Source organism: Talpa europaea (genome assembly GCF_964194135.1).
Source record: "Talpa europaea genome assembly, chromosome: 15".
Classification (NCBI taxonomy): domain Eukaryota; kingdom Metazoa; phylum Chordata; class Mammalia; order Eulipotyphla; family Talpidae; genus Talpa; species Talpa europaea.
The window spans coordinates 67,730,919-67,803,007 of record NC_140083.1 but is presented as its reverse complement, the minus strand read 5'-3'; the positions used below and the strand labels follow the sequence as shown (position 1 = coordinate 67,803,007).

Sequence of the window (72,089 nt, the reverse complement as noted above, 5' to 3'; positions counted from 1 at the left end):
GCTGTCAGGTACAGGCCCGCATTCAGCAACTTTCATTTGAAAGCTTTCCTTTCTGTCTCTGAACAATAGTCCATTATTTGGATGCTCCATACTGCTTATCCACTGACAGGCATCTTGGTTGCTTCCAAGTGAAGGTCACCCCAAGATTCTTCTAAAACTGATCACCCCAAGATTCTTAGAATTCATTTTGTGAAGACACCTAATGCTGGCATGTGGATTATTTTGAGTTAAGAGCAATGAAAGCCCTAGAGTCTAAGAAATTCTTGTCCTCGCCCGAGTATTCCCTAAACTAAGAAGAGACCCTCATCCCCTGTGCATCTGCCCTTTCTCCAAAGAATCAATCACTGCTCTACTTTTTTTTTTATGACCCAGAAGAATGTAGTTTGGGGAGAACCATCCAAGGACAGGTTTACCTGCAAACATGTCCTTTCTGCCTGAGAACTTCATCTTTATTCTCAGAGCAACGATGAGGCCATCTCCTCTTCATGGGACGTCTCCCTCTCCTCTCTCCTTAGCCCTTTGGATCCCTCAATACCCCATCCTCCCGAAATGTTGGCAGGATCTGCAGAATTGTTTTTGCCCTCTCCCCTGTCAAATTGATTATTCCTCCAGCTGGAGAAGAACCCAGAAAGAGGAGGGATTTTATGGTGATATCAGTTTTCAAAGCATTTGTATAAATGCCAAGGGAGGAGATTACCAGATCTTATCAGTATGTTCAGTTTCTTCTTAAATGAACAAACTGTCTTCCAAAGAGTCATCTGCTTATTATCACCGTCTACTGAAGCTTTTAAATGATTTCAGAGATTACAATAGTTCGCCAGAAAACAAATTTCTTGATAAAACCAGTTTCTGCCTTTGCTATCTTGTTTTAACAGTACATAAGGAAACACTCCTCCTACTGGACACATCTCACTGAAGACAGCTCCTCAGCTTTGAAATCTGATCGCCTTAAGAAAATCCAGGAAAGGGCCTCCCTGGTGCACCAGTTGAGAGCTGGGTTGCGAAGCTGCCCGCAGCCTCTGCAGCGCCGGTTCGATCCCCGCTGCTCCCAGGCAACCGGAGGAGGGTCCCACATGGCGCACAGACCTCTCCTGCCGCCTGCTAGTCCCTTCAGCAGTGTACTTCATCAGTCTGCCTGTTCCTTTCCCCGCTCTGGCTCTGGTGAATTCTCTCACCCTCCCATGCTTCTGACTGTACCCAGTGCTTGTATAAATAAATAAATAAATCTTTAAAAAAAAAAAAAAAAGAAAAGAAAATCCAGGAAAGAGTTTATAGTTCACTAGGTCTCAAAACAGGAAGGATGGGGGGAAATAGGGAAGGGGTCAGGGGTCCAGAGCAATGGAGAGGGAGTGGGGGGCGTGTTCAGGGCAATGGAGAGGGGTTTGGGTCAATGGAGTGCAAGTGGGGGTATCTGGCGCAATGGAGAATGTTGGAGATGGAGTTGGGGGGCAATGCAGAAGCATATGGCTGGGGTTTAGACCAGTGGAAAGGGGGTGGGAGTGCAGGTGGAGAACCTAGAGTCTGCTGGAGCGCACAGGCCTGAACAGTAAGAGCACGTGTAGCCAGAAAAGCCGGGTCTCATTGTCTGTCGCTGTCAAAGCCAATGAGCAGAAACAGAATTGAATTTATATGGGCACACTTTATTGTCAGAAAGCCAGGATCTGAGAAACGGCAGGTATGTTGTCCCCAAAAACCGTTCTGATATCTCTTTTTGAGCTGGACTTTTTCTAGGAGTTAAACAAAGTTCATCAGGAATGAATAGCCTGTCACAGTAGCCCATCACAGCTGGTGCCCCTGGTGTTCATCATCTTCAGTCCCCAGAGTTTGTTGTCACATCCTTGGTCATTTGACCTGGTTTACTAATTTAGGCCTGGTTAGTTTCTTTCTTTCTTTTTAAGATTTATTTATTCATGCAAGAGCTGGTGTACAAGCCAGAGATGCGGGGGGTGAGAGGACCCACCAGAGACAGAGAGGGGAGCAGAACAGGCAGATCTACTGAAATACACTGCTGAGGGGAGCAGTATGGGAGTCAGGAGAGGTCTGCTGTGTCATGTGAGCCTCCCCAGACCAGCGGGGGATGGAACTCATGCTGCAGAGGCTGGGGATTGCTACATAGTGCGGTGCTTAACCCGGTGCGCCACCAGGGAGGCCCAGGCCTGGTTAGTTTCTTTTTTTTTTTTTTAAGATTTATTTATTTATTTATACAAGCACTGGGTACGGTCAGAAGCGCCGGAGGGTGAGAGAATTCACCAGAGCCAGAGCAGGGCACAGAACAGGCAGACTGACGAAATACACTGCTGAGGGGAGCAGCAGGCAGCAGGAGAGGTCTGCATGCCATATGGGAACCTCGCCGGGCAGCAGGGGATTGAGCCGGCACTGCGGAGGCTGCAGGCAGCTTCGCAGCCCAGCGCTCAACCGCTGCACCACTGGGGAGGCCCATGGCCTGGTTAGTTTCTGATGGCATCAATGTCCAACACTTTCTCAGGCCTCACTAGGGCGGGAATCCCCATCAAATTTCAAAGAAAACAGGGCCTCCCCTGGTGGTGCAGGGGGCCGGCAAGGATCCCACATGGCACAGTAGACCTCTCCTGTCTCACTCCCCTCAAAAGTGTATTTTGTCAGTCTGCCTGTTCTGTTCCCTGCTCTGTCTTTGGTGAATCCTCTCACCCTCCCGCCCATCTGGCCTGTACCCAGGTTCTTGTATAAATAAGTAAATAAACTTTGAAATAAATAAATAAATAAATTTCAAAGAAAACAGATCATTAGTCAAAGGGTGTTTGTGAGCAGCCTCTGCTGTATCTGTACCTGCAGACTCCTACACGAGGTATTGTGACTGCCCCTTTCTCCCTAGCCTTAGCACAGGAATTTGGCAGCCCTGAGAGTCCTCCATCCACACTCTAACATTTTTTCCTCCAGAGCACCTCGTTAGTTCATCACTGAAAGAACCAAAAACCAGGAAAGAAAAAAAAAAGAAAAGCCTTTTCCAGCTTCACCTATAGTGATATCTCCTCTGCTTGGCCTTTGTGATGTTTTTACAAAAATTCTAACCAGATTTCTTCCCGTAGTTCCCAGGCCTGTACTTGCCGTTGGTATCAGATTTTACAGACTCTGAACTTTCCATGGTTTTAAAGGCTTTTGCAAAGGCTCCTAGACAGGTCCTGGTTTTCAGGTTCAGGGACTTCTCCCTTTCTGGTTTCAATCTCCCCCACCCTCTCCCTGTTTTGCCTGGGGTAGAAATTTGTGAAAGCTTTGGTGTTTTAAATGAAAATAGTTTTTTGTTTTGGTTTTTGGGTTTTTATTTTTTTGGAACTGGCTTGAATCCTCTTTTTTCCATTGTGAAAATAAATATGAACAAAATGTGGCCATGAAGCAGAGGCAAAGTCAGGAGATAATGGCCTGCTGTGACCAGCCTGCTCTGAGCCCTGTCCTCAGCATCTTCAAGCACCACCGCCTGAAGCCTGAAGCCTCTGCCCTGGAGAGCCCTGACAGGAGGCGAAAGGCCATTTTCCTTAGGCTAAAATCATTCATTCCCTAAATTCTTGCCTTTCTCATACAGATGACTATCAGACATCACGAGTTAAGGTACTGCCTGTCTGGGAATTGAGTTGTGTTTTGCCCTGTCTGGTGATTAACATGTGCCTGAGAATATTATTCCAGTGAAAGCAAGTGTTTGTTTCTGCTCTGTGGTCTTTCCTAAAAAAAGACCCCCCCTCCCCCCATCTCCACAGCCTATATAATCCAAGCCCTATCTGGGGGGGAGTTGAAGAAGCAGCTGGAACCCCTTTCCATTCAGTCTCTTCTTCCAGATTAATCCTCATTTTGACCTCTAGAAGAATAAGTAATTTTCCCCTCCATACAGTGCTGCGTACTAGTAAGTTAACACCAGGGACGCCAGCTTCTTGAGGAGACTCGTCTTTTATCTGGGTCTAAGTATCCTTAAGTTCCCTGTGGCAGAGTAGGGCTGTGTCAAAATAGATATATTTTCTCCCTCCCAAGTTTCCTACAGCCTAGGTGTGCCACTGTTTTCATAATATATTGTCCTTGCTCTCTTACAGTTTTCTTGGAACCGTATAATCCTCCATTTAAAAGCCAATCTCTTGCCTAAACACAGAGAAATCTCCTGCCTCACCTGGGCCACCCTGGAGCATCTGTTCAGCCCTCTCCTGCAAAACTTTTGTTTCTCAGCACCTACCACAATAATAAACATCTAAATTCTGCTGATTGTACAGTAGTTGACTTAGGGGTACAAAAATCAGGTTGAAAATGACTGTGATGTAGCGCTATTTCCAATGGGTACGACTTGGAAACAACCCAAATGCCCAAAAGTAGATGACTGGATCAAGAAGACGTGGTACATATATACCATGGAATATTACTCAGCAATCAAAAAAGATAAACTCATGCTATTCACAGCAGCGAGGATGGAGCTAGAAGGGAATGTCTCTTCCTCTCTGATGCTCTGTCCTAGGGTTCTTGTGTCTGAGCTTTTCAGAGGCAATTCATGGAATCCACTGGCACTTGCTTGGGTTTCCCCTTCTTAAGCCGTGTCTACGATACTGGGTAAAGCTGGGGCAATTGCAGGCCTCAATATTTTCAGAGTGTAACAGGCATCTCCATGAAAAGAAGTTTCTGTGTTTCCTGTCCCTGGGAAGGATGTTTTGAGCAGCTGGATGGAGCTGTAGAGCACGGAAGGCAGGAGGCAGAGGAGGGGGACACATGGAGAAGAAGAGCCCCCTTGCTTCTTGGCTTTGGACTTGCACCAGGGGCTTGGGAGGTCTGGAGGAGATAACTGGGTGAGAGACACATGAGGAGGCTCACACTGGCAGCCATTATTTCATTTGTGCTTTGATTTTGCTCTTTGTGTCCCAAAGACTTGCCTGGTGCCCTTCACCCTCCAGAAGGTGCCTTAGACTTTCAAGCCTCAGCATCTCCACCTTGAGCCACCAAGTTTGCTGGGCATTTACCTACGAGGGAATGGGTAACTTTGGGTATTTTATTGGAGAACTATATCCTTTTTCTTCCTTCTTTTTGCACAATTGTTCTATTAAAGATCTTTCACACTAGGGCCTCTCTGGTGGTGCAAGGGGTTAAGTCTCAGCACTATGAAGTAATCCACAGCAGTTTTATCATTGCAGTATGATCCCCAGGCAGGGAGGTGATCCACATGGCACAGCACCCTCTCCTGTCTTGCCCACTGCTGCTGCTCCCTGCTCTGTCTCTGGTGAATCCTCTCACTCCTGCGTCCCCACCCCTGAACCTCTGGCCTATACCCCAGCTCTTGTATGCACAAATACATAAATTTTAAAAATATATATTTTTTAAAATAAAGATCTTTCACACTAAAGAGTATGCTGTGTCTTTATGTGGCACATGGCAGAATCCCTTTAGAGTGTACAGGTATGGGGGTGCCAGGGTGCCCACAGGTGACCCACTAACAAGATGGCTACTGCCCTGCATTGTGTGATGCTCAGGGTTTTTTCATCTATAGTTTCTTTTCTCTTTTCCTTTTTAGTTGATTCAGACAGTAGCATAAATCCCAGTCCCTGTTAATCCATTTTGACTGGAGTTGATATTTCCAAGTTAAAAGCACTTTGCATTTAAAAATTCTGGAATACTAACAGCTTCACTTATTTTGTTTACAGTCTAATTAACGTTATACCCTAGTCCTTCTCTTATTCTGGAGTGTGATTCTCTCAAGACCAGATCCTTGTCTTTTGTATATGGTTGAGGTTCAGGAAATATTAATGGTCTGATGTCTTTCTACAATCCATTTATTATTTGTGAAAGGATTTTTCAAGAAAAATTTTCAAAAATTTTCACAAAATTTATTATATGTGAAAGGATTTTACACTAGTAGGAAGTGCAGATATGAAATGCAGGATCTCATGCCTGCACCTGAGGTTAACAAAACTTAAGGACTGATTCCTATAGTGCTTTCATTTTGCAGTAGTTCAGTTTCATTTTTACTTTGGCTCCTCCTCACTTAAGTAGGCTCTTCTCCCAACAGATACCACACCCATTTTCCCTTGCAGTGAACACAGCCTGCTTCAGCGCACCTCAGGTCCACAAAGTCATCTCAGCAAAGCCATCCTCTCATCTTGAAAAAGCCAGCTGTGCTCTAGGAGGCATTCAGAGTTCGTCCATACATTTGTCTTTCAGTGCCTTTAATAGTGCTCCTGCAAACAGAATGTCCAAGTCTTTGCATTCTCTGCTGAAAGTGACAAAGAAAGATGCTGCCTCCAGAGATGACAAGGACGCAGGAGGATTGGGTAACGTATGGGTCTTAAAATTTGCAACAAAAAAAAGAAAGAAAGAAAGAAAGAAAGAAAGGAAGGAAGGAAGGAAGGAAGGAAGGAAGGAAGGAAGGAAGGAAGGAAGGAAGGAAGGAAGGAAGGAAGGAAGGAAGGAAGGAAGGAAGGAAGAAAGAAAGAAAGAAAGAAAGAAAGAAAGAAAGAAAGAAAGAAAGAAAGAAAGAAAGAAAGAAAGAAAGAAAGAAAGAAAGAAAGAAAGAAAGAAAGAAAGAAAGAAAGAAAGAAAGAAAGAAAGAAAGAAAGAAAGAAAGAAAGAAAGAAAAAAAAGAGGGAAGGGGAAGGTTTCTTTCTGTTGGGATTCCTTAGGGAAGCCACATTTCAGGAGTCTTAGCACGTCATTGTCATTCTCCATAATTTGTCGTGAGGGAATATTGATGCATGAGAGAATTGGGGTGTGTTTTACACCAATTATTATATTGCTGTGTATGTACTTACACATTTTTGGGGCAGGGTTTATAAACAGTAAATGGATTACAAGAGGATGAGGGGGAAATGTTCTTTGTGTTTATATTGTTAATCCTCCTGTTTCCCCCACATTCCTGGCAATTTGTACCTTAGCAAGTCACATTATGATGTTAAATCACAGGTTGTTTATAACCCAGAAGGCTGGCAACCTTGCACTCCAACAATCTTGTTTTTACATATATATATATATATACATACACATATATGTATGTATGTGTGTATGTGTATAATGCATGTATGTAACGTATATATGTATGTGTGCATATATATACACACACCTATACACACATATATAGCAATAAAAGTTGCCTGCAACAACTGGGATTTCTGATGTATGTATCCTTTGTAATTTATGAACAGATGTATGGGTGTGGGGGAGGGAGGCTGTGGGAGACTGCTCTCAACAGCAAATTCTTTAGCATTTTTATTTTACAGAAAATTTGATGAGAAAAGAGGAAGAACATAAAGTGTGTTTGTACCTCAGTCTAGCAGAAAGGACAGCTTTTGCTGAACCTTTTTCTTTTGCTTTTTTATAATTATATATATGTGTATACTTATATATACACACACATATATATGTTCTTTCCTTTTCCTCTTCCCCTGAATTTGATTGTTTTCCCTGAAAAAACAAGACTCATATTTAACCAAAAAAAAAGTTAATTTTGCAATTATGTTGTAAGTCCAGAGCTGCCGCATCTGAACTATTTGACCAGTCAGAACAGGTACACATTGCAAAAGCTGTTTTGAAATTCCAACAGCACACTAGCTCAACTTTTTGACTCTGTAAATATACAAATTAAAATCAGGCCTGCAATATGGTTCATTTCTTTGTTCTTCTGGGAGATAATTCCTAATGCTGATTTTTCCAACTAGAAATTTGAAGATCATTGTACTCAAATCTTGTTGTGCTGAAATGTGAGAGGCGCAGAAACATGGAAGGGTGCTAGCAAGGACACAGCATTAAAAAGGGGAAGAGAAAGAGGAAATGGAGCTTGATACAAAGGAATATGAGAGATATAGGGAAATACAGGAGCAAAGAAGGGGGGCTTTTAGTAGATGAAGAAGAGGGGTACATTTATTGGGGAGACATAAGGCAAGATGTTCATGTCACCCTTTAGCAATCCAAAAATCATGGGAGTCATGAGATATAGAGTTTTAAGACACCTTTGCTATAGTGTAGAACCAGAGAGAACAAAAGGTGGAGCCAAATCCAGATGTCATGGTCTACTGCCTAACCTAATCCAACCCTACATTTCTGATTCCCTGACTACAATTTCACTAACTCACTCTCCCTGTTACTGTGAGAGATAGTCATGAAGTAAAGAAAATTTGTAATGGTTGAAAGAGAGTCCACAGGAGCTTGTTTTCTGTGACAAATTTCTCTGATTTTATTTTTGCGTTGAAGTAATGCTGACTTACAACACTCTGTGTGATTCAGAAATACAGGTTCACACCTGTATTTCTAAATACAGGTATGGTTCAAAAACAGAATTTGGTCTTCGTTTGAATCAACCTGGAAACTGCTGGGACAGGGCTCCTGAGTGGGGACTTGTGCTGTTCTTTGCACATCATATGAATGAGGTCAGCTGTGCCCGACTGCACTCCATTGCTGCTTGCAAAGCTTTTGGGCAAGTCAGAGTTTTGGAATTTTGGGGGTAAAGGTGAAGACCAACTAAAATTTGGCAAACCAAGTGGAATGAGAAATGAGCAACTGTGAACATATGGTCAGGCTTTTTCCTTTTCGTAGTGCTGAAAGATGGGAGTTGAAAGATATTCAGTAGTTGAAAGATACTCAAATTATTACCAGTTTAGGGTTACTGAATAAAGCTGCTATCAAAATTCATGTCCAGAATCTCCCAGTGGTGCAGGGGTTAAAGACATCACTGTCAAGTTATCTTCAGCCACTGCCACTGCAGCACCAGTTTGATCCCCAGCCAGGGGGCTAACCCACATGGCAAAGCAGATCTTTCCTATCACACCCCCTGCTCTCCTCAACAGTGTGTTTCAGTCAATCCACCTGTTCTATTCCCCACTGTGTCTCTGGTGAATCCTCTCACCCCCCACACCTCTGGCCTATACCCCAGTTATATGCATAAATAAATAAATCTTTTTTAAAAAAGTCATGTCCAGGCTCTTGTGTAAATGGAGGTTTTCATTCTCTTGCATAAATAAGATTGGGATAGGGTCAGGTTAACTCGGGCATGTGGTACCTTTATGTTCACCTTGCCAAATTACTAACATGTTTCCAAAGTGACTATATCATTCTACATTTCCAACAGTGTAGGAGAATTCCTTCCACATCATTTCTTCACCTCCACTTAGCTTGCTATTTTATTTGCCACGTCCATGGCTATAGAGCAGTAGCTCATTATATTTTAATTTGTTTTTCTTTAATGACTTGCTGAGCATATTTTTAGGTGTGTATTTACCATCCATCTAAAATCAAATCTTTGGTCAGTTTTTATTTATTTTTATTATTTTTTTAATAATAAATTTTATTTTTATATTCCCCATACAATTGCACCCCCCCCATTCTGACCCCAATCCCTCCCCTCCCGCCCCCGCCCCCCTAAAAGTGTCTCTGGTTCATAGTTTTTTGTTGATTTTGATTTTCACTTTCTTATAGTTATTCATTTTCCTGGTCCCTTATTTAAGTTTTCTAGATTCCTGCTATGAGTGAGACCATCCGGTATTTTTCTTTTTCTTTTTGGCTTATTTCGCTGAGCATGATCCCTTCCAGCGCCATCCATGTTGCTGCAAATTGCATGTGTTTATCTTTTTTGAATGCTGAGTAATATTCCATGGTATATATGTACCACATCTTCTTGATCCAGTCATCTATTTTTGGGCATTTGGGTTGTTTCCAAAGCTTAGCTATTGTAAACAGTGCTGCTATAAACATAGGGGTGCAGGTGTTCTTTGGAATTGATGTTTCTGTGTCCTTTGGGTAAATACCTAGGAGTGGATTTGCTGGATCATATGGAAGCTCTATGTTTAGTAGGTCCAGAAATCTCCACACAGCTCTCCACAGTGGTTGGACCAGTTTGCACTCCCACCAACAGTGCAGAAGAGTTCCTTTTTCTCCACACCCTCGCCAACATTTGTTGTTGCTAGTTTTTTTAATATGTGCCATTCTCACTGGTGTAAGATGGTATCTCATGGTAGTTTTGATTTGCATTTCCCTGATTATAAGTGATGTTGAACATTTTTTCATATGCCTGTTGGCCATTTGCATTTCCTCTTCAGAGAAGTTTCTTTTTAGCTCTTCTGCCCATTTTTTCACTGGATTATTTTCTTTGTTGTTACTGAGTCTCATCAGCTCTTTGCAGATTTTTGTGATCAGTCCTTTATCATTAGTGTTGTGTGCAAAAATGTTCTCCCAGTTGGTGGGGTTTCTCTTTGTTTTTGTTATTGTCTCTTTTGCTATGCAGAAGCTCTTTAATTTGATGTAGTCCCAGCTGTTTATCTTTGCCTTCACTATCACTGCTTTGGGTGAGGTGTCTGTAAAGATGTCTTTGATGTGCAAATCACGTAGTGTTTTGCCTATGTTTCCTTCTATATATTTTATGGTTTCAGGTCTTATGTCTAGTTCTTTAATCCATTTTGAGTTGATTTTTGTGTATGGTGTGAGGTAGTGGACAAGCTTCATTCTTTTGCATGTAGCGACCCAGTTTTCCCAGCACCATTTATTGAACAAACTTTCTTTGCTCCAATGCATAGTCTTTGCTCCTTTGTCAAAGATTAGTTGTTTGGTCAGTTTTTAAATTGGGTTGTTTTCTTAATGTTGAATTTTGAGAGAAGGCTTGTGAATATTTTCACCCATTCTTTCTGTTCCCGTTTTATTTTGATAATTGTTTCTTCTACTTTGCAGATATTTTCCAGTTTTCTACTTGCTTTTATTGCTTATTCTTTTGGTATCATATCCAAAAAAGTCTTTGCCAAGACAAATGTCAGGGAGCTTTCCTCCTGTTTTCTTCTACGAGTTTGAGTTTCAGGTCTTACATGAAAGTCTTTAATCCATTTTGAGTTAATTTTTGTGAGTGGTGTCAAATAAGGCTCATTTTTTTTTTCTCATGTGGTTATCCATTTTTCATATCACTTATTCAAGAAATTGTCCTTCCCCACTCATATTCTTGGCATCCTTTTCAAATATGAAATGACCATATATGAGTGGGTTTATTCTGGGGCCTCTGAGGCAGTTGGGCCCAGAGTGAGGCGTGGTGGGAAAACCTGGGTCAGTGGCTCTTGCGAAGGTGTTTCCAATGCAGATACTTGCTTAAACTGAAGGATTTGCTTTTTTTTTTTTTTTTTATGGGTTGAATTGATATCTCTTCTAGAAACACTTTTATTTCTTTCCACACTCTTTGCCTTTTATTTGTTTTTCTTTCTTATGGCTACTAGTGGGATATTCAGCAAAGTGTTTAATTGGATTAGGGGGACCACATCCCTGCCTGGTTTTTGATCTGTGGAGGAAAGCATTTGCTCTTCACTACCAGCTGTGCCTTTTCTGTTGATGGCTTTTATCAGGTGTAGGAAAGTCTTTTTGTTCCTGGTCTTTGGGAATTGTTGTGGATGAATGTTAAATTTTCACAGGCTTTTTCTACAATTACTGAGATGATCGTGTACTTTCTTTAATTCTGTTAATATGATGAATGCCACTGATTTATTTCCAAAAGCTTCACTTAGTACTTCTAACCAGATCTCTTAATTCTAGAGGTACATCTGGATTAATTGTATGTTTCTTTTTTACCCTCATTTCTACTCATTTTGTTTCTTGCTCTCTCTTAAATACTTCTTCCAATCACTGGAAGAAGTTTGTAGGGGGAAATACTTCAGTTGCTCTCATCTCTGCCCTCTTGAGACCATGGCCAACATTTATGAAGCAGGACCTTTTTAGAAAGGAGTTGACAATAAGAAAATTGAGGCACTGATGCTTCTCTGGTAAATTTAAGTTTTCTTTGTAAGGCCTTCATGAGATTGAAATTATGACATTTGTATTCTATAGGTAAAAGATTTTGCCAAAGCAAGCATCTAACCTCTGCCATCAGTGTCATCTGTGTTGTGCTTCTAACTGCAGTCATTGTACTTTCTGTTCTTTTGGCAGGTAAGTTATTTGTTCCCCAAACCTTATTATGTTATTTACATATTTATATTATCAATAAATATTTTTGAACTCTATTATGTGCCACAGACTGTTTGAAGTGCTTGAGGTATATCAACAAACAAAACCCAAAGATCCCTGCTCCCAGGGAACTTACATTCTAGAAGGAAGCTGCAAATACAATAAACAAAGGTAGGGATGGAGAAGGCCATGCTACAATAGAGGGGTGGCAAGTAAATCTCCTTAAAAGGCTCTTTCAGGAAACTTTTGAAAGAGAGGAAGTCATCATAGACTACCTGGGGAAAGCACTCCAGGCAGAGAGAACAGGTAGACAAAAAATCCCTAAGGAGGAATATCTCTGGGTTTGAAGAACAGCAAAGAGGCCTCAGTTCAATGTGAGAACAAGGAAGAGCCATCAGGTGGGAACCACTGGATTTTAAGAGCTTTATAAAACACTTAAAGGCTTGAGCATTTACTCTGAGTTCAAGGGGGAAGATGCGGAAGAGGGAAATCATGATGAGACTTTCATTGCAGAATATTCATTCTGACTGCTCTATTGAGAAGAGGTTGTTAGAAGACAGGGTAGAATCAGCAGGACCTTTCAGGGCAATCTTTTTGAAATCTAGGCAAGAGATGATGATAGCTTGGACCTGAGGTTGACAATGGAGGTGGATCAGGGTGGTCAGATCTGGATATTTTGAAAGGTGAGACAACAGTATTCCATCTTAGGTTCGATATGAAGTTTTAAGAGAAAAAGAAGTTAAAGATAACTCTAACGATTTTCTCCTGAGCCAATGGGAGAATGTAGATGCCAGCCCTGATGAAAGAAAGGCTATGAGTTTAAGTGTTTCATCTAGGAAGCTATTTCCTGACATGCCCCATTCAGGTTTGCATTTTATTATTTCACTCAGGTCAAATCTGTACGTTTCTGACATGTACTTATGCAGAACGACAGTGCACAGAAGTATCAGAGAACTATATGCTTAACAAAAATCCCAATGTATATAGAGGCAATAGATGCTTAGCATTTCTTGAGACACTTATTCAGGAAGAAATGATTTATCAGTATTACTAAGTCACTGATACATGTATTCTGATTTCATTAGTGATCTTCTAAAGCTTTTTATTCCTACAACTCTAGAATATGACCTGAACATTTTAGAAAACTAAATATCCCCTGACCAAGTTTTGTGTTATTATCTAACATCATTCCTCAGAGTTTTAAATAGTTGCAAATGATGTAATATTCAGCACATTGTAGATACTGACATTTAAAAATTAACCTGTTATATTGGAGTTGAAGTTCTGCTGTGACCTGTTACCCACTATTATCCATTTAAAAACATACATGAGCAAATCCATCCTTAATCTTGGAAAATTTTGCTTTGCTTTTTTCAAATGATTGTTTATATATTATATTTCTACTATAGAATTTTATCACAGTATAATATATAAGTAATTTTATCTTTAAATATAAAGGGAAATAAAAGTTTTCTGTGGTATTCAATATTTCAAATGAAGTATACTTTTATTTACTAGACTTTCCAAGGAGCAATGTGTGTGTTTTTTTATGATGTTAGAGGAGGAGAAGGTGAAGTTATGAAACAAAAATATCCATTCTTCCTGTAGCTTACACTCTGGCTGGTTTCAGAATTTGTAGGGAAGGCCAAGATATTTTTATTCATATTTAACAGAAATATATATAAAACAGAAAACTACAGGAAGTCCTACATTGTATTTTTTTTTTTTAATTTTGTTACGTTTTGTCTACTGGGACATTTTCACTCTCTTAAGAAATTCAGCTAGTAAAACCTGTAACAGGTAACAAGTGTCCAGAGGTTGAAGGGCTAATTTTTTTTTAAAAGATTTATTTATTTATTTATACAAGCACTGGGTACAGTCAGATGCACAGGAGGGTGAGAGAATTCACCAGAGCCAGAGTGGGGAAGAGAAGAGGCAGACTGACGAAATACACTGCTGAGGGGAGCAGCGGGCACAGCAGGAGAGGTCTCTTGCGCCATGTGGGACCCTTGCTGGTGGCCAGGGATCCAACCTGTGTTGTAGAGGCTGCGGGTAGCTTCACAGCCCAGCGCTCAACTGCTGGACCACCAGGGGAGGCCCTGAAGGGCTAATATTAAGGAATATATAGAAAAGCAGAATCTGCAAGAAATGCAGGCAGTGTGTATTAGGGTTTACCTTTTGTAGAAATTAGGTTAGAATCATTCATAAAAAACATTGCTATAGAATTTGATTTGCTTGAAACAGGTAGGGCCCATGTACCCCTCAGGAAGTGAGGTGCACAGGCTCCCACTTGGAGACTACGGGACTGATAACTATAGTCCTTAGGGTAAGGAACTTACTGATGAGCTGGGAAAGTGACATGAAAGCCCATACTTCAGAAGTGACCTGAGGATGCTAAGTGGAACTGTAGATAAAAAGGATGAGAACATTTATTAACAATTTATTGTTATAATCCAACTTTTAGCAAGAAAACCTGTGTATGCAACCTGCCCCGAAGGATGGATTGGATTTGGAAGCAAGTGTTATTATTTTTCGGATGACATAAGAAATTGGTCATTCAGCCAGCTCTTCTGTGCTTCAGAAAAAGCCAATCTTGTTCAGATTGAAACCCTTAAAGAAATGGTGAGGATTGTTGGATCCCTAGCTCCTGGGAGGGGGAGGCTGCTTGGGCTGAAGGCTGAAAGAGAAGGAAGAATCCTACTCCAGATGGACTTGAAAGTATTGTGTATGCCTAGCTTGGTGGTATTCTCTGCGTGGAACCCTGTGAGATGTTTCAGACTCATTCTTTCATGGAATCCTCAATATAACCCACAACATTGGATGTATTGTTGCCATTGTACAGAGAAGTATGGTTATCATAGAAATTATCATCCAAATAGGGTGTTATGGGGACTGAGGGTGATATTCATACTCTACTAGAACCACAATTATTACCTGGGTCTTTGTCAGCCCAGCAGGGGTGGATGGTGACTTTAAGATAATTTTGGATTAGAGACAGAAAATGAGTTTGGGAGCTGAGAACTAGGGACTATTCTAACCCTAAAGTCTTAACTTCTCCCTGATGCCATGCTGCCATCTTAAAAGAGAAGCTGTAGGGGAGAGAGACCAAAGAGTAATAGGAGAGAAACATGTTTTTCACTTTCTATGTTTTTCATAATAGAATTTCCTGAAAAGATACAAAGGCCCTATTGACCACTGGATAGGCCTTAGTAGAGAGTCGTGAAATCACAGCTGGAAGTGGGCAGGCAACGCTGGATACAATATCACGTATGTTTGGGGACTTGACTTTCTACTGTGTGTATGTGTGGGTATGTATGAGTATTGTCTTTGTGAGAAAGCAAACTTAAGATCATGGAAAACTCACTGTACTAGGAGGGTAGGAGATGCACATCATTTTTATCCCCTTCCATTTATTAGCTGTGGCTTTGAAAAACTTTACTAATTGTGATTTTCATTGAAATCTTTAATATGAGGATGACTTTGAACACGGTTCTTATACATTGAGCAATGATTTAAATGTTTCTCTGCTGGAGTATCTTTAGAATGCAGAAACGCTAGATGAGGCACAGCAGGGGTTCTAAATTCCTAGAAAGCCACAAAGAATAGTTACCACAGATTTCCAAAGCTCACTGTTCATTCCCACTGTTGCATCTATCACAAAAGAAGTATTCAAGGAAACCATTTAGGAATATGTCCTAAAGGTTTATAAGTGTAAAGAACTGGGGAATAGTTCTTTGAACTGTGACCATTTCAGTGGAGCAGATAAAACACAGAGGCCAAATCACTTCCATCAATCACAGCTATGCTATCTAAAGAGTTGACTAGTAAAACTAGCAAGCTGACCCTAGATCTGAGGCCTACAGCAGGGGTAGGGGGGGTAGGAGGGTCAAAACAGGGAGAAGATTGAAAATAATATTCACTAAAGGCATTGATGGTAACAGTTCATTTGCTGCAACAGCAAGCCCTCATTAAATACCTTGTTAGCAACATACCTGGGCTTGGTACAGATGAATGACAGACGTGATAGACAGTCACAGACCTTGACAATGTAAAGGAACTAAATACAGAAATGATGCTTTTCAATAAACTAGAGTTAGGTTATAATGGAGGAATGAATGTAGAAGTTCAACATATGGATATTTAATGATGTTGTTTTGGGTTTTAGGTTTGTCATCGGAGGAGGTGAGACATGTGCCTACCTGACTGAAAGTGGAGTCAGCAGTGGCAGGACCCACACAAAGAGGAAATGGATTTGTAGTAAGCCGAGTAATTACACTGACAAGTGCCAAATGAGTTTAAACTCTTCATAGGGAATTTCCCAACCATTTGTGAGAAATGCATTGTATTTTGTTGTATACAGTTGCATCTTCATTACTTGGTCAATAAAAACCATTGCCAGTAGCCATTCATAATTCTCACTGTCAGGCATTATAATTTGCTGTATGCAGTTGCTGAGCCATAGCTTATTCTTTTTTTTTTTTTAGATTTATTTATTTATGCATACAAGAGATGGCGTACAGGCCAGAGGTGTGGGGGGTGAGAGGATTCACCAGAGACAGAGTGGGGAACAGAACAGGCAGATTGACTGAAGTACACTGCTGAGGGGAGCAGCGGGCAAGCAGGAGAGGTCTGTCACAACATGTGGGTTTCTCCCTGGCCGACTGGGCATTCGAACCTGTGCTATAGAGGTTGCGGACGGCTTCACAACATGGCATTCAACCCGCTGCGCCACTGGGGAGGCCCTGAACTATAGCTTACTCTACCAAAAACACTATCACTATTCATCATACTACGTGTTAGCAACCAATATGCAAACTACCATAATGTAGTATAATACAGGGATTTGGTAGAACATGATTCTAACTTAAGGAGGTATTTTGGTATGAATTGATACTGATATTTTGAAACCAGAATGTAATTAATATCTATGAATTCTACCTCTTATGGCCAGATGTAAAACCTTCCCTATATAAACAGTCTGACATGGATAACCATAAAAATGACCATGCTGAAACCATGCAAAATCATTTTAATATTTAATGAGAAAAATTATAATTGACCTGTGACCTTTGAATAAATTCTAAATTCTCTTACTGTAACAAATATATAGTGAAATTTAAGAGCAGTAAAAATATTTATTTTTTACTCTGTTTTAAAACTCCAGACAGTTTAACTCTGTGTTTATGTTTCAAATTATAATATGCTAAATAACTATGATACCTTTAAAGGATATTCTTTATTTTATCCTTTATTAGATTCAAAATTCTTCTTCTATCCCAGATTAAGTGATGGATAGTTACTTGAGCACTTTTAGCATTCAGAATTCAATCAGAATTGTGAACATGCTATTGACAAACAAAAGGTCTTAAATTTCTATAGTTCAGCTACACTGTACTGATTAATCCCAAAAAAGGACGAAATAACATTTTACAATGCATTTTTTCTCTTCTGCATTTTTCTTTCTCCCATTTTATTGGCATATTACTCTACCTTCTTGTAATTATTTGAAATTTTATTATATGTGGTTGTTACAGATTTATTATATATATTTATACACATTTTGTTATATTGTATATATTTTATTGTATATAACCAATATATTGTATGTTTTTAAAATGCCAGAATTAAATCTTTTTCTTGGTGAATAGTAAGTAAACTTTTTTAACACTCATAATGCCCTTTGCCTTACAATCCATTTTATCTTGGATTTTCTAAGAGGCAGGGACTATGTCAAGTTCACTTCTGTATCCTGGGAGACCAGCACAGTGTTTCAAAGACTATGTTGAAAACATGCCTGAGGATGTGCCTCCATCACTGTGAGATTCTGCTGATTGCTTAGTTTCTGCACACTTTTTCACAAAAGAAGCTATATTTCACAGAAATATATGTAAAAACAAAGATTTTTTTTCTCTGGATGACTTAACTCACAAATAAAATTTAAGTCAACCATGACCTTTATGACTAGTATTCTTTCACAGTTTCCAAGTCATATATATCTAAAACATGGATTCCATTTCATACCAGCTATGACCTTGATAATTTAAACTAAAACCAACAGTTAAAAGGGTTCCTGGTTTCAACTAAGGGGCACAGGCTGGAGCTGGACTGCTCCTGCAAACAATCTGCATCAAGGACAACAAAAGTTGTCATCTCTGAGCAAATCAGTAATTTCAAAGACAGATTTCAAGGTGTATGGCATTGTTAAAAATCCCAGTTTCCAGAAGAGTAGGTTCTAAATGGATGGGGTAAATTTTTTTTTAATATTTATTTATTTATTTATACAAGCACTGGGTACAGTCAGAGCACGGGAGGGTGAGAGAATTCACCAGAGCCAGAGCAGGGAACAAAATAGGCAGACTGACAAAATACACTGCTGAGGGGAGCAGCAGGCGTGGCAGGAGAGGTCTACGCCATGTGGGACCCTCTCCTGCGGCCGGGGATTGAACTGGTGCTGCAGAGGCTACGGGCAGCTTCGCGGCCCAGCACTCAACCGCTGTGCCACTGAGGGAGGCCCTGGATGGGGTAAATTTTAACAAACCTCCTTGTTTTTTTTGTTTTTTTGTTTTTAAATAAAACACTATTTTTAAAAATTTATTCATTTACACCGGGGTGTAGGCCAGAGGTGCGGAGGTGGGGTGGAGGTGAGAATAGTCACCAGAGACAGAGTGGGGAGCAGAGCAGGCAGATTTACGGAAACACACTGCTGAGGGGAGCAGTGGGCAAGACAGGAGATAGGACAGGTCTGCTGCACCATGTGGGTCGGCTCCCTGGCCTGGGGATTTAACCAGTGCTTGAAGGTCTGCCAACAGCTTCAAAGTGCTGAGAGTTAACCGCTGAAAATGTAAATTGTCTTTCTCATAGACTGTATAGATTTCTAATTGTGAGACTCAGAATTTGGGTACCTTTCCCAATTCTTTCTGGAGACTGTTCCCAGCTTCTAGGCCTCAGACTTTTTTTTTTTTTTTTTTTTTTGTGGGACCCTCGCTGGTGGCCAGGGAACGAACCAGCGCTGCAGAGGCTGTGGGCAGCCTCGCAGCCCAGCGCTCAACCGCTGCGCCACTAGGGGAGGCCCTACTCAATCTTGATTCTTTAATCAGTTTATCTAATTTCTGTCTGCCTCAATTTATATAAGTCAATGTAGGATAAATGGTTTTTCAGGCTTTTCTGCCCTCCCATGATTAGGATTGCCCTGCTGATGGGGCACCTGCAATTGTTACATTGTTGAAAATTGTCTTGTTTACTTCTGTGGGCCATGGGAGGAGTATTGAGATAATCACCAAGAGAAGCAGAAACAGAGAAGCAGGAGAAAAGCAGGAGAGGCAGGAGAACCAAGGCCAGAGAAACCCGGAGTGAAGACTTGCCCAGGGCTTGGAGGCCTACCGGCCTCCTGGCCCCCTGACACCCCTGCCTGCCGTGTACCTGATTGCTGAACTACACGTAAAGCTCTAAAACACTGAGAAAGCCACCGAGGGCTCCAGATCTCTACATTACCCCATCTGTGTGGATCATAGAAATCTGTTCAGTGCCCATCCTGCACCTACAATCAACAATAATGTATACAACCTCTCAAGCAGAGTTTCTTCACATGAAAAATAAGTATAGTAATATTAGTTTCACTGACTAGTCCTAAGATTCAAATGAAATCACAGATGAAAATCTCTTGCCAGTAGGTCTGATTCATAGTAAAATATTTCATAAACTATTATTTTGCATTACTACTCTCTGGCAAAAAGTAAAAGTCCAGCAGTAGTTCTACTACCTGTGTGGAATGTCCACTTTATATATTTATTTATTTATTTACTCATTTATTTTTTAAAGCTTTTACTTATTTTTGCATAGAAGTGGAGTGTAGGCCAGAGGTGCAGGGGGGAGAGGATTCACCAGAGACAGAGTGGGGTGCAGAACAGGCACATTTACTGAAATACACTGCTGAGGGGAGCAGTGGTTGAGACAGGAGAGGTCTGCTGTGCCATATGTGGATTAGCTCCCTAGCCAGGAATTGAACTCAAACTGTGGTGGTGATAGCACTGAGACTTAAATCCTAGGTCACCAGGGAATCCAGTTAATGCTTACTAAGTGAATTAATCTGTTTGGATATATTTTTCTGTTTTGTATTTCTAGAAAGAGGCATTTACTCTTAACAGTGTGTAGCTAGTTTGCTTAAAAACATGTGCAGTCCATCTTTACTGTGAATAGATTTTTTTTAAAGATTTATTTATTTATTAATACAAGCACTGGGGGTACAGTCAGAAGCGCAGGAGGGTGAGAGAATTCACCAGAGCCAGAGCAGGGAACAGAACAGGCAGAAGGACTGAAGTACACTGCTGAGGGGAGCAGTGGGCAGCAAGGGAGGTCTGCGCGCCATGTGGGATCCTCGCACGGCAGCCGGGGATCCAACCGGCGCTGCAGAGGCTGCGGGCAACTTGGCAATCCAGCGTTCAACCAGTGTGCCACCAGGGAGGCCCGTGAATAGATTAAATAGTCTTCTGAGTTCCTTTTTTTTTTTTTTAAGATTTATTTATTTATACAAGCACTGTGGTACAGTCAGAAGCATGGGAGAGTGAGAGAATTCACCAGAGCCAGAGTGGAGAGCAGAACAGGCAGACTGATGAAGTACACTGCTGAGGGGAGCAGCTGGCGGCAGGCGAGGTCTGCACGCCATGTGGGACCCACAGCTTCGAAACCCAGTGCTCAACCACTGCGCCACCAGGGAGGCCCAGTCTCCTGAGTTTCTTAACTTTGAGTCCAACAAAGTTTAACACAAACACTCCCCCCAAAAAACTGAAAACATTTAACATAAAAAGTATCTACTCTGTAACACAGCAATGAGACACAAGCACATTTGGAGCCCTCACGTACTTTACTGTTGTTCTCATTATGAAATAAACTGGAAATAGACTTTGATGTTTGTTTTGTTGAAATCAGTGTATAAAGAGTGTTCATTATTTTTTAATGTAACGTGTGAAACAGGTAGTGTTGGCTCGGACAACACCACACTGACAAATGGGAGTCATGGAGCAGGCTACATAATGCAGGATGCTGCTGAAGAGCAAGATCCTGGCCCTTTTATTGACACATGTAATTGATTGTAAGGAGATTAAGGAGATTAAAGAAAGGGGAAGGGTGTAGAAGATTAGGGATTGTGAGTCTGCCCTCCAGGCACTTCTAATCTACTTGATGATATACCCTAAAACACAGCCATGCATGGTTGTAATTGTATCAACAAGGCACTCCACTGATAAGCTTCTGGGGTCCCTTGTCATATATCAATCCTTGGCCTCCCGGGCATTCCTGGGCATACCTCCTTGTAGGGTAAAGAAAATGTCAGGCTTTTCTGCCCTTCCGCCATCAGGATAGATGATGGATCCTTGTCCTGAATGCATGCCTGATGGCGGGCACCTGGAATAGGGTGTGGGCATAGGTAGATGGGATTCAGCTGAGCTAAGACTGTGCTTTTTAAGGGCGGCATCACGGGGGGACGCCAGCAGTAGCAGCAGCAGCAGGAGCAGCAGTAGAAGCCGAAGCAGAAGCCGAGAAGCAGCAGAACGAACTCCAGAGAGCCCAGATAGAGTGAAGACTTGCTGGGGGCTGGGAGGCTGGCAGGCCTCCCAGCCCCCCAGCCAGCACCCCTGCCTGCCAAGTACCCGCTGAACCCCAATAAAAAACCTGCAAAACTACTGAGGACTCTGACTCCTCCTTTACCCGATCTGCATGGGATCAGAAAACCTGCACTGTGCCCGTTCCTGCCCTTTACACTCCTGATGCACATGTTATGCATCAGTCCTCAGCCCCGCCCCCCCCCCTGCCCTGGGCATTCTGGACATACCTTGTGATGCGCAACCTTCCCAGTGTGATCCAGTTTTGCGCTCTTGTTTGATCTGAAGGGCTTAAGGGTTGGGCTCCCATTCCTAACTGGCCGGGCCATTTTGACCATGTTTATGTGACAAAATGGCGGACAAATAGGCTGCCTAGGAGTAGCAGACCCACAACGTAGACTTTTGGTACTTTTCAGTGGGAATCACACGCGGGATATTTCATTTTCAAATTGAGGGCTTTTACTATCCCAGTCAAAAAGAAAATTAAATTTTCATATATCTCAGAATACAAGGTGAGAGAGCATTGAGACATTTTGAGCAGATAAGAGCAAGACAGAGAAAGACACAAATTAATATAATGGAATAGGAAATAAACCAGGACAAAAAAAAAATTTAGATTAGATTTATTGCAACAGGAATTCAGACGGAAAATATGGATGAGATCAACTGTGCAATTTGCAGTAATGACAAACTGGGGCAGACCTATCTGTTACTGACCTTTATCTAGAAATACCAGAAGGAATAGCTGGTGGAGAATTTTAAAATGTTAAGATGGCTGGGGGGAGGGTGGGGTGATTGTGGGAGGGAAGGGAAGGAAAGTAGATACTAAGGGACTCCAGGACTGAAGCTGCAACACTGGTGCAGGGTGTCTCATAGCTGCTCCCTACCACACTTAAAAGAAGGTTCCACTGGCATTTCCCGACCACAATCTGACATAAAAGGCAGCCCACTAAAGTATTTCCTTTCCCTGATTAATGGCTTCTCACCGACAATACCAGGTTGAGTCCTACAGCACCAGCTTTGGGATCTATGGGATCCCTGACCATCAGCAGCCAAGGAAAGCTCTGCCCCTGCCCAACCTGAGATGCCTTCTCACTCCCAGACATTCCAGGTGACAAATAGCACAAATGGGGGTGAGAGCCCAGAATAAGCGGCACCTTCCCTGCATCCAGGAAACTGCCTTTATCTCTGTGACTAAAGAGTCCCTACCTCCAACCACAGGCTGAGCAGTCTGGGGCAGCTCTTTTTGCCCCAAAGCAGCACCACAGAAACTAGGGGTGTTCCCCTGGCATCAGATAAACCAATAGATAGGTCAAAGTAATTTTCAGTGTCTAAAAGAGTTTCGTTGGAAACATGGCCCACAAAATTAGGTTGAATGCACATTCTAGGTCTAAATAGGACAACTTCCTCCTGAAATAGTCTAATAAAATATCAAAACTACAGAAATCACCTATCATATCAAGAATCAGGGAAACAACTTCATAAAAAAACACTTTCAGGAAATTTAGAATGGTGGAAAGTAGCCCAATTCAATAAAAAGACCTACAAAAAGCATACACAGTTAACCTCAGATTTAATGGTAAAAGATTAAATGATTTATCGGCAATCATTTAGGAAACAGTAATTATATCCTCTAATGTCATAGTGGAAGTCCTAGGCAGTGCATTAAGACAAAAACAAGTTGGACTATGGATTACAAAGGAAATAAAAGTTATTTTATTTCCCCCATTTTCAGACTATGTAGAAGATCCCGAAATACAAACAAAACTTTCTAGAGCTAATAAGTAAGTTCAGGAAGATCACAGGATATATATTTTTAACCTAAAATATAATAACATTTCTCCATTCCAATAATTAACATATAGAAAGAGAAATAACCATGTATAAAATTTAAACATTCAGTATATGGATGCTGGAATTTTAAAATGCTGGTAAAATAATAAAGTTAAATTTCGATAAGTGAAGATACTGTATACATGGATTTGAAGACTTAACATTATAAAAATATCAGTTCTACACTTAAATGACTTTTTCCCAATGTGACCTAATGACTAAATACAGTTTTTATCAAAATCCAACTAGGACTTTTGTAAGCATAGGCTACAAACTTATTCCAGAATTAAAGAGGGAAGGTACAGGCCCTAGAGTAGCAAAAACAATCTTAAAAAGGTAAAATTAAGTGGGAAGAATCACTCTGTATGATTTACAACTCATTATATTGATAAAATCATTAAAACAATATTGGCAGAATGTTGGCTACATACATTAATATAAATAGACCCACTCAAATATGACAGACTGAATTTTCACAAAGGTATAAAATCAATTCAATAAATATAACTGAGGTACCTGGATTTTCAATGGTTAAAAAAAAATGAACCTTGAGGTAAATCTTAAATAACACAAAATGGACCATAGGCTCAAAACTAAAACAAAATTAGAAAAGCATGTCTGTCAAAGAACTAGTATCTAGAATATAAAAAGAACTCTCCAAATCCAACAATAAAATGTCCAATTAGAAAATGGGATCAAACACTTTTAAAAATACTTCTTTTATTTTTTTTTTAAAGATTTATTTATTTATTTATTAATACAAGCACTGGGTACAGTCAGAAGCGCAGGAGGGACTGCATTCAGTCTTTCCTGACTGGGAGATTTTACAGGATCAGGTGAGTTTGGAAACCACTGTAAAGTGAGGTGAGCCACAGACAATGCTGCAGTTCTTTAAGCAGACATTGGGGGCGAAGAGGTAAGGAAAAGTAGAGAACTAGCATTTCCAGCTTTGCAAGATGAAATCAATACACAGAACTCAATTGCATTTTATACACTAATGATGAGCCATCTGGAAAGAAAATGAAGAAAAATATTCTATTCACAAATCATCAAAAGGAATAAAATGTCCCAGCATAAATATAATTGAAGAGGTTTGACATGTACACTGAAAACTATAAAATTATGCTGAAAAAATATAAACCAGTAAGTAAATGAAAATACATCTATATACTTGTTTTAGAAAAGTAATATTGTTAAGCTGTGTACTATAGATAAGTCAATTCAATCAATCAATGAATCCTTATCCAAATTGCAAGATATATATGTTTTCAGAAACTGAAAAAGCCACCCTAACATTCACTAATCAAAACAGTTTGGTCTTTGTATAAACACAGACAAAATGTCAATGAAGATTAGAAAATCCAGAAATAGACATCATCTAAATGGCCATAGGATCTTTAACAGTGAGGCCCAGGGTGCTCAATGGGGAAAAAACAGTCCCTTCATCAAATGTTGTGGGAAAATACGATATAGTCATATGCAAAAGAATGATGATGGATCACTCTTTTCTCTAAAGTGGATTCTTTTACACTCGATATGTGGCAGGTGGATTAAAGATCTAGTAGAAGACCTAAAACTGTGAAACTCTAGAAGAAAACATAAGGAAAAACTTCAAGACATTGTAGTTGGCAAATTATTTCTTTTATGTAATACCAAATCATAGGCAACAAAAGCAAAAATAGGCAAATTTTAAAATGTTTTGCACCAATGGGCATAATCAGTAAAGGTCAATTTACAAAATAGCAGAAAATATTTGCAAATCATATATTTGATAAGGAGGTAATATCCTGTACATACAGAGAACTTCTATGGGTCCTTGTCAATGGCAACAAAATGAAAGAACCTGGTTAAAAAGTGAGCAAAGGTCTTGAGTAGACAGTCCTCCAAAGGTGATATACAGATGGTCAAAAGTAAATGGAAATGGGCCTTCCTGGTGGCTCAAGGGGTTAAGACGCAACCTATGAAGCTATCCACAGCCACTGCCACACGAGTTCGATCCCCAGCCAGGCAACCACCCACATGGTGCAGCAGACCTCTACTGCCTCGCCTGCTACTCCCCTCAGCGGTATATTTCAGTTGATCTGACTTTTCTGTTCCCCACTCTGCATCTGGTGAATCTTCTCACCCCCCACATCTCTGGCCTCTACCCCAGTTCTTACACGCACAAATAAATACATCTTAAAAAAAAAGTATAGGGGGCCTCCCCTCGGCCGCAGCAGTTGAGAACTGGGCTGTGAAGCTGACTGCAGCCTCTGCAGCACCGGTTCAAAACCTGGCCACTGGCGAGGGTCCCACATGGCACACAGACCTCTGCTGCCACTCCCGCTGCTCCCCTCTGCAGTGTATTTCGTCAGTCTGCCTGTTCTGCTCCCCGCTCTGCCTCTGTTGCATTGTCTCACCCTCCCACGCTTCTGACTGTACCCAGTGCTTGTATAAATAAATAAATAAATCTTTTTAAAAAAAAGTATCGGGAAAGATGCTCATTATCATTAATCATAGGAAAATGCAAATCAAAACCACAATGTGATATTGCCTCACAACAGTTAGAATGGTTAATGCACAACAAAACCAGTAAATGATAAATATGAGAAAGAATGGGAAAAACTTGAAATCTTAGTACATTGTTGTGGAATAGTTAAATGGTGTAACCACTGTGAAAATGATAGAGTCCTTGAACTTTAAAAAAAAGCAAAACGAAAAACACTACCCTGTGATCCAGGAATCCTATGTCTGCATGTATATTCACAAGAATTGAAAGCAGAGTCTTTTTTTTTTATATAATTCTTACATCATTTTTCAACTTTGTACAATGTGTGCATTTTCATTTTGGTTATATTCCCCATACAATTGCACCTCCCCCCTTATTTTGACTCTAGTTCTTCCTCTCCTGGCCCCTCCCTCCTCTCCCCCACCCCCTGTAGTGTGTCTCTGGTTTATAGTTGCTTGTTGATTTTTATTATTACTTTGCATTGATTAGTCTTTTCCTGGTCTCTTATTTAGGTTTTCTAAATTCCTGCTATGAGTGAGACCATCCGGTATTTTTCTTTTTCTTTCTGACTTATTTGGCTGAGCATGATCCCTTCTAGCTCCATTCATGTAGCTGCAAACTGCATGTGTTTATCTTTTTTGATTGCTGAGTAATATTCCATGGTGTATATGTACCACATCTTCTTGATCCAGTCATCTATTTTTGGGCATTTGGGCTGTTTCCATATCTTAGCTATTGTAAATAGTGCTGCTATAAACATAGGCGTGCAGGTGCCCTTTGGAATTACTGTGAAAGCAGAGTCTTTTAGTGATATTTACATCACTGTTTTTTAGCAGCACTGTTCACTGTTCACAATAGTTCAAACAACCCAAATCTCCACTCCCAGAGAGAGACAAAAGGTGGTGTGGAATACCATTCCATTTTAAGAAGAAGGAAACTAAACTCATACTATATTGTGGATGAGTCTTTAGGTTCTATAAGCAATAAGTCCAAAGAGTGTATGATTTCACTTGTATAAGGTATTTAAAGTAGCAAAATTCACAGGAACAAGAAGTAGGTGACCTACTGGGGTGTGGGAAGCAAAGAATTTACTAAACTGGTATAGAATTTCAGATTTGTAAGACAAGCAATTCTGGAGATCTGTTTTACAACAATGCAAATAAGTTAACACTATGGAAATGTGCAGTTAAAATTTGGTATGAAGTTACACTGTCTTATGTATTTTTACCATAATAGAAAATAGAAGGGCCTCCCCTGGTGGTGCAGGCGGTTCAGTGCACTGCTGTGAAGCTGTTGGCAGCCTCTGCAGTGCAGGTTCTATCTAGGCTGTCCAGGGAGGGTCCCACATGGTGCTGCAGACCTCTCTTGTGTCACCCACTGCTCCCCTCAGCAGTGTATTTTGTCATTCTGCCTGTTCTGTTTCCTGCTCTGTCTCTGGTGAGTCCTCTCACCCTCCCGCAAATGTGGCCTGTACCCGGTTCTTATGTAAATGAATAAATAAATAAATCTTAAAAAAAAAAAGAAAAGAAAATAGAACAACATACAGAAGAAAATTTGTGCAATTGGGGGAAAACTGACGTTCAGTAATAACAGATAAAGAAGGGAGAGAATATACTCTAAAAATATCAAAGATTTAGGACAGTGGTCTTGATGGAATGTCTCTGTCTCCTCCACCAGAGATGAGGGAAACAGTTGGAGGAAATCAGAGAGACAGTGGATATAGGAGAATAGTAAGAGCCTCCGAGGACTCACCCACTTCTGTTTCACTTCATTTACTTGTCTCGGGAACCTGTGTGCGCCACTGACTTGCTTATTCAGTATGGAATTAGAAACAAAATTATTCCTGCTAAGTGTAAGTATTAAAATTTATAAGTTTTCAAGGACAGTGTGATTTCAGGCAAATATGATAAATAAATTCCAACCACTGAAGAACTTCTCATCAGACTGTAGCTTGTTAGACCTTTGCTTGGTCTTGTCACTCATCAGGGTCCAGCTGTATTGGCTAGGTCTCCATTTCTTTGTTCCTGTCTCGGTATTTCAGTGTTTCGTATAAATAGATTTTAACCTTTCTTCTTGTTTTGGAGATTTTGCATGCTGAATATATTCATACATTATTTTTAAAGTGTTAATATCAATTATATCTGTTTTAAATAATATCTGTTTTAATATCAATTATATCTGTTAATATCAATTATATCTGTTTTACAATCAGACAAAAACTTTCTGGTAACACCATGTTAAGAGCCTGTATCTCTGAGTCATATACAATGTTATAAACCAAGAAAAACAAAGAATTTCACCTGGATGAAGTGGGCAGAGTCCTAGAAACATATTTTGTTTATCCATTCATGTACTTGTCCCGACCCGCGGGATTCGTAGGCACGAAAAGAGAAGGTGCAGAAGGAAGGTGGCATCAGGAATGCTGTTATCAAATGTGAATGGTGGGAAAAGTGTTTGGGGATGTGCACACTTGGGGAAAATTGGTTAAAAATTCCAGCTAAACACACATGGTTTGTATTTCAAAAACTGAAAAAGCCATGAGGCCATGCCTTATATCAGGGAGGCAGAGAATTACATCCTATTATGTTTCTGGAGGGAGGGAAATCCAAGTATGTATGTAAACAGCACTAAGACTGCTAACACTACCCTACATCAGTCCAGAATCTAGAACAATAGACTCCTTAATACTTCAGAATGTATGCTGCATGATACCATTATTTTTAACCATACAAATAATCTAATGTGGTATGTGTGAAACAAATAAGGAGAAATGGATCTCTGTCCACATTGGATTTCCCTGGGTCTAAGGTTTGAGAAAATTTCAGATCCTGACATCTTGTGAATTGCTTTCCAGAAAAGCAGTATCAATTTTAATTTTACAACACTAACATATATCTGTCAATTCTTATCTGCCCTTAACAATCCCAAATACTTTTTTTAAATTTCTTTGGTATTTGCTAATTTGAAAGGTGAAAACAGTATTTCAAGATTTTTGTATTTGATCCTGTCATTTAGTCATTGTTTTTATCCCAGGGCAAAGTCATATGTATTGTGGACTTCCCTGCACTAAAGGCCAGCTCAGTACAAAGGAGAGGGCACAGCTTCGGTTCAGAACCTGGGAACTGTGCTTTAATCCTAGCTTTTCCTTAGAAGGTGTAATAGAGTGGGTATTCTGCTGACAGTTTGTATCATCTCTGTGATCAGAGTGCATTCTGGAAATAAGGTGCTTGGGGTCTGAGACAACATGAGCAATAGTGGTCAGAGAGCACTGGCTGTGTGGTAGGCCCCCTCTATGGCCAACCCAGTGTCTGTGTTCTGCCTGACTTCAGATAGTCGCTGTAAAAATATAACATGAAATATGCATATGAAGTATGCATATGGCATCCTTTAGTCACTAAAAAAAAAAACTCATTGAAAAAATGTCATTATTTATATTAAGTAAATTGCAAAGAAGGGAAATAAGACATTATTCTATATGCCCAATATTGAACTAAAAGTAGGGTTGTAATTTTCAGTTTGGTACAGGAAGCACAGGTGTAAAGTCTGATCTCTACTGTCAACCTCTTGTTTGATGTCTGCATGACCTGCATGTGGGTCGCCAAGGAAACATATTCTCTTGCTCACTCCCACTCCTCCCTTCTCCTGCTCCCTCGGAGACATCATCCCACAGTTAAAGAGAAATTGAGATATTTATCATTTTTAGAGTTTATATGAACAAAAATCAATTTGAATTTGGCAGCAGATACAAGGGCACTTCAAGGAGCTGTACATAATGGGAGATTTCTACAGGTCGAAGGGAGCAAGATCTGGAAGACTGGGAAAAAAAAAAAAGTTTGGTTACTGCTGGGTTACTCTCCCTGGGGGCTGGCAGGGTGCAGCAGGCAGGTGCACAAACTAGTGCTGAGCGGCACTGATTGACTGAAGACTCCATTTTGGGGAAAGCAAAATTGATTAAGTTTTGGTTTTGTGACGTGGGAGTTAATACACACTGTTCTCTTTGTTTTCTTTTTGACAAGAGGAACACGGTCTATAAATTTCCCACTCCCTCCATCTGCTTTCAGGAGGAATTTTCCTTTCTACACTTCCCAATATAGCAGCGGCAGGAGGCAGTACCTGGGCCAGCTAGCCATTTCTCCTAACCTAACTCACATTCCTAAAAACCTTTATTCCAAGTCAGGAAGTCACTGTTGAAGTGCCTAGTCACTTTCCAAGCCACTCCTTGCTTCCTGCCCTTTCCCTCTAATTTCAGGCTCAGAATAAGTCTAGTTTAGGAATTCCTTGAATTTTGAACAAGTCTGAGTAGAGATTCTCAAGTCTGTCTGTAGGGTCAGTGGATTCATTGGGCTTTTTCTGCTACTAGCCCGTATGGCTATTACCTGTGGCTTTGGTTGTTTTTATGCAGGTGGCACTTAGGTGGGGGCACGTGTGCCTGATTATGGACACTTGGGTGTGTGTGCATGTGTCAGTGTGACTAGGACAGAAGTGTGTTCTCATTTCTTTTCAGCCTGAGGTCGAGTTACAAGAGCAAAGTTCCCAAGAGCTTCTCAGTACACTGGATTTTCTGATTTGTATCAGGTGTCAATTTATTGACCTAGTCAAAGTCCATCACTTTAAAGGGTGTTGACATCCTCTCAATGAAAAGTTGGGGGGGCACATTCTAAAATAGATGCTGAAATTATGAGGAAAAAATCAGAATCTACAATGTTGGGCAATTTATAACAATATTGGCATAGACTCAGAAATAAATGAATGTCAGAGATAAAATAAAACAGACTATTCTTTATACCCAATAATAGTAACCTAAAATTTTGGTTAGATCCAGAGTTAAGAAGAAAACAGTATGTAAAAGACATTTTATGAAAATAAGGATATAAAATTTTGTTAGATACTGAATTATTTTTATTTTTCATAGATTTATTAACATGAAAAGTTACTTCCCAATCATTCAGAAAAATAACAGGAAATAAGAGAAAGGGAAAGTTTATGTAGAAGATTTATGTAGAAAGGTAAAGGAAGTAAGAGAAAGGTGAAGTTTATGTAGAAGAGTTGTAATAAGTTGATCAAGGTGAAGAAAATGCTTGCTGAATTATCCTTGAACCCTTTTGGTAATGTAAATCCTCCTAAAACTGACCCTTCCAGTGCTGCAGCTATTAGCTATGGCCACAATGTGGCAATAGACTCACTTTTGAATTTTTCTGAACACACTGCAGGGAAAAGAACAAGAAACATTACTCTCCCAAAAGCTGGCTCTAGGATGAGAAATGTGTTAAAAAAAAAATTCTGAGAAGGCAAGAATCACCGAGAAATTCAACTACTCAATTGCAGGTTGAATTTTCTCTGAATTTTCTTGGATGGAAAGCTGGGATAATGCTGAAGATACCATCAGTTGGAGAAATCTAGTTTCATTACTTGTTCCACAATGTTCAACTCCGTGACCTTACATGAGACAGCGGCGAGTAGGTCTCACATATAAATGTAGAAATCAAACTCAGGAGTCTGACTTTCTTGCCAGTTTTAAGATTTATTTATTTATTTATATAAGCACTGGGTACAGTCAGAAGTGCAAGAGGGTGAGAAAATTCACCAATGCCAGAGCAGGGAACAGAACAGGCAGACTGACAAAGTACACTGCTGAGGGGAGCAGCAGGTGGCAGGAGAGGTCTGCACGCCATGTGGGACCCTCACCAGTGGCCGGGGATCGAACCGGAGCTGCAGAGGCTGTGGGCAGCTTCACAGCCCAGCACTCAACTGCTGCGCCACCAGTGAGGCCCTTCTTGCCAGATTTAAACAATGACTCCTCTTTTTGATTTGACCTGAATGTGGTAACTAATGCTATTTTCCTGAGGTCTGGTTTTCAGAGACAGTGACACTAGAGGAAAATGACTGACAAACTCAAGTGTCACTGTGTGGCTGTGAAGAGAGTCCCGTGGAAAGGGACATATAGTTCTTAAAATGTGAACGGATGTGATGACAGTTGACATAAGTAACTGTCTGACACGTTTGCAGCATATGGGTAGGTATTTCTAAAATCATAACTAAATACACTGGATTCCTGTCATTTTGACCATAGAAATTGCTAGTTAGAGCCGAATACTCTTCTTCCTGTTCCCCTGTGTTGTCCTCCATAGACGAGCAAGGATGGGGGAGTAAAGTAAAAGAGGCAGTGGACAGTAGAATGTCAGAAGAGGTCCTGAAATGAAATGATATAAATTCCTCTGGCACCACAGATCTAGGAGCCTATTGCTCTTTTATTATCTTTTGATTACTTCGAAAGTAACTATTTCCCTCTTTGTCATGCCCACTGTTATAAAACCATTTGCATTTTTTCCCTGCTCAAAATTAAAGTCCATTCACGAGAGAACATGTCTTTCCAGACTAATTGAATCTACTGATTAAAAATACCTTGCCTATGCCCTACATTTCTAATGTTTGTGCCTATTTTAGGATTGTTGAATCCTTTCAAAAACCGCCTCTGTGGCAATCTAGTCCCAGCATCCCAACTACCAGAAGAAATCTCTCCATGTACAATGTGTGAAGTATAGTATGAGTAGAAATAATTTGAAAGGCTCCTCTGTAAATTAAGTAGAAGAATTAGCACCAGTTCTGGTCTCTTCCCCTTCGTGTACTCCCACCCTGTGTGCTGTGTCTGTGTATCACCCCATCCCACCAGGAGTCCATTACTCTCACTCCTTGAGCCTTGACTGCATTTTCGTTTGATGTATCCAAATGAGGGGAGAGTAGTGTTCAGCTGTAAACCTGCACCCCCCTACTTCTGGACTTCTGTTCAGCTGCCTGTGAATAACCTCCAATAACCTGATGAATAAGCATGTGGCCCTCTCTGCTAATCACACAGGAAACCACTTGGCCCCCATGCTGTGAACTAGCCAAAGCAACCTGGGTGTCAGGTGTTCCTGAAATGTGGGAAGGCTTAGGTGCTATTGAGAAATGGGGGTGGGGTTGAGCAGATGCAAACACTTGATCAGGGTGTGGACATCATCCTGCTGAGGGTCTCAGCAGCCCTTTATGTATACATTACAAGATACATAAGCATATGTATTAGAGTAGTAAGATAACAATCATCACATCTTCCACTAGAACTGCCAGGGGTTCATCTACCCTTCAACAGAGGTCTTACCATTCTTTGAAGAAGGCACAGTGGCTTAAACCAAAGTGTTCTTAGAATAGCCATTTATTTTAAACAATTATTTTATTACTAGCAATAACTTATGTGAGTGAAACTAACATTTCTATGTTTACTATGGTGAAGGATTAACTAAGCCTAGGGGAAATAAAGAGTAGGAAGTTACCTGGGGAAGAGAGACCAAGGGATTTTTTCTAACTAACCTATAAAGTGTAGACTAACATATAACCATATGATTAAAGCAAAAAACAGAAGGCTTTTATACAGAAACCATCATCTAATAGTATATTGTTTTAATAAGGTATTGATTCAATATTAAAGAACCAAGGGCCTGGAAGGCATCAATGCTAGACAAGCCAAACTGACTTCCCCAGCACCAAGCTCTCAATTAAGGGAGGAATTTTTTCTAATCTAACAGAAGAGTTTTTCTCCCTATTACTCCTATACTTATCTCATCAGCCTAGTTTCTGTATCTAAATTTTAGATCAAGGGAAAATTCCTTTTTCTGTAAGATGCTGATTGTTGTTTTAAGGAATTACAAATATTTCATCAGAGGCAGGGCTGGAGATGGTTTTATTTTTTGGTTTTCAGAGTGGTTCATACGTGACATATCAGTAGTTGTAACATTGACTATTTCCAAGTGCATTATTTGTGCTGCCATGGTTATTAGCTTAACCAGTCACAAAAATGTTGCTGACTTATTCTTGAATGCACACTCTAACAGCTTCCATACCCATTGTCACTGAAAGGGAACTGTGAAGGAAAAAGGGAACTATTAAAGAAAAGTAACTGTCTCCCTGCTAAAGAGCCATAGACATGGAAGTTTGCTTCCTTAACAAGCATATCTAAACAAGTCCTGGCAGCCTCCTAGGCTGGTTGTTTTCCTGGGCCATTCTCAAAGGTCTGTATCCTTCCCCTTTTCCTGTGTCAACAATTTGTATGCTAACTAACCAATGTTATCAATGAATCACACAGTGCCATTTGCCGTCAAATTGGTTATTCAGTAATTGATCAAACAGCATTTACAGTTTTATGTTTAAATGCGTATTTTAACAATGTTAGAAACTAGCCATAAACAAATGAGGAGAATCTAGCAGGAGTCAGCTAACAGATTCCTGACTTTTCAGGAATCTGCCCCATGCCTGGACCCTTATCAGGTGACATGAGTAGCATGGCTCCCAGCACCCCAACAAACTAAATCATCCCTTAGCTGATTGGTCAACTACTCCTAGAAGTGTTAGGGAGAAATGATGTCCTGAGTTAATCCCATACAGGCTTTGTGGACCCCACCCCCACTCCAGACTAAAGCCATCAAGACATTGGGAAAGACAAATCCCATCACCACCAAGGGAGGGTGGCTGGGACCTGAGGGTGGAGTTGGGTAGCCAGGTTGGATATAAAAACCAAACAAGTGGGCCTTGGGCTCTCTCTGGCTATCGCTCGCCTCCTGGCTTCACGGCTCCTGGCTGGTGGCCAACTCTGAGAGCGCCGATTTGGGATTCCTGATCGGCGGATTGGGTAGGACTCATTTAAAACTTTGTCTCCCATTTTTCTCCCAGAGCTGTACATTTCCTCATTTCCCCTTCCCTTGTAAATAAACCTTTTGTTAACCTTTCGTGTGTGCCTGCAGTAGAGCATTGATAAGTCCTTTTAAGCGCGCGGGTGAGGACCCACAGTCAGGCACCCCGTTTTGTATCGGGGCTGCTCTACAACAGAAGCACACAGAAGCCCAAGACAATACAACTTGAACTAGGACTAGATGAGAGGAAACTTCCTGCTGTCTTGTGCAAAACTAAATGGCATGAACAAAACTAAAAACTGCTTTTTTAAGTTACTGAGTTTTGTAACAAAATACAAAATTCACTGAAATAGTGAGCACAGATGTTCCTGTTTCATAATTCTATTTTGGCATTATATAATTTCATTAATTCAATTTGAATAATTGGCCACTGACTTTCATTCTGATTTTATGGACTAGATATTTTGGAGGTAATTTTGGTTTGTTTTAGCAATTCCTCTAGGTTATTTTTGTCTGTCTCTGATTGATAAACTGTAATGAACACAACTATAAGCAAGAATAGGGATAAGCCAGAAGTAGTTCCACTATATGCTGCACTAGGGCTAAGGTGCATGAAAATGGCCTTAAAGACCTAGAAATATTTTAGCATGATAACAAAACCAGAGACCACCAAACAGATAATATATTTAATCCAAAGTATGTGACCAACATTAAAATACAGCAATGACTGCCCTCTGAAACAATTATGGGTATCTACACAGCAGACAGACTTTATTTGAATCTGACAATATAATTCAAGTTTCTCGCCAGATAAAGAAAACGTGGCTTTCAATCCCAAAAACAGCAGGAACAAAGCCATTCTCAACCCAGACTGTGTTTCTTGAAGCATTGTTTTGTTAGCCACCTGAATTTCCTACAGAGCTTAAACTCTGTCCTAGATATGTACAGGATTTTTGCATGATCCTCCAGTCAAGACCCACAGTGAGTGCCCACCAGGGCCAGCCGTGTTTCTAGGGTCTTGAGAACCATCAGTGAAGAAACAGGCAAGGATAGTTTGATTAAATGCTTCTATTCCAGATCCAGCCCTTGGTTTGCAGAATCACTTCGCCTATGAGGTAAGCATCAATTTAAATCATCCTGTATTCACTTCAGCACCAAATAATAAAATGAAATACTGCAGTAACAATTGGATATTGCTTTTCATGTTTCCAACCTGACATTATTACTAATGAACAGAAATAATGAATCAAAAACTTGGAGAAGGAAACAAACTACCTGGAGGGTAGGTTTCAGTCACATTTTGGAGTGATTCTCATTGAATGTCTTTACCTGGGAATTTTTTGCCATGTCACACTTGCCTATTTCCTAAAGTTGAGCACTGGAGATTTCCCACAAAGCACAAAGGATAAGTCTAAGGCTAATCAGCTGGGCGGTGTTTTGATGTTAATTTTGAAATGGTCCACTGGGGTGGACAGTGGAAATGGCTTCATTTAACTGGGAGACCAGATTTCATTCAAGCTCTGTGATTGGTCACCTTTTACATGTTGAAGAATCAGTTTATGTTGCTTTTATTATTATTTGAAAAAAGCAAAGATCCTTTTTGAAAAACTGTTGTTTTCACTCTGCTGCCCTGGTGAGGTTCTTGCATCAGCAGCCCCAGATGTGAGCAGGAGAGCTGGCTGGTACCATGTCACTCCAACGGCATTAGAGACCCCAAGTGACCATCTGGGTAAACCACTCAATAAATACTAAATTTGATGATAAAATTACTTACATCCTTGTTCAGGAAATGGTTATTGAGCATCAACGATTACCATGCATTGGGTAGCAATATTAGGAATGTCGTTGTTCTCCTGGATCTGAGTCCCCTGAGGAGGACCTAATGGTAGTAGTAGTAGCAATAATAACCTCCTAACAATAATGATATTAATAATAACAAAATACGCAAATAAATAGCTTTCTAACCACGTATATTACGAAAGAAATCAAGGTGTTGTGTAGCAGCAAAATGCCCCTCTTCTCATTGCTGAGGTTTGTTTTTTTCCCCTTTGTTCTCCTTTTTTTGGTTGGAAAATCACCACAGAAGTGGTGCCCATTTGAACTACTGTGGATGTAATGTGAATTCTGTCCAGGATAAACCGCAAGACTGAGCCTGCCAGGCCACATGAGATTAGTTGTTTCATGTCTTTATGGACTCTGGTGGTTGTTCTGCCACAACCCGGTAGTTGATGGTGTGAAAAATCTATGAGAGATCCACAATCTTTAGAAATCATTGACTACAACTACATTTTTCTGCATGTGAGCTAAGGCACAGAGAGGATCCATGTACAGAGACCAGCATTAGAAACCATTTAATGGTGTGAACATTTTCCCACAAACAGCAGTGCCTCTTAAAATGATATGTATGATTTTCTTTTTTTTTTTTTTAAAGATTTATTTATTTATCATTTATACAAGCACTGGATACAGTCAGAAGCGCAGGAGGGTGAGAGAATTCACCAGAGCCAGAGCGGGGAGCAGAGCAGGTAGAAGGACTGAAGTACACTGCTGAGGGGAGCAGCGGGCGGCAGGAGGGGTCTGCGAGCCATGTGGGACCCTCCTCCGGTGTCAGGGAGCAGCCGGGGATCGAACTGGCGCTGCAGAGGCTGCGGGCAGCTTCGCAACCCAGCGCTCAACCGCTGCGCCACCGGCCCTGTATGATTTTCTATATGTCTGTTTCTCACTTACAGAACGTATAGTTTTGACATGAAATTCTGTGAGATTCACAACCATATTTAGAAATCTTTGTATATGTTCACTTTGTGCAGCTAAAGTCACCTCGGGCCATTTCAACATTAAATTACATTTTAAGGTCTAAAATTAGACGTGTGTGTTGGGGCAGGGACAGGAGGGGGATGCACACCCCAGAGTCACACAGAACAGGCTTTATTTCTGATGTTTAAGTTTCTTTTGGCAAATCCAGTTATTATCCGCTGCACAGTTCTCAGATACTACTTTTGTCTTTGAGATGTAAGCGCAGTTGTTTTCTTTCTCTTCACCATTAATCTGCAATCTATGGAGCAAACAAAGGCATCTTTTAGTATTTGGGATTTTCTCACATGATTCTCCTCATCTGGCCAGTGTTTCTACAGCTCTCTGGAAAGAGTGGGGCTGCTAAATGTCCCAGTAATTCATAAATATAATGGTACAACTCTTTCATGTAAGGCTAATGTCAATCTCTGGACCTTTACTGAAGAAGAATCATTCTGGCAAGAAACTTCGTAATGTATCTACAGAAGAGAAGCTGTGGAATCTGGGGACTGAGTCTCCATAGTCTGTTATTAACTTGTCATGTGAAAAAATTCTTCACTTCACACAGCCTGAATTTTCTTCAATCTACAGGATAAAATCACTGGCTATCTGGGGTGGCCTGGAGACGATGTGCTTGAAAGTGTGACTGTGATTAAGCAAAGCATGTGGTCAGTAATGTGGTGGGTTCATGCAAACTTGATTAAATCATTCAGGGATACACAATGACATGTCATCAAAACCTCATCCAAAGTCTGTGTAGCCATAGCCTTTCCACAGTGACGTTATCTTGGTCATTTACACAAGATACTATACTGAGACACCCAGTAGCAAACAGCAAATAGCTCCTTTGCAGCCCTTGTATATTAGTTACATAAATGTCTTTTACTCAAAGTTAGAGTATACTACACAATTTCTCACAATGTGGGTAGTTTGAGTGACTGGGCTCCACACTCTGACACTTAGTATTTTTTTCCCTTTCATAATCATTTTCCAATGCTGGTTGTAACCACTAAGGTATTGAAAAAATACTTAAAATTTCTATGTGCCAATACGCTCCAGTTAGGGATTTTTTTTTTAAATTTTGTATGTGTGTGTGTGTGTGTGTGTGTGTGTAGAAGAATTGGGGTACATGCCAGAGGTGTGAAGTGTGAAAGGATTCACCAGAGACAGAGTGGGGAGCAGAGCAGGTGGATCTACTGTGATACACTGCTGAGGGGAGCAGTGGGCGAGAATGGAGTGGCTGCTGCGCCATGTGGGTTGCTCCCTGCTGGCCTGGGATCGAACTTGTGCTGCAGTGACTGGCGATGGCTTGACAGTGCTGTCTTCAACCACTGCGCCACCAAGGAGGACCTCAATTCCTTTTCTTCTACAACCACTGCACATGAATCTTTTCGTATATGAAATTGTCATGTAATATCAGACTTAACTCATCTCAGCTAAATCTGAAACTCTTAAAAATTTTTAAGTTAAATTAAAACTACAAAACTCAATCTTTAAAAACAATGTTACTGGGCCTCCCCAGTGGTGCAGCAATTGAGCGCTGGGTTGTGAAGTTGCCCACAGCCTCTGTGGCGCTGGTTCGATCCCCGGCTGCTCCCCGGCCACCGGAGGAGGGTCCCACATGGCGCGCAGACCTCTCCTGCCGCCCGCTGCTCCCCTCAGCAGTGTACTTTGGTCCTTCTGCCTGCTCTGTTCCCCGCTCTGGCTCTGGTGAATTCTCTCACCCTCCCGCGCTTCCGACTGTACCCAGTGCATGTATAAACAAAACAAACAAATAAATAAATAAATATAACTTGCCTCTATAAAAAATAAATAAATAAATAAAAACAATGTTACTGGCCTACAATGAAAACCTAACGTAACCTGAGTGTTCATATAGCCTCTCTCATACTCACATATTAGAATTTAAAAATGAGCCATTTATCCACTTCCATTTCTTCTCTGATAATGTTAAATTCAATCCAATCCAAAAATGAAGTCCTTTATCAGGTATCTGGTGTTGTATGAGTGTCTATAAATGGAACGGAAGAGATGACTGAACATTAAATGTTTTTCCGTGGCTTGCACTCCCCTTCAGTTCACCCTCTAAAACCCAGTTCATGTATCACTTCCTCTGTGAAACCTGTCCCTGCCTCCCTCTTAGAGTTAATTATTCCTTTGTGATTTTTCTCTCTGGCTATTTAGATTTGTATTGTATTCATCCAATTGCCCTCTATTTTTTGCTTGTCTGTTTAGTCTCTCAGATGGTGAGCTTCTTAAAGTCAAAGTCAGTACTTCCATTATCCTGGAATCTTTAAGCTAAAGCTCCAAGACCTTGCTGTGGCAGAAGAAACTGCTAAGTTCTACTCAATATTTTATGTAATTATTTTACCAATTCTTCCTGATCTTGAATAAGCAGCAAACTGGCTTCCTTTATCAAGCAGTCAGCTAGACTGTTAGTCCAGTTTTTGGTAGAACTAAAAATAAAACGCACGCATTTCTCTCTGAGCAGAATCCAATCTGCGGGGCACTTCAACAGACTTGGCCTTTCTACAATAAGAAAAAGAAAAAATAAAAGTGTTATATTTCTAACCTGTGTCCATCCCACCACAACTCATCACACATGCACAAATTATCATGAATGCTCTGAAGTCTTTGCATATATCTTTAAGTAAAACTGATGATTTTATCATAATCTTGAGTGGTTTGTGACAGGCTGTCTATTCTGGTACCATGAATAAGGAATTAGTAAGCCGTTACACTGGACATGCATTGAATCAAGGAATATTAGAATAGGAGATGTTTTCAGAGTAACTTAAGCAGCCACATCTTCCATTCTAAGTCACTGACACACAGAACAACTTGTTCAAGCTCACATAATCTGATAATGGTAGAGTCAAAACATTTCAGAGTTTCCTTAAATTTGCCACCAGTCCATACATAGATAGCATATGCAAATGATCCAAAAATGCTTACTTTAGACAGCATGCATAAGGCAAAGCAAATAACAAATAATTCCTTTCCTAAATTAGAGACAAACTTGGAGAAAAAAGTCTTCAGAAACATTCCAATTGTCAAGTTACATATTTTCTAATTAATGTGACCTATGGCATAACAACTTCCAGAGTATTTTTCAGAGAGCCTAAAATTTCTGTTTTGTTATAATATGTACAATAAATATCACATTCTGGTACATCCAACAATAGGCTAACAAAATACACTACTTATTGGAACATGTCTTAATGATTAATACAATAATGTCTTAATGATTAATACAAAAAATATCTGAATGATTAATGCAATAAATATTGAACATTCACTTTATGTTTGAGTGTGATTAACATCAGTCTAATGTATTCATTAAAATAAAATATCCCACTTACATGCATATTTTACTTTTCCCCTTAGAACCTAACTACTGGTTATTGACTATCTGAGCATCAATTTGTCATGTGGCATTTGCTCTGGTGATTTGGATCATCACAGACTCTAAGGAGAAATTACTAAAGTACCATCTGATCACCACCGACTAGTCATATGACCTTATGTGAGTTGTTCATTTTTTCATGCTTCAGTTTTGTCAAACATAAAATTAAAGGCCTCCCCGGTGGTGCAGCGGTTGAGCACTGGGTTGCAAAGCTGCCCACAGCCTCTGCGGCGCCGTTCGATCCCTGGCTGCTCCCCGGCCACAGGTGGAGGGTCCCGCATGGCGTGCAGACCTCTCCTGCAGCGCCCACTGCTCCTCTCAGCAGTTTACTTCAATCCCTCTGCCTGCTCTGCTCCCCGCTCTGGCTCTGGTGAAACTCTCACCCTCCCGCGCTTCTGACTGTACCCAGTGCTTGTATAAACAAATAAACAAACAAATAAATAAATCTTAAAAAAAAAACATAAAATTAAAGTGGTTAAGGCATATTAATAGATGTAATGTTACGAGCCTTAGCTCAGGTAATGCAGGGTATCTATCAAATCCCAGTGGCTACTCTTAGAAATTTAAACCCCAAGATCACCTGTGGTTTCTTTTCTGTTCTCTTGAACATCTTGAAAATGCACAATGTTTTTTTCCATTGACAATGACTGCCGTTGCAAGAATATCACTAGTAAATAAGAATTAAGAAGGTTAAAATATTGAAATGAATGGTGAAATGAAAATATTTATCCCTACAGGGAACTAATGAGCTCAACAAACGTGAATATTAAGAGAAAATTAAAACAACAGATGTGCAGTAACAAAGTGTTTAGTTAGAAGACAACATGTATAAGCAAACAAGAAAACTTACAGAACAAGTGAACTCACATGGACATTGAGTTGCCTGTTTTTTTTTAGGCAAGTAAACTAAAGGCGTTAAATTCTTAAAGTGTTTACACTTCTTTCTGAAACTTTTCCTCTTCAGATTGAGTATAACTATATTTATCCCAGGAGAGAGAGAGTGTTATTGCATTCTGGAATTTTTTTTTCTCAAAGATTTATCTATGCACACACACAAGAACTGGGGTATAGGCCAAATGTATGGGAGGGAGAGAGGACCCACCAGAGACAGTGGGGAACAGAAAAGGCAGAGGGAAGGAAATACACTGCTGAGGGAAGCAGCGGGTGAGACAAGAGGGGTCTGCCGCGCCATGTGGGCATCCCCTGTGCCATGTGGGCATCCTCTGCGCTGGCCGGGATCGAAACAACACCGCAGAGGCCATGGACAGCCTCACAGCGCTGCGCCCAATCGCCTGTACCATCAGGGAGGTCCGCATTCTGGAATGTTTTGATAGTTAAGGAACTGTAAATGAGTAGAAACTTAAATTTTCTTTGTTGTTGTCATATTTTTGTCATAATTGTAATCTTCTTTTATGTTCTTGTAAACTTCTTTTAAGTTCACACATGTAAAATCCCTATGGAGACTTAGCAGAAAATTCAGAAGAAAATATAAAACGCTAAAATTGCAAAGTGGATAGGGGCCGATTATTAAAAGCATTGTTTTGTTATTATTTTTATTTCACTGCTCTTTCACTATGTCTGGGTGGTCAAATTATGTTAAGATAATTATGTTCTGATAGCAGTTGAGTATATGTTTTAAAGCAAATGATCTTGACTCACTTACCTAAAATACTCGACTTAATCACAACCAAGGATAGAAGAACAAGCCCAGCACAACCAATTTTCAGAGCAAGTCGATGCCGCGGTGGACCTTGATGGATACCGAGAAGGTAAGAAAATACATGCATTTAATTCCCTGGGGTTTATCTGGTACAAAAAGCATGGGTAGTTTTGATCCCATCTGGACAACTGGGGGCAAAAAAGAACACTTATCAGCCTTCTTAATGCAAAGTCCTACAAGATTAATTCTCAATTAATACCTGGATGCTAACTCACTGATAAAAACTGAAATATTTATGTTGTCTTATATACAAAAGATTGTCTAAAGAGTTTTCAAGTGGGATAGCTGTGAGATATTTTGAAAATTGCCAAATACTATACAAAAATGAAGCATCCGTCCTACTAGAGAGAGTGAAATAATTTTGTCAAAGAAGAATGACCTTCACTCATTGAAAATATATTTTGTGAGGTTCTATTTTGTGACAAACACCGTTTGAATCACTATGATATACAACAATTCTGTTTGTGGATATGGATTCCTCTGCTTTTTGTTGTCCAGAAATATCACCTCCTATTAGACCAAGTGTATTGCAATAGAAAAGGAGTATTTTGTCTGTCTGCTAATTATTTTAGTAAGTATATTGTATAGTCTAAACAAATGACAAATATCTTTTCTTTTCTTTTACCTTCTTGGTATCCATCAATAAGTACAATAAACTATGTCTCAAGTACATCAGTAATTGTGATGAATAAGCTAATTAGTGAAAGGGAATGATAAATTAACCATAACTTTATTAATGTATTTTGTTTTTTGCACATCTCTGAAACATGGATTTCATAGGGAAAAATAACAAAAAGAAGAATTTATTAATAAATAAATTTTGGGAGATCATATAATATATAATGTTATAACAATTACATATAGAATTAGAATAAGTGTATTGACATTTTTTCATTGATTCATTTTGTATAACATTATATAAAATTATATAACAATATAATATAATGTAACAGTGCAGTGTTATTTAAATAAAAATATTCTTCGGAAACACTGGGCTATAAATCCAAGCATTAAATTAGCTGTAAATTTATTGTGTTAATTTACATTAAATTATCCTTATATAACTCTCACCCTCTTGTTTAAATAAAAAAAGTATTTGTTCCCATTTGTTTTGTAGCATGCTAGATATATCACAATTACAAATATTTTCTGTCATATAATTAGAATCTAGGGTCTTCACGAGTAAATGTTTTCTAGGGCCTCCCCGGTGGTGCAGCGGTTGAGCGCTGGGTTGCGAAACTGCCTGCAGCCTCTGCAGCGCCGGTTTGATCCCCGGCCACAGGGCGAGAGGGTCCCACATGCCGCGCAGACCTCTCCTGCCGCCCGCTGCTCCCCTCAGCAGTGTGCTCGGTCCTTCTGCTTGCTCTGCTCCCAGCCCTGGCTCTGGTGAATTCTCGCCCTCCCATGCTTCTGACTGTACCCAGTGCTTGTATAGATAAATAAATATATCTTTAAAAAAAAATAAAAGTTTTCTAATTTATCTACAGTTATTGATTTATTGATAATATCCATGACTGTTTATACTTTTCTATTATTTCTCCATATAAATGATTACCTGCTTTGAGTTTCTTATTAAAAACCTGAATCAGATATGCTAAAATGCTTTTACTCTCAATAAATGTCCCAGAGTGACTTTCGAGTCCATCCCTACTATGTTTTTCTACACACTCCCTGACAATTGAATTGTGCACCTTACTTTGTAGACAACTGCTATAATCTCTTCTATTAATGTGCTAATGTTCATATAGGAGTTCTATCTTGTGAATGTCCTGAAGGAGATGGAATTAGGGTAACCACATGTGATAAAAGATATGAGAGGAAGCAGATTAGATTCAAGGTAGTGACATGTAGACTATCATCTGGAGGTAGCAGGTAATAGTCGATCCCAAGAGCAGATTCCAAGGCTCTGGGCATCCATCTGAATATGAAAAAACTAACTTGAGATATTGACAAAACTATTAATGAGCGCCAGGTGACACAGGTGGCTACACTCCGCCAATGAGCCTAAGACGAGCCCTAGTTTCTCATTCCTTTCAGTTGTAGACAAACAATAACGTTACCTTCTTGCCTCTTTTCTGCCTTATCCTACTTCCTTTGGCACACTGCAAAATCCAGAGACCCCTATGAGGTCCCCATTTGAAGTCTGGCAGAGGTTAAGAGCAGAGACTTTCACATTTCCAGACATGCATCTGAGAATGTTCCTTTGGGCAAAGGATTCAAACTTCATAAACTATCAAAATCTCACCTCTAAAATGTAGAACAATATCTGCTTCATAAGGGTTTGGAAAGAATTATAGGTAGCAATTCTTCTGCATTGCTAAATATAGGGTCTGGTACAGAGTAATGTTCAACAAATATTATTTTTCCTTAAAATCTTTTTTTTTTTTTAAACTATAGGAATAAGGCATTTTGGAGTGACTTTTTAAAAGACTTATTCATTCTTGCTCAAGTTTAAGGAACCGTGTAGAGCTCCTTGCGCTTCAGGGTATGCTCTTCTGAATCACTTTTCTGAAGCTCTAAGAGGTTGGAATGAATGGATTTACAGAAGCAAATGGGACCGAAAGTTGAATCTAATTATGTGGGCTACCCTGCATGTACACAGTCTGTGAAATCATCTCACTCTGTTGTTGTATACCTTTCAATGGTTTTTCTATCAAGACCATCCATAAACATGGCCTCCTGGTGGCGCAAGGGTTAAGCGCCGCACTATGAAGCAATCTGCAGCCTCTGCAGCATGAGCTCGATACCCCGGTGGCCAGGGAGCAACCCACATGGAGCAGCAGACCTCTCCTGACTCCCCCGCTGCTCCCTTCAGCAGTGTGTTTCAGTAGATCTGCCTGTTCTGCTCCCCACTCTGTCTTTGGTGAATCCTCTCACCCCCCGCGTCTCTGGCCTGTAACCCAGCTCTTGATTGCATAAATAAGTAAATCTTTAAAAAAAAAAAAAAAGACCTTCCATAAACACCTATAAAGACTTCCACAAATCCCTATTCAACCTGGTGTCCCACTGCATCTCCTGATGCTCCCCATGCTGCATGTGCTTTTCACTCTAACTCACATGTCCTCCTACAACAATACAGGCAAGACCACCTCTCAGAACTGTGCACCTGCTGGTCCTGTTTTCAGGAGGTTCTTTCCAAGAGAACATGTCTTTGTCCTGCATTGCTTCCAGGTCTTGATTTACATGTCATACCGTCATGGAGGCCTTCTATGATGTTCTGTGCCCTCCCACAAACCTAAATTCCGGTCTACTTGTTATTTTGCTCAGTTGCATTCATTATCAACTGATCTTTTCATTAATAGTTCCCTGTTGGCTTATTTGCATGTCTCTACACAAAGGAAAAGGTTTTACCCTCCGTTTTACTTGTGCCTATAGACTCAGCCTGTAGTGCTAAGGCCAGGCACTTAGTAAATGCCAAGTTTGGAATAAATTCTGAAGGTGCATTGCCAACACCTTATCTAGGAGACTGAGCTTAGCCCACAACTAAATAGGCCACAACTCACATATCAGCCTGAAAATTCAGTCAGCGTCTCAATAGTATTTTCCTGATACTGTGATACTAGAGCAGTGTCTATAATCACACATTTTGTTCTAAATTAATTCTACTCCCTCCCCCTTGAGATTTACTTTCAAGTTTATATTTTGTAGGACAAGGAATATGTCAGACTAGGTAAATTATCTGGACTCCATTTATTTGTGATCATAGAGAGTAGCTTCTGAGCAAAAATATCTCACTGTCTTCTCTGTACTCATTTTCTGACAGCCCTTATTACAACTCCACCCAACCTCCTATCCACTTTTACTACATCTGAATAAGGAAAAAGAAAATCTTATTCATTCTATCAAAAAGAACTATGCCTTGACCAAACCCTAATTCTATTATCAGAATTCTATTTTCCTTAATTCCCATATGAAGAATATATTAAAACATATTCGATTACCCTGACTTTTCCCCCAACATGAACACTGATTAAGAGTTTTAAGTCTATATGCAACCATACAGGAGGGAGAATCCAAATGCTTAGCATAATCAGGTTCAAGAAAAGTTGCAATATTATTGATGTCAGTAAATTTGGCTACACTTCAGATAACCCTGATGTTTGTGCTCATTTTCATCTAGTTTCTGCATTTTTTTCATAGATCTCCAGGCCATCATGTCTGTCACCTTTTACCTAGGGTTAGAGGTCTCCACTACTTTCAGCAGAATACTCCCTCCTTTCACCACGAGAAATGTGTGGATTTTGACAGACCCTCCAATAGCTTCCCTGACGATACCAACTAGCCTCCCATGGCTCACATCCTTTTAAGTTGTGATACTCTTTATGTATAAAGTTTCAGAGTTAGAAGTCATCAGATTGCAATTATATTCAAGTTTTTGATCCTGAATATGATTTTCTTCGGGAAAGATTTCCTCTTCTCTTCTGAGAGTGAAGGATGTCCATCATTAAGGCTACACTTTGTATTCTGAAAGGCATGGTATGGATGCAAATACACTGGACCTGATCTTAATATTAGTATTTTGTAGAGTATTTGAATAAGGTGGGGTACAACTGCATAAAGGTAGCAATATGTCCCTAAAAATTCTTCTTTGTTCATACATGTGAAATACTGTTTCAGGGTCTTTATACTAAGGTTCAGTAATAGATATGATTTTCATTTTACCACAGATACTTTCATAAAAATAAATCTATAGGATATACTTTTCTTCACAAGGGAGATTACCTCCAACAGACAGGCTATACTTAACATTAATATGAGATTGCTACTCATCTTCAAAACAATGATTTAATACTACATATTTATTAGAAAAAGTAACCATGGAATATAAAAAAAATGGGAAAAAGGAAATTCAAAGTCACTTACCCTGAGGAACAGATGGGGGTGAAGATCTTTTGAGGCCTGAATTACTGGATACCTTTAATTCAGCATGTATCATTTGTTCATCCATGGCAAACAGGAGACAGTGGCACTAAACACTGGGCAGAGGACAAACCCCAATCCTCCAAGGCAAGATCAGCAAAAGGAAGTGCCAGTCTGAAATGCTTTATCTCTCTTGCATCCCCAACCACGCACACCTCTAGCTGTGGGTTTTCTTCATAAATTAGTGACACTGTCCATTTACTTTTAGTCCACTGTATTTGAATATTCAATCAGATTTACTTAACTAACTGCTCTGTTGTTTGACAAATTGTGGGAAGGCTTGTTAATTGTTGGACTCTTGACCTTCATTTTTTTGAACACCTCACTCAGGGCCATGAGCCAGATGAGGGAAATGAGGCATTCATCTAATGTGTAACTTAAAGTGACCATCAAGAAATAAAATTAAAAAAAAAAACCCTGCCCATCATCATGATAAATAATACTTAACACAATATTGTAAAATACTAAACAATCATGCAAAATAAAGCCTAGTACAATGCCTTCCCCAAGCTCTAAATTCTCCCTGAAATATTTGTGCTCCAAAGAAAGCTACAAAATGCAGAAAATGGAGCTGTAGATGTGGAAAAGACCCTTGACATCTGACTGCACAACAGAGGCCACCAGAAGGCAGGGGTGTGGGAGCAGGTGGGCTAGAGCCCCATCCCATGGCACTTTGGTGGTGGTCATGGTGTGATAGCACACATTGTGGAGGTGTAGATGTGTGAACTTATATGCCTAAAAAACGTACAGTGTGTCAATTGTTACCTCATATACATATTTAAAAATTAACAAGATGTTGCTTTTAGTGCACTGAAGTTCAATATCAAATTATGAAGCTTGACTGAGAATACTAGGGACCCACAGTGGTCATATAAAAGCAATTTATTCAAGGTAAGGATGCCTCCTCAAATAGAAGCCTGCAAAGCTGCAAATTGCAAAATTTACAAAAATCTAGAGATATAAGCTGATAAGAGTCCTTATCCACATAGATATCCATGGATGGGACATTTGATTTGGCTTGCTGGAGTTTGCTTGTTATGGCAAGTATCTGCTCTCGTGAAGACCCATATTATACAATCACCATTGCATACATAGAAAACAAAACTCTCACAAGAATAGGATCTTTAACAGTGAGGCCCAGGGTGCTCAATGGGGAAAAAACAGTCCCTTCAACAAATGTTGTGGGAAAATGCGATATAGTCATATGCAAAAGAATGATGATGGAAAGCGGATTCTTTTACACTCTATATAAAGTGGCACTGGATTAAAGATCTAGTAGAAGACCTAAAACTATGAAACTCTAGAAAAAAACATAAGGAAAAACTTCAAGACATTGTAGTTGGCAAATTATTTCTTTTATGTAATACCAAAATCATAGGCAACAAAAGCAAAAATAGGCAAATTTTCAAATGTTTTGCACCAATGGGCATAATCAGTGAAAGTCAATTTACAAAATAGTAGAAAATATTTTCAAATCATATATTTGATAAGGAGATAATATCCTGTACATATAGAGAACGTCTATGGGTCCTTGTCAATGGCAACAAAATGAAAGAACCTGGTTAAAAAGTGAGCAAAGGTCTTGAGTAGACAGATCTCCAAAGGTGATATACAGATGGTCAAAAGTAAAGGGAAATGGGCCTCCCTGGTGGTGCAAGGGGTTAAGATGCAATCTATGAAGCTGTCCACAGCCACTGTAGCACCAGTTCGATCCCCAGCCAAGGAACCACCCACATGGTGCAGCAGACCTCTCCTATCTAGCCCGCTGCTTCCTTCAGCAGTGTATTTCAGTTGATCTGACTGTTCTGTTCCCCGCTCTGCCTGTGGTGAATCCTCTCACCCCCACACCTCTGGCCTGTACCACAGTTCTTGTATGCATAAATAAATATGTCTTTAAAAAAAAGTATAGGGAAAGATACTCAACATCACTAATCAGAGGTAAATGCAAATCAAAACCGCAATGTGATATTGCCTCACAAAGTTAGAATGGTTAACACAAAACAAAACCAGAAAATGACAAATATGAGAAAGAATGGGAAAAACTTGGAATCTTAGTACATTGTTGTGGGATAGTTAAATGGTGTAACCACTGTAAAAAATGATAGAGTCCTTGAACTTTAAAAAAAAAAAGCAAAAAACACTACCCTGTGATCCAGGAATCCGATGTCTGCATGTATATTCAAAAGAACTGAAAGCAGAGTTTTTAGAGATATTTACATCACTTTTTTTTAGCAGCACTGTCCACTGTTCACAATAGTTCAAACAACCCAAATGTCCACTCCCAGATGACTAGAAAGAGAAAAGGTGGTATGGAATACCATTCCATTTTAAGAAGAAGGAAACTTAACTCATACTATATTGTGGATGAGTCTTTAGGTTTTATAAGCAATAAGTCCAAAAACACATAGTGTATTATTTCACTTGTATAAAGTATTTAAAGTAGCAAAATTCACAGGAACAAGAAGTAGGTGACTCACTGGGGTGTGGGAAGCAAAGAAGTTACTAAACTGGTATGGAATTTCAGATTTTCAAGATAAACAATTCTGGAGATCTGTTTTACGACAATGCAAATAAGTTAACACTATGGAAATGTGCAGTAAAAATTTGGTACGAGGTACACTGTCTTATGTATTTTTACCATAATAGAAAATAGAAGGGCCTCCCCTGGTGGCGCAGGGGGTTGAGTTCAGCACTGTAAGGCTGTCCCCAGCCTCTGCAGTGCTGGTTCAATCCAGGCCATCCAGGGAGGGTCCCACATGGCACAGCAGACCTCTCCTGTCTCTCTCACGGCTCTCCTCAGCAGTGTATTTCAGTCAGTCTGCCTGTACTGCTCCCCGCTCTGTCTCTGGTGAATCCTCTCACCCTCCCACGATCTGGCCTGTACCCTGGTTCTTGTGTAATGAATAAATAAATCTTTAAAAAAAAAAGAAAGAAAAGAAAATAGAACAACAATACAGAAGAAAATATGTGCCTCTGGGGGAAAACTGACGTTCAGTAATAACAGATAAGGAAGGGAGCGAATATACTCTAAAAATATCAAAGATTTAGGACAGAGGTTTTGATGGAATGAATGTCCTCTGTCTCCACCACCCAGAGATGAGGGAAATGGTCAGTTGGAGGGAAGCAGTGAGACAGTGGATATGGGAGAATAGTAAGCGCCTCCGAGGACTCAATGGGGGTGCAACAACCTCACCCACTTCTGTTCCGCTTCATTTACTTGTCTCAGGAACCTGTGTGCGCCACTGACTTGCTTATTCAGTATGGAATTAGAAACAAAATTATTCCTGCTAAGTGTAAATATTAAAATTATAAGTTTTCAAGGAGATGTGATTTCAGGCAAATATGATAAATAAATTCCAACCACTGAAGACTTTCTCATCTGACTGTAGCTTGTTAGACCTTTGCTTGGTCTTGTCACTCATCAGGTCTTTTCACTCATCCAGCTGTATTGGTGAGGTCCCCATTTCTTTGTTCCTGTCTCGGTATTTCAGTGTTTCGTATAAATAGATTTTAACCTTTCTTCTTGTTTTGGAGATTTTGCATGCTGAATATATTTATACATTATTTTCAAAGTGTTAATTATATCTGTTTTAAATAATGTCTGTTTTAATATCAATTATATCAGTTAATATCAATTATATCTGTTTTACAATTAGACAAAAACTTTCTGGTGACACCATGTTAAGAGCCTATATTGCTGAATCATATACAAAGTTATAAACCAAGAAAAACAGAGAACTTCACCTAGATGAAGTGGGCAGAATCGTAGGAACATATTTTGTTTATCCATTCATCTACTCACATATATTTGAGTTATTTCTACCTTTTGGCTGGTAGGGAAAATGCTGCTATGAATATTAGTATAGAAATAACCCTCACTGCTTTCAATTCTTTTGGAAGTAAATTTAGAAGTAGAAATGCAGGCTTAAAAGATAAAAACAAAACGGTTAACTGGAGTTTCTAGTTTGTGCTTTGCACCTCCATCCCCCAGGAGCCAGGTGCAGAAGGAAGGTGGCATCAGGAATGCTGCTATCTATTGTGAAGGTGGGAAAAGTGTGTGGGGAATTGCACACACTTGGGGAAAATTGGTTAAAAATTCCAGCTAAACACACATGGTTTGTATTTCAAAAACTGAACAAGCCATGAGGCCATGCCTTATTTCAGGGAGGCAGAGAATTACATCCTATTATGCTTCTGGAGGGAGGAAATCCAAGTATGTATGTAAACAGCACTAAGACTGCTAACACTACCCTAGATCAGTCCAGAATCCAGAGCAATAGACTCCTTAATACCTCAGAATGTATGCTGCATGATACCATTATTTTTAACCATACAAATAATCTAATGTGATATCTGTGAGACAAATAAGGAGAAATGGATCTCTGTCCACATTGGTTTTCCCTGGGTCTAAGTTTTGAGAAAATTTCAGATCCTGACATCTTGTGAATTGCTTTCTAGAAAAGCAGTATCAATTTTAATTTCACAACACTAACATATATCCGTCAATTCTTGTCTGTCCTTAGCAATCCCAAATACCTTTTTTTTAATTTCTCTGGTATTTGCTAATTTGAAAGGTGAAAACAGTATTTCAAGATTTTTGTATTTGATCCTGTCATTTAGTCACTGTTTTTGTCCCAGGGCAAATTCATATGTATTGTGGACTTCCCTGCACTAAAGGCCAGCTCAGCACAAAGGAGAGGGGACAGCTTCGGTTCAGAACCTGGGAACTGTGCTTTAATCCTAGCTTTTCCTTAGAAGATGTAATAGAGTGGGTCCTTCAGCTGTCAGTTTGTATCATCTCTGCTATCAGACTGCACCCTGGAAATAAGGTGCTTTGGGGTGTGAGACAACATGGGCAATAGCGGTCAGAGAGCACTGGCTGTGTGGTAGGGCCCCTCCATGGCCAAGCCAGTGCCTGTGGTCTGCCCGATCAGACAGTCGCTATAAAAATAAAACATGAAATATGCATGTGAAGTATGCATATGGCATCTTTTAGTCATTAAAAAAAACTGATTGAAAGTGTCATTATTTATATTAAGTAACTTGCAAAGTAGGGAAATTAGTTATTATACTATATGCCCAATATTGAACTGAAATTAAGGTTGTAATTTTCACTTTGGCACAGGAAGCACAGGTGTAAAGTCTGATCTCCACCGTCAACCACTTGTTTGATGTCTGCATGACCTGCATGTGGGTGGCCACGAAACATATTCTCTTGCTCACTCCCACTCCTCCCTTCTCCTGCTCCCTCGGAGACATCATCCCACAGTTAAAGAGAAATTGAGATATTTATCATTTTTAGAGTTTATATGAACAAAAATCAATTTGAATTTGGCAGCAGATACAAGGGAGCTTCAAGGAGCTGAACATAATGGGAGATTTCTATAGGCCGAAGGGAGCAGGAAAATGGAAGTTCTGGAAGATGAAAAAAAAAAAAAAAAGATTGGTTACTCTGGGTTACTCTCCTTGGGGGCTGGCAGGGTGGATAGGGCAGAGGCACTAACTAGTGCTGAGCGGCACTGATTGACTGATGACTCCATTTTGGGGAAAGCAAAACTGATTAAGTTTCGGTTTTGTGACATGGGAGTTAATACACACTGTTCTCTTTGTTTTCTTTTTGAAAAGAGGAACACAGTCTATAAATTTCCCACTCCCTCCATCTGCTTTCAGGAGGTATTTTACTTTCTTCACTTCCCAATATAGCAGCAGCAGGAGGCAGTACCTGGACCAGCTAGCCATTTCTCCTAACCTAACTCACCTTCCTAAAAACCTTTATTCCAAGTCAGGAAGTCACTGTTGAAATGCCCAGTCACTTTCCAAGCCACTCAGTTGCTTCCTGCCCTTTCCCTCTAATTCCAGGCTCAGAAGAAGTCTAGTTTAGGTATTCCTTGGATTTTGAACAAGTCTGAGTAGAGGTTCTTAAGTCTGTCTGTAGGGTCAGTGGATTCATCAGACTTTTTCTGCTACTAGCCTGTGTGGATATTACCTGTGGCCTTGATCATGTTCATGCAGGTGGCACTTAGGCGGGGGCACATGTGCCTGATTATGGACAATTGGGTGTGTGCACATGTGCCAGTGTGCCTAGGAGAGAAGTGTGGTCTCACTTCTTTTCAGCCTGAGGTCGAGTTACAAGAGCAAGCTTCTCAGTACACTGGATTTTCTGATTTGCATCAGGTGTCAATTTATTGACCTCATCAAAATCCAATCACTTTAAAGGGCATTGACCTCCTCTCAATGAGAAGTTGGGGGGAGAGTGGCACATTCTAAAATAGATACTGAAATTATGAGAAAAAAATCAGAATCTACAATGTTGGGCAATTTATAACTATATTGGTGTAGACTCAGAAATAAATGAATGTCAGAGATAAAATAAAACAGACTATTCTCTATACCCAGTAACAGTAACCTAAAATTTTGATTAGATCCAGAGGTAAGAAGAAAACAGTTTCTAAAAGACATTTTATGAAAATTTGGATATAAAATTTTTCTTAGAATAGATACTGAATTATTTTTATTTTTCATGGAATTATTAACACGAAAAGTTACTTCCAAATCATTCAGAAAAATAACAGGAAATAAGAGAAAGGTAAATAAAGTATATGTAGAAGGTTTATGTAGAAAGGTAAAGGAAGTAAGAGAAAGGTAAAGTTTATGTAGAAGAGTTGTAATAAGATGATCAAGGTGAAGAAAATGCTTGTTGAATTATCCTTGAACCCTTTTGGTAATGTGAATCCTCCTAAAACTGGCCCTTCTAGTGCTGCAGCTATTAGCTATGACCACAATGTGGCCAATAGACTCACTTTTGAATTTTTCTGAACACACTGCATGGAAAATAACTAGAAACGTTACTCTCCCAGAAGCTGGCTCTAGGATGAGAAATGTGTTAAAAAAAAAAATTCTGAGAAGGCAAGAATCACCGAGAAATTCAAACTACTCAATTGCAGTTTGAATTTTCTCTGAATTTTCTTGGCTGGACAGCAGGGACAACGCTGAAAAAACCATCAGTTGGAGAAATCTAGTTTCATTATTTGTTCCACAATGTTCAACTCCATGACCTTACCTGAGACAGCGGCGAGTAGTTCTCACATATAAATGTAGAAATGAAACTCAGGAGTCTGACTTCCTTGCCAGTTTTAAACAATGACTCCTCTTTTTGATTTGACCTGAATATGATAACTAATACTATTTTCCTGAGGTTTGGTTGTCAGAGACAGTGACACTAGAGGAAAATGACTCACAAACTCAAGTGTCACTGTGTGGCTGTGAAGAGAGTCCCGTGGAGAGGGACATATAAGTCTTAAAATGTGAACGGATGTGATGACAGTTGACATAAGTAAGAGTCTGACACATGTTTGCAGCATATAGGTAGGTGTTTCTAAAATCATACCTAAATACACTGGATTCCTATAATTTTGACTATAGAAATTGCTAGTTAGAGCGGAATACTCTTCTTCCTGTTCCCCTGTGTTGCCCTCCATAGATGAGCAAGGATGGGGGAGTAAAGTAAAAGAGGCAGTGGGCAGTAAAACGTCGGAAGAGGACCTGAAATGAAATGATATAAATTCCTCTGGCACGACAGATCTAGGAGCCTATTGCTCTTTTATTATCTTTTGATTACTTCGAAAGTAACTATTTCCCTCTTTGTCATGCCCACTGTTATAAAATCATTTGCATTTTTTCCCTGCTCAAAATTAAAGTCCATTCACGAGGGAACATGTCTTTCCAAACTAATTGAATCTATTGATTAAAAATCCCTTGCCTATGCCCTACCTTTCTAATGTTTGCGGCTATTTTAGAATTGTTGAATCCTTTCAAAAACCACCTCTGTGGCAATCTAGTCCCAGCATCCCAACTACCAGAAGAAATCTTTCCATATACAATGTGTGAAGTATAGTACAACTAGAAATAATTTGAAAGGCTCCTCTTTAAATTAAGTAGAAGAATAAGCACCAGTTCTGGTCTCTTCCCCTTCATGTACTCCCACCCTGTGTACTGTGGCTGTGCATCACCCCATCCCACCAGGAGTCCATTTCTCTCACTCCTTGAGCCTGGACTGCATTTTCATTTGATGTATCCAAATGAGGGGAGAGTGGTGTTCAGCTGTAAACCTGCACCCCCCTACTTCTGGACTTCTGTTCAGCTGCCTGTGAATAACCTCCAATAACCTGATGAATAAGCATGTGGCCCTCTCTGCTAATCACACAGGAAACCACTTGGCCCCCATGCTGTGAACCAGCCACAGCAGCCTGGGTGTCAGGTGTTCCTGAAAGATGGGAAGGCATAGGTGCTATTGTAGAAATGGGGGTGGGGTGAGGAGATGCAAACACTTGATCAGGGTGTGGACATCATCCTGCTGAGGGTCTCAGCAGCCCTTAATGTATACATTACAAGATACATAAGCATATGTATTAGAGTAGTAAGATAACAATCATCACATCTTCCTCTAGAGCCCCCAGGGGTTCATCTACCCTTCAACAGAGGTCCTACCATTCTTTGAAGAAGGCACAGGTGCTTAAACCAAAGTGTTCTTAGAATATCCATTTATTTTAAACAATTATTTTATTACTAGCAATAACTTATGTGACTGAAACTAACATTTCTATGTTTACTATGGTGAAGGATTAACTAAGGGCTAGGGAGTATAAAGGGCAGGAAGTTACCTGGGAAGAGAGACCAAGGGATTTTTTCTAACTAACCTATAAAGTTTAGACTAACATATAACCATATGATTAAAGCAAAAAACAGAAGGCTTTTATACAGAAACCATCATCTAATAGTATATTGTTTTAATAAGGTATTGATTCAATATTAAAGAACCAAGGGCCTGGAGGGCATCAATGCTAGACAAGCCATACTGACTTCCCCAGCCCCAAGCTCTCAATTAAGGGAGGAATTTTTTCTAATCTAACAGAAGAGTTTTTCTCCCTATTACTCCTATACTTATCTCATCAGCCTAGTTTCTGTATCTAACTTTTAGATCAAGGGAAAATTCCTTTTTCTGTAAGATGCTGATTGTTGTTTTAAGGAATTACAAATATTTCATCAGAGGCAGGGCTGGAGATGGTTTTATTTTTTGGTTTTCAAAGTAGTTCATATGTGACGTATCGGTAGTTGTAACATTGACTATTTCCAAGTGCATTATTAGTGCTGCCATGGTTGTTAGCTCAACCAGTCACAAAATTGTTGCTGACTTATTCTTGAATGCACACTCTAACAGCTACCATACCCATTGTCACTGAAAGGGAACTGTGAAGGAAAAAGGGAACTATTAATGAAAAGGAACTGTCTCCCTGCTAAAGAGCCAAAGACATGGAAGTTTGCTTCCTTAACAAGCATATCTAAACAAGTCCTGGCAGCCTCCTAGGCTGGTTGTTTTCCTGGGCCATTCTCAAAGGTCTGTATCCTTCCCCTTTTCCTGTGTCAACAATTTGTACGCTAACTAACCAATGTTATCAATGAATCACACAGTGCCATTTGCCATCAAATTGGTTATTCAGTAATTGATCAAACAGCATTTACAGTTTTATTTTTAAATGCGTATTTTAACAAGGGTAGAAACTAGCCATAAACAAATGAGGAGAATCTAGCAGGAGTCAGCTAACAGATTCCTGACTTTTCAGGAATCTGCCCCATGCCTGGACCCTTATCAGGTGACATGAGTAGCATGGCTCCCAGCACCCCAACAAACTGAATCATCCCAGTGCAGTTGGTCCTTAGCTGATTGGTCAACTACTCCTAGAAGTGTTAGGGGGAAATGATGTCCTGAGTTAATCCCATACAGGCTTTGTGGACTCCACCCCCACTCCAGACTAAAGCCATCAAGACATTGGGAAAGACAAATCCCATCACCACCAAGGGAGGGTGGCTGGGACCTGAGGGTGGAGTTGGGCAGCCAGGTTGGATATAAAAAAACCAAACACGTGGGCCTTGGGCGCTCTGGCTCGCGATCGCTCGCCTCCTGGCTTCACCGCTCCTGGCTGGCGGCCAGCTCTCAGAGCGCCATTTTGGGATTCCTAATTGGCGGATCGGGTAGGACTCATTTAAAACTTTGTCTCCCACTTTTCTCCCAGAGCTGTACATTTCCTCATTTCCCCTTCCCTTGTAAATAAACCTTTTGTTAACCTTTCGTGTGTGCCTGCAGTAGAGCATTGATAAGTCCTTTTAAGCGCGCGGGTGAGGACCCACAGTCAGGCACCCCGTTTTGTATCGGGGCTGCTCTACAACAGAAGCACACAGAAGCCCAAGACAATACAACTTGAACTAGGACTAGATGAGAGGAAACTTCCTGCTGTCTTGTGCAAAACTAAATGGCATGAACAAAACTAAAAACTGCTTTCTTAAGTTACTGAGTTTTGTAACAAAATACAAAATTCACTGAAATAGTGAGCACAGATGTTCCTGTTTCATAATTCTATTTTGGCATTATATAATTTCATTAATTCAATTTGAATAATTGGCCACTGACTTTTTCATTCTGATTTTATGGACTAGATATTTTGGAGGTAATTTTGGTTTGTTTTAACAATTCCTCTTGGTTATTTTTGTCTGTCTCTGATTGATAAACTGTAATGAACACAACTATATGCAAGAATAGGGATAAGCCAGAAGTAGTTCCACTATATGCTGCACTAGGGCTAAGGTGCATGAAAATGGCCTTAAAGACCTAGAAATATTTTAGCATGATAACAAAACCAGAGACCACCAAACAGATAATATATTTAATCCAAAGTATGTGACCAACATTAAAATACAGCAATGACTGCCCTCTGAAACAATTATGGGTATCTACACAGCAGACAGACTTTATTTGAATCTTACAATATAATTCAAGGTTTTCACCACATAAAGAAAACGTGGCATTCAATCAGAAAAACAGCAGGAACAAAGCCATTCTCCACCCAGACTGTGTTTCTTGAAGCATTGTTTTGTTAGCCACCTGAATTTCCTACAGAGCTTAAACTCTGTCCTAGATATGTACAGGATTTTTGCATGATCCTCCAGTCAAGACCCACAGTGAGTGCCCACCAGGGCCAGCCGTGTTTCTAGGGTCTTGAGAACCATCAGTGAAGAAACAGGCAAGGATAGTTTGATTAAGTGCTTCTATTCCAGATCCAGCCCTTGGTTTGCAGAATCACTTCGCCTATGAGATAAGCATCAATTTAAATCATCCTGTATTCACTTCAGCACCAAATAATAAATTGAAATACTGCAGTAACAATTGGATATTGCTTTTCATGTTTCCAACCTGACATTATTACTAATGAACAGAAATAATGAATCAAAAACTTGGAGAAGGAAACAAACTACCTGGAGGGTAGGTTTCAGTCACATTTTGGAGTGATTCTCATTGAATGTCTTTACCTGGGAATTTTTTGCCATGTCGCACTTGCCTATTTCCTAAAGTTGAACACTGGAAATTTCCCACAAAGCACAAAGGATAAGTCTAAGGCTAATCAGCTGGGCGGTGTTTTGATGTTAATTTTGAAATGGTCCACTGGGGTGGACAGTGGAAATGGCTTCATTTAACTGGGAGACCAGATTTCATTCAAGCTCTGTGATTGGTCACCTTTTACATGTTGAAGAATCAGTTTATGTTGCTTTTATTATTATTTGAAAAAAGCAAAGATCCTTTTTGAAAAACTGTTGTTATCACTCAGCTGCCCTGGTGAGGTTCTTGCATCAGCAGCCCCAGATGTGAGCAGGAGAGCTGGCTGGTACCATGTCACTCCAACGGCATTAGAGACCCCAAGTGACCATCTGGGTAAACCACTCAATAAATATTAAATTTGATGATAAAATTACTTACATCCTTGTTCAGGAAATGGTTATTGAGCATCAACGATTACCATGCATTGGGTAGCAATATTAGGAATGTCATTGTTCTCTTTGCTCTCAGTTCCCTGAAGAGGACCTAATGGTAGTAGTAGTAGCAATAATAACCTCCTAACAATAATGATATTAATAATAACAAAATACGCAAATAAATAGCTTTCTAACCACGTATATTACGAAAGAAATCAAGGTGTTGTGTAGCAGCAAAATGCATAACCCTCTTCTCATTGCTGAGGTTTGTTTTTTTCCCCTTTGTTCTCCTTTTTTTGGTTGGAAAATCACCACAGAAGTGGTGCCCATTTGAACTACTGTGGATGTAATGTGAATTCTGTCCAGGATAAACCGCAAGACTGAGCCTGCCAGGCCACATGAGATTAGTTGTTTCATGTCTTTATGGACTCTGGTGGTTGTTCTGCCACAACCCGGTAGTTGATGGTGTGAAAAATCTATGAGAGATCCACAATCTTTAGAAATCATTGACTACAACTACATTTTTCTGCATGTGAGCTAAGGCACAGAGAGGATCCATGTACAGAGACCAGCATTAGAAACCATTTAATGGTGTGAACATTTTCCCACAAACAGCAGTGCCTCTTAAAATGATATGTATGATTTTCTTTTTTTTTTTTTTAAAGATTTATTTATTTATCATTTATACAAGCACTGGGTACAGTCAGAAGCACGGGAGGGTGAGAGAATTCACCAGAGCCAGAGCGGGGAGCAGAGCAGGTAGAAGGACTGAAGTACACTGCTGAGGGGAGCAGCGGGCGGCAGGAGGGGTCTGCGAGCCACGTGGGACCCTCCTCCGGTGGTCGGGGAGCAGCCGGGGATCGAACCGGCGCTGCAGAGGCTGCGGGCAGCTTCGCAACGCAGCCCTCAACCGCTGCGCCACCGGCCCTGTATGATTTTCTATACGTCTGTTTCTCACTTAGAGAACGTATAGGTTTGACATGAAATTCTGTGAGATTCACAACCATATTTAGAAATCTTTGTATATGTTCACTTTGTGCAGCTAAAGTCACCTCGGGCCATTTCAACATTAAATTACATTTTAAGGGCTAAAATTAGACGTGTGTGTTGGGGCAGGGACAGGAGGGGGTGCACACCCCAGAGTCACACAGAACAGGCTTTATTTCTGATGTTTAAGTTTCTTTTGGCAAATCCAGTTAATATCTGCTGGACAGTGCTCAGATACTACTTTTGTCTTTGAGATATAAGCACAGTTGTTTTCTTTCTCTTCACCATTAATCTGCAATCTATGGAGCAAAACAAAGGCATCTTTTAGTATTTGGGATTTTCTCACATGATTCTCCTCATCTGGCCAGTGTTTCTACAGCTCTCTGGAAAGAGTGGGGCTGCTAAATGTCCCAGTAATTCATAAATATAATGGTACAACTCTTTCATGTAAGGCTAATGTCAATCTCTGGACCTTTACTGAAGAAGAATCATTCTGGCAAGAAACTTCGTAATGTATCTACAGAAGAGAAGCTGTGGAATCTGGGGACTGAGTCTCCCTAGTCTGTTATTAACTTGTCATGTGAAAAAATTCTTCACTTCACACAGCCTGAATTTTCTTCAATCTACAGGATAAAATCACTGGCTATCTGGGGTGGCCTGGAGACGATGTGCTTGAAAGTGTGACTGTGATTAAGCAAAGCATGTGGTCAGTAATGTGGTGGGTTCATGCAAACTTGATTAAATCATTCAGGGATACACAATGACATGTCATCAAAACCTCATCCAAAGTCTGTGTAGCCATAGCCTTTCCACAGTGACGTTATCTTGGTCATTTACACAAGATACTATACTGAGACACCCAGTAGCAAACAGCAAATAGCTCCTTTGCAGCCCTTGTATATTAGTTACATAAATGTCTTTTACTCAAAGTTAGAGTATACTACACAATTTCTCACAATGTGGGTAGTTTGAGTGCCTGGGCTGCACACTCTGACACTTAGTAATTTTTTCCCTTTCATAATCATTTTCCAATGCTGGTTGTAACCACTAAGGTATTGAAAAAAATACTTAAAATTTCTATGTGCCAATAGGCTCCAGTTAGGGATTTATTTTTTAAGTGTGTGTGTGTGTGTGTGTGTGTGTAGAAGAATTGGGGTACATGCCAGAGGTGTGAAGTGTGAAAGGATGCACCAGAGACAGAGTGGGGAGCAGAGCAGGTGGATCTACTGTGATATACTGCTGATGGGAGCAGTGGGAGAGAATGGAGAGGTCTGCTGTGCCATGTGGTAGCTCCCTGGCCGGGGACCAAACTGAGGCCGTGGTGGTGATAAAGCAGAGACAACCCCTAGGCCACCAGGGTAGACCGAGTTAGAGATTTTTAAAATTTTCATGTGCCCCCTCCAAAGGAGAAGGTGTCAATTCCCTCCCTCCCTCCCTCCCTCCCTCCCTCCCTCCCTCCCTCCCTCCCTCCCTTCCTTCCTTCCTTCCTTCCCTCTTTTTTTTAAAGATTTATTTACTTATATAAACAAGAACTGGCGTGTAGGCCAGAGGTGTTGGGGGGTGGAGGATTCACCAGAGAGAGTGAGAACAGAACAGGCAGATCTACAGAAATACACTGCTGAGGGGAGCAGCGAGCAAGGCAGGAGAGGTCTGCTGTGCCATGTGGGTTGTCCCTCCTGGCCTGGGATAAAACTTGTGCTGCAGTGACTGGCGATGGCTTGACAGTGCTGTCTTCAACCCCTGCGCCACCAAGGAGGCCCTCAATTCCTTTTCTTCTACAACTCCACTGCATATGAATCTTTTCGTATATGAAATTGTCATGTAATATCAGACTTAACTCATCTCAGCTAAATCTGAAACTCTTGACAATTTTTAAGTTAAATTAAAACTACAAAACTCAATCTTTAAAAACAATGTTTCTGCCCTACAATGTAAACCTGACGTAACTTGAATATTAAAAAGGCCTCTCTCATACTCACATATTAGAATTTAAAAATGAGCCATTTATCCACTTCCATTTCTTCTCTGATAATGTGAAATTCAATCCAATCCAAAAATTAAGTCCTTCATCAGGTAGCTGGTGTTGTATGAGTTTCTATAAATGGAACAGAAGAGATGACTGAACATTGAATGTTTTTCTGTTCGTGGCTTGCTCTCCCCTTCAGTTCACCCTCTAAAACCCAGTTCATGTATCACTTCCTCTTTGAAACCTGTCCCTGCCTCCCCCCTAGAGTTAATTATCCCTTTGTGATTTTTCTCTCTGGCTATTTAGATTTGTATTGTATTCATCCAATTGCCCTCTATTTTTTGCTTGTCTGTTTAGTCTTTCAAATGGTGAGCTTCTTAAAGTCAAAGTCAGTACTTCCATTGTCCTGGAATCTTTAAGCTAAAGCTCCAAGACCTTGCTGTGGCAGAAGAAACTGCTAAGTTCTACTCAATATTTTATGTAATTATTTACCAATTCTTCCTGATCTTGAATAAGTAGCAAAATGGCTTCTTTTGTTAAGCAGTCAGCTAGACTGTGAGTCCAATTTTGGGGAGAACTAGAAATAAAAACCAAGCATTTCTCTCTGAGCAGAATCCAATCTGTGGGGCACTTCAACAGACTTGGCCTTTCTACAACAAGAAAAAGAAAAAAATAAAAGTGTTGTATTTGTAACCTGTCTCCATCCCACCACAACTCATCACACATGCACAAGTTATCATGAATGTATTAGGGGGAAAGGATGTCTTGCGCTAATTCCATACAGGCTTTGTGGATTCCACCCCCTCTCCAGACCAAAGCCATCAGGACATTGGGAAAGACAAATCCTGTCACCACCAAAGGGAAAGTTGTTGGAACCCTAGCTTCGAGTTAAGTAGCCAGTTTTGCTATAAAAGTAGAAACTTGGGCCTTGGGGCGTTCCCTTTCGGCTCTCCACCAGCTCACGGCTCTCGGCCAGCTCTCAGAGGGCCACTGGGTTTCCAGGTGGGCGGATCGGGTAGGACGCATTTAAGACTTTATTTCCCTACCACATCTTCTTGATCCAGCCATCTATTTTGGGGCATTTGGGTTGTTTCCAAAGCTTAGCTATTGTAAATAGTGCTGCTATAAACATAGGGGTGCAGGTGTTCTTTGGAATTAATGTTTCTGTGGTACATATACACCATGGAATATTACTCAGCCTTCAAAAAAGACAAACACATGCAGTTTGCAGCAACATGGATGGAGCTGGAAGGGATCATGCTCAGCGAAATAAGCCAGAAAGAAAAAGAAAAATACCGGATGCTCTCACTCATAGCAGGAATCTAGAAAACCTAAATAAGGGACCAGAAAAAAAAATAGCTATAAGAAAGAAAAAATCAAAATCAACAAACTATGAACCAGAGACACACTATGGGGGGACGGGGGCAGGGAAAAGAGGGATTGTGGTCAAAATAAGGGGGTTGCAATTGTAAGGGGTATATAAAAATAAAATTTAGAAAAAAAAGAAAAAATATATTAGATCAACTCTGACTTCTCAAATAATTAAAGAGTGCAAGCAAAAAAAAAATCTATAAAAGTCATTTTGGAAACAACTGGAGAAGTGGCTATAAGATTATAGTGTGTAGTTACTGTATAATTTTTCTAGGTAATAATGGTATTGTGATTATGTAGAAGAGTGCCCTTAATCATAGGAAGAATATACTGAAGTACTTGGTATCTAGAGCTTAGTGTCAAATGGTATAGCTAAAACAAAAAGCATAGATGATAAATATTCCAAATCGTGGCAAAATATTAACAATTTTAAATTTGCTTGGCACACGGTGTTCATTTCAGTTTTCTTTCAACTCTCCTGTATTTTAATTCTTATATAACAAAAAGTTGTGAAATATAGTTACATTAACTTTATGGACTGATTTGTGGGAACATGTCATTTACGTAATATCTGAAAACTATAGAGCTTGTCATTTATTAAAATCTTCCTTTATGACCTTCAATAAAGTTTTATAATTTAAAAAAAAAAGACTTTATTTCCCTATTGTCTCCCTGAATTGTACATTTCCTCGTTTCCCCTTCCCTTGTAAATAAACCTTTTATTAACCTTTTGTGTGCGCCTGCAGTGGAGTATTAATAAGTCCCTTTTAAGCACGTGGGTGGGGACCCACAGCCAGGCAACCCGTTTTATTTCGGGGCTGCCCTGTAACACATGCACTGAAGTTTTTGTAAGTAATAGTCATGATTTTATTACATTCACGAGGAAATTGAGACTGCTGTCTCTTCTGGTATCACGAAATAAGGAATTAGTAAGCAGTTACACTGGGCATGAATTCAATTAAGGAATATTAGAACAGAAAAAGGCTTTCAGAGTAACTTAAGCAGCCACATCTTACATTCTAAGTCACTGACACACAGAACAACTTGTTCAAAACCACGTAATCCAATGATGGTAGAGTCAAAATGTTTCAGAGTTTCCTTAAATTTGCTGCCAGTCCGCAAGTAGATAACATATGAAAATGACTCAAAAGTATTTACTTTAACAGCTTGCATAAAGCAAAGCAAACAATAATTCCTTTCCTAAATTAGAGTCAAACATCACAGAGAAAAAAGTCTTAACAAACATTCTAATTGCCAAGTTCCATATTTTCGAATTAATGTGACCGCTGCCATAACAATTTGCAGAGTATTTTTCAGATATCCTACAATTTCTGTTCCGTTATAATATGTACAATAAATTTCACATTTTGGTACATTCAACAATAGACTATCAAAACACACTACTTATTGGAACATAATATCTTAATGATTAATTCAATAATATCTTAATGATTAACACAATAATATCTGAAAGATTAATGAAAGATTTATAAAATAAATATTTAATGGGCCTCCCCTGGTGGTGCAGCAGTTGAGCACTGGGCTGTGAAGCTGCCCACAGCTTCTGCAGTGCCAGTTCGATCCCCCGCCACCAGAGAGGATCCCACATGGCGTGACAGACCTCTCCTGTCTCGCCCGCTGCTCCCCTCAGCAGTGTATTTCGTCAGTCTGCCTATTCTGTTCCCCGCTCTGGCTCTGGTGAATTCTCTCACCCTCCCGTGCTTCTGACTATACTCAGTGATTGCATAAATAAATAAATAAATCTTTAAAAAATATATTTAACATTCATGTTATGTCTGAGTGTGATTATCATCAGTTTGATGTATTCATTAAAATAAAATATCCCACTCACATGCATATTTTACTTTTCCCCTTAGAACCTGGCTACTGGTTATTGAATATCTGAGCATCAGTATCTCATGTGGGATTTGCTCTGGTGATTAGGATCATCAAGACTTTGAGAACCGACTCCTAAAGTACTGTCTGGTCACCACCGACTAGTTGTATGACCCTATGTGAGCTGTTCATCTTTTCATGCCTCGGTTTGTCAAACTTAAAATAAAAGTGATTATAGCATATTAATATATGTGCTGTTACGAGCCTTAGGTAGGGTAATGCATGGTATCTATCAAATACCAGCGGTTACTCTTAGACATTTAAATCACAAGATCACCTGTAGTTTCATTTCTGTTCTTTTGAACATCTTGAACATCCCCAGTACAACTGTTTGTTGATGATGACATCAGTTTCAAGGATATCACTAGCAAAAAAGCATTAAGAAGGTTAAAATAATGAAATGGACAATAAAATGGAAATATTTATCTCTTCAGGGAACTAAATGATCTCACCAAGCTTGAATATGAACAGAAAATAAAAGAACAGAGTGTAGTCACAAAGTGTTTAGTTAGACAAATACTACAACAACTACAAGTATAAGCAAATAAGAATATCCACAAAACAAGTGAACTCACTTGGACATAGAGCTGCCTGTTTCTACTAGGTAAGTCAATATAAAGGTGCTAAATTCTTAAAGTGCTTACACTTCTCTCTGAAATTTTTCCTCTTCAGATTGAGTATAATTATATTTACCCCATGAGAGAGATTGTTATTGCATTCTGGAATTTTTTGGATACTTAAGAAACTGTAAATGAGTAGCAACTTAAAATTTCTTCATTGTTGTCATATTTTTCTCATAATTGTAATCTTCTTTTAAGTTCTTGTAAACTCCTTTTAAGTTCACACATGTGAAATCCCTAGGAGACTTGGCAGAAAATTCAGAAAGAAAATATGAAACGCTGCAATTGCAAAGTGGATATGGGCTGAGCATTATTAAAAGTATTGTTTTGCTATTGTTTTTATTTCACTTGTCTTTTACTCTATCTGGGTGATCAAATTATGTTAAGATACTCTAATATTTATGAGAGCAGTTGAGTAAATGTTCTGAAGCAAATGGTCTTGAATCACTTACCTGAAACACTCAACCCAATCACAGCCAAGAATAGAAGAACAAGGCCAGCACAGACAACTTTCAGAGCAAGTTGATGCCAGCATGGACCTTGACAGACACCTGAGAAGGGAAGAAAATACATGCATTTAATTCCCTCGAGTTCACTGGTACAAAAAAGCACAGGTAGTTTTTTTTAATATTTATTTTTATTTATTTATGCAAATAAGAACTGGGGCGCAGGGGGTGAGAGGATTCATTTATTTATGCAAATAAGAACTGGGGTGCAGGGGGTGAGAGGATTCACCAGAGACTATGTGGAGCAGAACAGGCAGATACACTGAAATACACTGCTGAGGGGAGCAGCAGGTGAGACAGGAAATGTCTGCCCTGCCATGTGGGTCATCTCCCTGGCTGGAAACCCAACTGATGTCACAGTGGCTGGCAATAGCTTGATAGTGCTGAGATTTAACCCTTGTGCCATAGGGAGACCAGCACAGGCAGTTTTGATCACATTTGGACAACTGGGGACAGAAAAGAACCTTTATCAGGCTTCTTAATGTAGAGTCCCACAAAATTAATTCTCTATCAGATTTACCTGGAAGTTAACTCACTGATAAAAGCTGAAGTATTTATGCTGTCTAATGTACAAAAGATTGGTTTATGAATTATCAAGTGAGATAGATATGATATTTTGAAAATTGCCAAGTGCTATAAAAAATAAAACATCTGTCCTATTCCAGAGAGTATGTCAAATTACTTTGTCAAAAAAGTGTCACCTTCACTCATTGAAGATATATTTTGTGAGGTTCTGTTTTGTGACAAACACCATTTTAGTCACTACGATATATAAAATTCTGTTTGTGGACATGGATTCCTCTGCTTTTTGTTGTCCAGAAAAATCATCTCCAATTAAGACCAAGTGTATTGAAATCAAGAAAGTATTTTGTCAGTCTCCAAATTATGTTAGTGAGCATAATGTCACATGAACTGATGCCTACATTGCATAGTCTAAACAAATGTCAAATATCTTTGCTTTTCTCTAACATATCAAGTACAATAAACTGTATGTCTCATGTTCATCAGAAGTTTTGGTTAATTAGCTAATTAATGAAAGTGAACGATAAATTAATCATAACATTACCAATGTGTTTTGTTACTGGACATCTTTAAAATGGATTTCATAGGGAAAATTTAAAAAAAAGAATTTATTAAATTTTGGGAGATCATATAATCTAACATTATATAATGCCATAATGTTGATTAGATGTAGAATTAGAGTAAGAGTTTTGACATTTTCTCATTGATTCATTTTAATATAACATTATGTAACATTATATAACAATATAATATAATGTTGTAGTGCAATGATACTTAAATAAAAAAAAATTCTTGGGAAACACTGGGCTATAACTCCAAACATTAAATTAGCTGTAACTTTATTGTGCTAATTCACACTAAACTATCTTTATACAATATAACTCTCACATCTCTTATTTAAGGATAAGAAATATTTGCTCCCATTTGTTTTGTAGAAAACTAGATATATTACAATTACAAAGTCTGTCTATTTTATTTTATATTTTTAAAAAGATTTATTTATTTATGCATACAAGACCTTGGTACAGGCCAGAGGTGTGGGCAGTGAGAGGATTCACCAGAGACAGAGTGGGGAGCAGAAAAGGCAGATCCCCTGAAATACACTGCTGAAGGGAGCAGCAGGCAAGACAGGAGAGGTCTGCTGCTCCATGTGGGTTGCTCCCTGGCCGGCCAGGGGATCAAACTTGTGCTTCAGAGGCTGCAGAGAGCTTCATAGGTTGTGTCTTAACCCCTTGTGCCAGCAGGGAGGCCCTACAAATTCTTTTTTAAATCATATTAGAATCAAGGGTCTTCACAAGTAAAAGTTTTCTAATTTATCTACAGTTATTGATTTATTCATGTTATTTATACTTTTTATATTTTTCTATTATTTCTCAATATAAATGATTACCTGCCTTGGGTTACTTATTAAAAACTTGAATCAGACATGCTAAAATGTTGCTTTTACTCTCAATAAATGTTCCAAAGTGACTTTCAAGTTCACCTAAACTTTGTTTCTCTACATGCTCCCAGCAATTGACTTATACTCATCGTATTATAGACACCTGCTGTGGTCTCATCTGTTGTTGTGCTGACAATCATATAGGAGCTTGTTCTTATGAATGTCCTTAGGGAGATGGAATTAGGATAACTAAATGTGATAAAAGACATGGGAGGAAGCAGATTAGATTCAAGGTAGTGACATGTGGACTACCAACAGGAGGTGGCAGGTATGAGTTGATCCCAGAGGACACTCCAAGGCTCTGGGCATCCATCTGAATAGGGGAAAACTAACTGAGATATTGATAGACTATCAATGAGCACCAGCGTGACGCAGGTGGCTTCATTCAGCCCATGAGCCTAAGACAAGCCCTGGGTTCTCACTCCTTGCTCTTCTGAATCACTTTTCTGCTGCTCTGAGAGGTTGGAATGAATGGATTTACAGAAGCAAATGGGAAAGAAAGGTAAATCTAATTGTGTGGGTTACCCATTGACTGCATGTCCACAGTCTGTGACATCATCTCACTCCGTTGTTCTATACCATTTAACGGTTTTCTATCAATAAACATAAACATCTATAAACATAAATTTATATAAAGGGATCTACACATCCTTATTCATCCTGGTGTCCCACTGCATCTCTAACTTCATCTCCTGTGTGCTGCCTTTCCCTCTAACTCACATCTCCTCCTACAGCAAGACAGGCAAGACCTCCTCTCAGAACTGTGCAACTGCAGGACCAGTTTCCACAAGGTTCTTTCTAAGAGAACATGTTTTTGTCCTGCATTTCTTCCAGGTCTTGATTTAAATGTCAAACCATCATGGAGGCCTTCTATGATGTTCTGTGCCCTCCCACAAACATAAATTCTAGTTCCCTTTGTTATTTTGGTCAATTGCTTTCATTATCAACTGATCCTTTCATCAATACTTAGCTATTGGCTTATTTGCATGTCTCCATACAATAAAGAAGAAGGTTTTCCCCTTTGTTTTACTTGTGACTGTAGACTCTGTCTGAGGTGCAAAGCAGGTACATAGTAAGTGCTGACTTTTGAATAAATTCTGAAGGTGCATTGTCAATACCTGATCTAGAAGACTGAGCCTAGCTCACAACTAAATAGGTCATATATTTCTCCAGCTGTACTGACAGCCCATGATACAATCACTATTGTACATGTTACCACAACCTGACCATTTGGTCAGAAACTCAACAGTGGTTTCCTGATGCTGCGATACTAGAGCAGTATCTATAATCACATATTTTTTTCTAAATTTATTCTATTCCCTCCCCCCCTGATATTTACCTTCAAGATTATATTTTCTGGACAATGAATATATAAGTAGGTAAATTTTCTGGACCCATTTATATGGGGTCATAGATAGTAGCTTCTAAAGACAAACATCTCACTGTCTTTTTGACAGACCTTATTACAATTCCTTCCACCCTTCCCTCCATTGTTACAGAACCTGAATAAGGAAAAAGAAAATCTTGTTCGTACTATCAAAAAATAACAGCCGTGACGAAACCCTAATGCTCTTAGAATTCTGTTTCCCTTAATTCCCATATGAAGAGTATATTAAAACATATTCGATTATCCTGACTGCCCCCCAACATGAACACTGATTAATAGCTTCAAATCTATATGCAACCATAGAGGAAGGGGACATCCAAGGGGACATAATCAGGTTAAATAAAAATTTCAATATTATTGATGTTAGTAAATTTGGCTAGGTTTCAGATGGCCCTGATATTCATGCTCATTTTCATCTAGCTTCTGGGATTTTTTTCATGAACTCCAGGCCATACGTCAGTCACCTTTTACCTGGGGTTAGAGCTCCATTTCTTTCAGTAGAATACTCCTCCTTTGGCAACAAGAAATGTGTGGCTTTTAACAGACGTTCAAATAGGTTCCCTAGCAATACTTTTCAAGGATGAAATTTCAGACTTAGAAGTCATCAGATTGTAATTATATTCAAGTGTTTGCTCCTGAATATGACTTTCTTCCAGAAAGATTATCTCTTCTGAGAGTGAAGAATGTCCATCAGTAAGGCTACACTTTGTATTCTGAAAGGCATGGTATGGATGCAAATACATTGGTCTTGAACTTAGTATTTTGTAGAGTATTTGAGTGAGGTGGGGTACTACTGCATAAAGGCAGCGATGTTCCCTAAAAATACTCCTTTGTTCATACATGTAAAATACTTCTTCAGAGTCTTTTAACCAAATAGCTATTGGCTTAGTAGGCAGGCTACACTTAACATTAATCTGGGACGGCTACTCGTTCAAAGCAATGATTTAATACCACATATTTATCAAGAAAAACTAACCATGGAATATAAACAAATGGGGAAAAGGAAAATCAAAGTCACTTACCCTGAGGAACAGATGGAGGTGATGAATTTTTAAGGTCTGAATTTCTGGATACATTTAATTCAGCGTACATCACTTGTCCATCCATGGCAAAGAGGAGACAGTGGCACTAACCTTGCGTGGAGGACAAACTCTAGGTCTTTTGATGCAAGATCAGCAAAAGGAAGTGCCCAGTCTGAAATACTTTGTTATCGCCCTTGCACTCCCACCCAACCACACCTCTAGCTGTGGGTTTCTCCATAAATTAGTGACACTGGCCATTTACTTTGAGTCCACTGTATTTGAATATTCAATAATGGATTTAGTGAACTAACTGCTCTTTTCTCTGACAAATTGTGGGAAGGCTTGTTTGTTGTTGCACCTCTGACCTTCAGTTTTTTGAATACCTCACTCAGGTCCATGAGCAGGATGAGGGAAATGAGGTATTCATTTAATGTATAACTTAACGGGACCCTTAAAAAATACAAAAAACAGCAAAAATCAACAACAACAACAAAAAAAAACCAACCCAGTCATCCTGATAAGTAATACTTACCACAATGTTGTAAAATACTAAACACTCATGCAAAATAAAGCCCTCTATTATGCCTTCCCCAAGCTCTAAATTCTCCCTGCAATATTTTTGCTCCAAAGAAAGCTACAAAATGCAGAAAATGGAGTTGTAGATGTGGAAAAGGCCCTTGACATCTGACAGCAGAAAGAGACCACCAGAAGGAGAGGGGATGTGGGAGCAGGTGGGGAAGAGCCCCAAGGCACTTTGGTGGTGGGCATGGTGTGATAGCACACATTGTGGAGGTGTAGACGTGTGAACTTATATGCCTAAAATATATACAGTGGGTAAATTGTTACCTCGTAGACATAATTTAAAATTTAGCAAAATGGTGCTTTTAGTGCCCTGAAGTTTAATATCAAATTATGAAGCATGACTGAGAATATTAGGGACCCACCATTGTCACTAAAAGTAATTTATTCAAGGTAAGGGTGCCTACTTCAAATAGAAGTCTGCAAAACTGCAAATTGCAAAATTTATAAACATCTGGAAATATAAGCTGATAAGTCTTTATCCACATGGATATTCATGGATGGCTCATTTCATTTTGCTTGTTGTAGTTTTGCTTGTTATGGCAATTATCTGCTGTCATGAAGATCCATATTATGCAGTCACCATTGTATGGATATAAAATAAAATGCTCACAGGAATTCAAACCTGGTGATTTTTCTAATTTGTTAATAAATTAATTTGAGCATTCAATCATGTAGA

At 39.7% G+C, this 72,089-nt stretch overlaps 1 protein-coding gene across 1 annotated transcript; it reads right to left on the bottom strand.

Moving 5' to 3' along the window:
* Nucleotides 1-38,561: 38,561 nt before the first annotated feature.
* LOC311185441 (killer cell lectin-like receptor subfamily B member 1) lies at nt 38,562-47,339 on the bottom strand (the record flags this gene model as incomplete). The annotated part of the gene is made up of 3 exons (XM_084256067.1): nt 38,562-39,276; nt 39,637-39,857; nt 47,255-47,339. 3 exons carry the CDS (start codon nt 47,337-47,339, stop codon nt 39,157-39,159), a joined length of 426 nt encoding a protein of 141 aa, XP_084112193.1. The 3' UTR covers nt 38,562-39,156.
* Nucleotides 47,340-72,089: the final 24,750 nt, after the last annotated feature.